Source organism: Theobroma cacao, chromosome 3 (assembly GCF_000208745.1).
Source record: "Theobroma cacao cultivar B97-61/B2 chromosome 3, Criollo_cocoa_genome_V2, whole genome shotgun sequence".
In the NCBI taxonomy this organism is placed as follows: Eukaryota; Viridiplantae; Streptophyta; class Magnoliopsida; order Malvales; family Malvaceae; genus Theobroma; species Theobroma cacao.
Genome location: NC_030852.1, coordinates 1867215 through 1939303, shown reverse-complemented (window position 1 = coordinate 1939303; position 72089 = coordinate 1867215). Strand labels below are relative to the sequence as shown.

General features: G+C 32.8%; 5 protein-coding genes and 1 non-coding gene across 6 annotated transcripts; 3 read left to right on the top strand and 3 right to left on the bottom strand.

The window, feature by feature from the left end:
- Positions 9646-11500, bottom strand: LOC108661104 (leucine-rich repeat extensin-like protein 3). Its single transcript, XM_018116983.1, has 2 exons — positions 11453-11500; positions 9646-10786 (listed from the first exon to the last, which is right to left on the bottom strand). Exons 1-2 carry the CDS (start codon positions 11498-11500, stop codon positions 10232-10234), a joined length of 603 nt encoding a protein of 200 aa, XP_017972472.1. The 3' UTR covers positions 9646-10231.
- Positions 12407-13771, top strand: LOC18604077 (protein PLANT CADMIUM RESISTANCE 3). The gene is made up of 4 exons (XM_007036408.2): positions 12407-12701; positions 12826-12897; positions 13204-13413; positions 13503-13771. Exons 1-4 carry the CDS (start codon positions 12521-12523, stop codon positions 13580-13582), a joined length of 543 nt encoding a protein of 180 aa, XP_007036470.2. The 5' UTR covers positions 12407-12520; the 3' UTR covers positions 13583-13771.
- LOC18604076 (protein CASP) lies at positions 47455-59088 on the top strand. The gene is made up of 19 exons (XM_007036405.2): positions 47455-47767; positions 48664-48774; positions 49263-49441; positions 50273-50422; positions 51527-51615; positions 51829-51938; positions 52096-52190; positions 52654-52709; positions 53662-53827; positions 54469-54561; positions 55539-55667; positions 55911-56030; positions 56291-56371; positions 57153-57260; positions 57384-57527; positions 57613-57714; positions 58384-58463; positions 58685-58777; positions 58864-59088. Exons 1-19 carry the CDS (start codon positions 47683-47685, stop codon positions 58922-58924), a joined length of 2052 nt encoding a protein of 683 aa, XP_007036467.2. The 5' UTR covers positions 47455-47682; the 3' UTR covers positions 58925-59088.
- Positions 61475-63463, top strand: LOC18604075 (protein ASPARTIC PROTEASE IN GUARD CELL 1). Its single transcript, XM_007036403.2, has one exon. The coding sequence runs from the start codon at positions 61713-61715 to the stop codon at positions 63186-63188; it is 1476 nt and encodes a 491-aa protein (XP_007036465.2). The 5' UTR covers positions 61475-61712; the 3' UTR covers positions 63189-63463.
- On the bottom strand, positions 68753-71537 carry LOC18604073 (peptidyl-tRNA hydrolase, mitochondrial). The gene is made up of 8 exons (XM_007036401.2): positions 71151-71537; positions 70965-71049; positions 70359-70426; positions 70193-70243; positions 70044-70117; positions 69486-69544; positions 69323-69399; positions 68753-69221 (listed from the first exon to the last, which is right to left on the bottom strand). Exons 1-8 carry the CDS (start codon positions 71442-71444, stop codon positions 69108-69110), a joined length of 822 nt encoding a protein of 273 aa, XP_007036463.2. The 5' UTR covers positions 71445-71537; the 3' UTR covers positions 68753-69107.
- TRNAD-GUC lies at positions 71604-71675 on the bottom strand. The gene has a single exon. It is a non-coding gene; the product is annotated as a tRNA-Asp (tRNA).

The following is a 72089-nucleotide window of genomic DNA, read 5'->3' as shown; positions in this document are numbered from 1 at the left end:
TTTGACTCCGAATTAATCCTCGAACTCCGAATTACCATTTTGAGTCATCCCTGAATTGTGAAACTCTTAATTTCACCTTAAAATTCCTATTTGAATTAGTTCGAGGCTTAATCGACTTAATGATACCATTAGGGGCAATATCGTCTTTTAATGATTTCTCGAACTTCCTAAATATACAAACATTCTATCGAGCATGTGAATGACATTATAACTATTTTACAAAGCAGGTTTTGACATTATAAATATTAATATTTAGTATTAAATTTTAGTTTTATATATATTATTTGTTGTTATAAATTTTTTATAATTAATGTAATACTTACTAAAATTCATTAATTTCTCTAAATATGATTTTGAGTTTTAATTTTCATAAATAATATACATAAATTGATTTTAAATTTATTTTAATCAAATTTTTAATATATTCAGGTATTTAACAAGTAGTTTCTAGAATATTTCAAATAATATAGTCGAAGTTGGATACCTAAAAAATAACAAAAGTCATCCATAAACTTTAATTTTAATGTAAATAAGAAAAAATGATGAATTAAAAGTTGGGCATTTAAATGTCTTATTCGTTGTTGATTAGTGCTACAAGTAGCCAAGAAAGGTTCAATTAATTATAAGAAAAAAAAAAAGCTTAAACTTATAGTTTCTTTGTTTAGACATTCATGATCCAAATCCTTATTAGATAGTTTGTAATATTTGGGTTTACTGAAAGTTTTATTCAGATGTTTCAGATTCAAATATAACTCTTAAAATAAAGAGAAATTTTTTTTAACAAATACATCTGTTGAAATACAATGATTAATTGTTCAAGTGTTTTTAATGGACACTATTAAAACATTATAGAAACAACTTTAAAGCACACTAGTTTAGTGTTTATAAAAGAAAACGTATTTTCAAAATAGACTTCAACTTTCAATAGAATTTTACAATAGACTTGTTGTATCTTGGAGAGTCTTTACCTGCAAATCTTCATAGTAGGCAACAACTCTTTAAAAACCGTATTACCCTAGGCCTCAAGCCTTCTTACTTAGTTTCTTGTACTATTTTTCTAATAATCTTGACTCTTTATTAAATTTGAGTATATTGTATATGATCATGATCTTAATCCACATTGTTGTATCTAAAGAAATTGTAGGAGTGAGGACACAAGAATAGGTTTTAACCTTTAGGCATGAAACATGATTTTTTTTATTTTAATTTTTAAACAATTATTTATTGTATTTTAATAATTATCTAATTTTTAATTGCGTGGAATTTATCAAAGTATTATATTGAAACAACATAAAATCCTTATTTATAAATAATAAGTTCCAAGCAATTTGTGTTAAGATTCAATAATTTGAAGAAAAGAAGATTTAAATACTAAACCAATCTTTGACTTTTTTTTTCACTTTTTTTGAATAAACTTTTTGTTTAATTTTTTTGTATCCAAATAAGTTTTTATTTTATGCTTTAAATTCAAGGACGATCTTTTTTAGCCCTCAAAGATAAAATGTTTTCGAAAATAACTTTCTTTTTAATTTTAATTATTTTTAGCCAAGAGAAAAGATTTTTGAACAAAATTACCCTTAATAAAACCTTCTCATATTCAACGTGTTGAAAAAAATATTATTATATACCATGTTGAAAAAAAAATTTACACGTCATTTCTTTTTTATGATTACAAGTAACAAATAAAAAAACCTAAAAACTAATTATCCAAATTAGAGGATTTTGGATAATATGTTTTTTCCAAATCTGTTTCATCCCATCATTGACGTTGAATAATTTTTCAATACATCTTTATTTTCAGGTCAAATTTTTGTTTATTTTAAACTTAATTTCTATCGTGAAAATGTTTAACTTCAAGAGTTTATATCTCACTGAAATACAAAAAAAGAGAACAAATTACATTTAAAAATGTTGTTATTACATGCTATGTTCAAAAAAGTATTGTTACAGTGAAAAAAAGTTATTACACGTTTTAATTCTAAAAATTTATGCTATAGTAAAATACAAAGAGTAAGTTACACATCATGTTTAATAACAAAAAAGAAAAACAAAATGACACTGTAAGTTTAAGTAGATGTTACATATCAAAACTTTAGCAACAGATGTTACACGCCAGATGTTAACACTAGATATTGCACATCAAAACTTCCTTCTTCCTAGTGATGTTACACACCAAGGCATGAATCACAAATGTTACACGTTAAGACCAAAGCTTTGCACGCCAAATGTTAGTACCAGATATTACACGCCAAAACTTCCTTCTTCCTACTAATGTTACACGTTAAGGTATGAATCAATTTATTACATGCTAAGGCATATTCTACCAAACTTGAATTATTAAAACTCAATACCAATAAACCCAAGAACTTATTGTTACTCATCATATCATGCTTGTTGCTTTGTTAGAGAGCACAACAGACGAATGACGAGAAAGAAAAATTGAGAGTATTTAATTTGTTTGAAATAATTTTAAAGATATTTTTGTCATCTCATAGTTAAAATTGGATAAAAATAATTAACTTTATATTGAAGGCTATTTCTAAAATAGGTTTATGAAGATGACTATTTCTCATAAATTTTTTTATATTTAAATAGACTCTTATATATGTTGACAATAGAAATCATTTGGATTTAACAACCATTAGGCTCATAGCCAACTGATATAACTTTTTTAACACGGTAAAATTGGCTAACTAAGAAAAACTTTCAACCAATACGAAATTATTCCAATCAATCAATTTCAACATGTTAAAAAATTTGTGTCATTTAGTCATGATTGCAAAGAATAATAATTAACCATGAGCTTAAGGAGCATTAAGGTTATATGTGTCACGAGATTTTTTTTTTTTTGTCAATATAAGAACTTATTTAGTTAAAATTTACAGAATAGGAATTTATTTAGATATAATAAAAGTATAAGAATTTTTTTTTAAAAAAAAATGAGATAGTTGAGGAACTTATTTAAACCTTGTTTCATTGTTATTTATGTTATTTTTTTTACTATTAATGTTTTATAAAAATAAATAAGAAAAAACAAAATATTAATATTATATTTATTTTTAATACACTCTCATGGAAATTATAAGAGATTATTATGTAAGTCAACTATTCTTGAGGAATTAAGGCTCAAAAGTTAAATTGCTAGACACCAGCCTAATAAAAACCCAACTAAACCAGTTATAAATATTAAATGGGTAAAATACCTTCACCCTTTTAACTTTTAGTCATAATTCTATGCGGATCTATTAGCATTCGGGAGGTGAAATGAATAAAAGGACGGGGGCGCTCAGGAGGGAAGGCAGAGCAGAGCAAGTTGGTGGGAAGGGGAAGAACAAGAAGAAAAAAACATGGATTTCAGGAACTCTAAGTTTGGATTCAGAGAGAGAAATGGTCTGAAACCACTTATGATTTTAGTTCGAAATCATAAATTTTCTGATTGAATATATATGTGTGTGTATATACACACACACACACACCCCACAAGCGTGTATCGCTCCTACTGGGAAATCAATGATCAGTAGCAAGCAATGACACTTTTCAGATCAGAGGAGCAACTTTGGAATCAAGCAGAAGAATTGCTTCGTGTTAAATTCATCCTTTGCTTCCCACAGAGTTGAACTCGAAAGCTATTTGCTTATCCTAATCCACCGATTAGGCTCCAAGAAACCCAAGTTTGGAAATTTGAACTTAACACGCTCCATTAAACAGTGAGACAAATTCTGAAAAAATCAATTTAGAAAGAAACAAGCTTTGTTAATCTCATGAAGAGGTTTGATTTCGATGACTGCGTCTTTATTCCACTTCTCCTCTTAATTTCCTCGTTATTTAAAAGACATAAATAAAGTTTCAACAAGATTTTCGCAGGCTTTGGGCGTTTGAACCTACCCAGAAATTACATAGGTAATTTATGGCACAGAGTAGCAGAGAGCAGAGGAAGTTTCATTGCTACTAGTCACTTTCTAGGTTACTTTGAATTTTCAACTTCTGAAATGATTCAGTTTTCAGACACAAGTTAATAAATTAATAATTTTTATTAGGTGATTAAGACAACCCATCAATCATCAAACAGAATTATTTCACTTGCCATTTTTCTATAAAAGCTTCTGACACTCACTCTTTTCTTCAGCTAGCCAGCACCTGAGCTCCGGGACATGACCAATCAACCCTCGAACAGCTGACTCTTCTGCTTCTCCAGTTTTGTTCTTATTCACTCGATTTCTCGTCCCTTTGGTCTTGTCAAACATGCTTTATTCTACATTGAATTTAATCTCCCAAGCCAGTTCCAGTCATCTCTTTGTATTCTGTTTCTTCAATCTGATCGTTGTTGTGATCCTAATGGGCCCAAAGAATCACTCCAACTCGGATCAGGGTTGTGAAAGTCATCTCGCTCCCCCTGCAAATGATGAGCAAGATGTGCAAGGTCTGCCTTTACTCGATAGCAGTGAACAAGACATGAATGCCAATCCTGGAGTGTTATGTGCCTCCGAGACAGTTACCGAGGAGACCAAATTAGAAAGTGAAGATGATCATGGTGACAACAATGATGAACTAACGAAAAGAATAGAAGAATTTATTGCTAAGGTTAAAAAAGACCAGATGGCAGAAATGTTAATAGACATCGATAGTTTAGCTCAGAGACACGACTGAACCAAAGCTATAAGTATTTTCAATTATATCTGCAGGTGGCCTGACTCCTTTTTTAATACTGCTGGATCATGGCTTCAGGACAGTATACTTTTTTTTTTTTGGTTTAATAAAGCTTCACGGAAACGACCTTTGGAGCTGATAGTCGATAGTATGGAAATTCTAATCTGGACTTCTGTTATGTAACGGCAAGAGTTTAAGTCTGAAATGATTAAACCCGGAATAAAACTAAGTCAATACTCATTAGTTTTGGTGCTTTAAGGCCACTTGTTTATTTATTTATTTTTTTGGGGGGGTGGTGNGTGAGTGGGTTGCGTGGGCGGCGGTGGTGTTGAATACACTCATCTTACTGAGAAATACATCAAGCTCTAGATGAACCTAAGCAGCAAGGACTTAACCAAGAACAGAGAGTAAAGCTGAGAGACCATCCTTACTCAGAATGAACACCAAGAAAAATGGGGGTGCTTGGATCAATTTCTCAGGACACAATCTCCTCTTTGACTTAGTGGCAACCCTGTCTGCTGTCAGATTTTGCTGTGTCTTGCTGGCTTTCTAAAGAGAATCTCAAAATCAGTTTCAGGAACAACCTTCTGAAACTTCTTTACCCATGGCTTCCAAAAACAGAGCAGAATTCACTATCTCTTATAATTATAACCATGCCAGCCTTCAAGTCATTCTGGTTGAATGCATCATCACTATTAAATTTAACCCAGTCCTTCTCAGGTGGATGATATATATATATATATATATATATATATCTCCATTGATCTTGTGCTGAATTCCTGCAATTCTCTTTCTAATTCTGTCCCTTTGCTTCACATTCTGCTACCTTTATGTTTTCCCAGGGGGATGCTTCAGCCTTAAGAGTTGTAGCAATGGAATCTGATCAAGATTATTTAAAGATTACCTCACACCCAGCCTTCCATATCCCCCCAAACCATGAATTTTTCCTTTCTAAAGCCACCTGGCGACCATATTTCAGTAACCCGTTTTATCAATTTCATCCTTAATGATAGCCCTCAAAGAATTATTAGACAAATTCAAGACTGAAATCTATAGTTACACAGTGAATTTACCAATTCACAAAGTAAAGAATGTGGGAATTAATCAACAAATAAATTATCGTCAGTGAGGTAATTAATTTATATATAATTGGAAAAAAGTGCCATAATTAATTATATTTTCTGATTAATCAATATGCTACTCAAGTCATCATTCTGATTATAATTAAAAATATTTTAATTTAATTGACTTTTTCCGAATTATATTTTAAGATATTTGAAATAAAGAAATCCTAAACCCTTAACTCTTGACTTATTATATCAATTTTTTATTATTATAAATTTCTATTTACCTCGAAAGAAAAATGAATGTAGGTGACAACGATTTTAAAAAGAAAACAAATTTCATATATTGATCTAAAAAGAAATTTACAGAAATACCAATCAAGTCTCTAACTTCATTCTTTTAAGCAGGAGACTTAGTACATCATATGTGACGAATTTAATTCATAAAATCCATTAATAGTAATAGAATAATTGATAATATATATAAGTAATAAGATATATAAGAATTATCCTATATATTATGTTTTACAAATATTTTCTTGGAGAAGAAAATTGGATATTCTTGTTCAAAATGACAAGATTTAAATCTTAGAAAAGTTTTTTTTCTATATTTTATGTTTTAAAGGTCTCGTTTTTCTTTAAAATAATATAAAGAGCCGGAATTTTGACCAAACATACATGGTATATAATATACTATAAAATATCCTACTTTTAATTATGTATACACGAAACATATTCTTTTGAAAAGAAATACATACACCAAATATTCCCTTATAGTTTTATCTTATTTTAAACTCCCTTGGTTCCCTTTGTTTATCCACTTTTGACTTTCAAAAAAAAAATTACATCTTTATGACAATATTGATGTACAATATTATTTTTTAATCACAAAAAGTAAAAATAAAAAATTAATTTGGAACATCAAAAAGTAAGAGCAATACATGTTCATATAATTTGAAATTTCTCAACAAGAAAAATGGATAAAAAAAATAGAACGGAACAACAGTTTTTCATGATTTTATATATTACACTAATTAATTATATGAAATGACCCGTTATTCGACTTAGTTCTTCAATATTTACGATTTTGCTTGCTAATATAACTTCAAGATTATTTATCTAGATGCACTAAATTTCACCAAATTATTTAATTGGGGGATTTTTTTTTCATTTAAAATTTTTTTAATCATTTTTAATTAAATTGTTTTTACTGATAAATTTCATCGAGATTTCATCTAAAAATAGCAAAATTAATTTCCATCGATAATCTGATGAAAATTCATTAAAATTTTTTAACGAAATTTTTTCCGTCAAAATAACCAAAAATTTTTTATGGTGTATCACAATTAGTTATTAGCTAAATCAAAGAAAAAAAAATCTATTACCTAATAAAAAACTACACTAATCAATCAATAAACATTGACTGAATTAAGAAACTAAAATTTAACGAGGGAAAATACATCTGGAATTGCGTTGGATCAGGTTTGCACTTTGAAATAGTCATTTGAAATTTTTGTTATTCCATCATTCTTTAAAAGATAGTGCTAGCTTAGTGAACGGACCACCATACCAACTAATCATTCACTAACTAATTAACTACCTTTTGAAAAGAAAAAAAAATTATAATCTTTCATAAACCTCAGACAAGTCAAAGACAACCTATGATTAATATTTAAGTAGAAGAATGCAAGGACAAGAATTTCACAAGATAGCAAGAGAACATCATAGTATCCTGTCGTCTTTTCTCATACCCTTTCTGCTTCTAGTCTTTTTGGTGAGCTAAGATGAAATCAAACAACACCCAAGGAATGAAATGAGCACCAGCAGTGCCACCAGCTGCAGCCAATGTTCAGCCGGTTCCAACCCAAAATTCAGGGCAGTGGTCCTCTGGTCTTTTCGATTGTTGTGAAGATCCAAGTAACTGTAAGAGAAAGCGACCATGAGCTTGCCCCCCTTGTTTTTTCATGCATATTTTATCTTCCTGCATTTTGTTACTTTGTTTGCCTGCATGTTAAATTGAATGTCTATTTTGTCTCTTACTTCGTAACGTTTACCATTGAAGTGTAATAAATTTACTTAAAGATTATATTTCAATGAGAGCAAGTGTGGAAAAATTATTTCATTTAAAACCAATAAAATAATATTTTATATTAACCTACACGCGCACGCACATACACATATACACTTATATATACATACAGATATACATATATCTCAATTATTTTTACTATGAATTTAGTGCCCTCCATTTGAGTTTGGAACACCTATTTTTCCTTTGTTTAACTAATATAAAGAAAAGTTAATCTTTTCTTATAAAGAAAAGGTAATTAAGCAAAAAGAACAAATTATTGGGAAGTCTTTCACTCAATGGATGATGATTAGTGGTGGAGTCAGAATTTCGTGTTTGGGGAGCGAAGAGTTAAAGACAATATAAAACAATTTATATGAAAAAAATTTATATAAAAATATACAAACAAATCCTAAAACTCATTCAAAAAATCAATCTTAATAATTTTCTTAAAAAATTAACTAAAACAATCATAAATAATTTAATAATGATAATAATCTCAATTTTTAGATAAACTTAACAACAAACATAAATTAACAAATATAATAACAAAAATCTCAATGGAAAGCAGTTCGTTAAAAAATATTAAAGGCTATCAATAAATAATTCAATAGGAAGCAATTTCCTAAAATTAATCACAAAAATTAAAACACAATATCAATAAACAATTTAATGAGAAAGCAATATCGAATAAAAAACTTAATTGTTCACAAGAATATAAGCAAATAAAAAATACAAATAATTTATAAGAAAGCAATCAAACAATCCCCAAATAAATAAGTAATAACTAACACTAAGTACTTAATCAAATTCTTGTTTTGTTGCTTTCAACAAAAAATGACTAAGACGGTAAATCTTAAATAAAAATCACTAAGTAGAAATTATTAAATAAAAAAAATTTAAATTGAAAATATTAAAAATAAAATAAGCAAATAAATCAAACTTACCAATAATCATGACATAAAAATTGAGTTATTAACTAAAGATTTTCTCTACAAATAATACTGGCAAGCAAAAAAGTGTAAAAAAATTTTTTTCGTTTCTATAGTATTTGGTAAAAAGAAAAAAAACAATAGGGGATGGTTGTGAGGTTTTTGAGAAGTAAAATTTGAGAATAATTTTAGTGCAATAGGTTTTATTTTAGTCCTATTAAAATTAGTTGTTAACTAATTGTTGTGGGACATCTCACTAAATAAAAAATTATTATAGGGACAAAATTATAAAATTCTAAAACAATCAAAATATGTTAGAAAAATTTTTAAATCTTTGTGGGGACGAAATTATTAAATTTTAAAAACTAAAGTAAATTATAAAAATTTTGAAATTGTTGAGGGGGCTGGGCCCCACTGGCCTCCTCCCCTCCGTCTCAATGATCAAAAGCTAGCTATACTCATTTGTAAAAAAATTGTTCATACCATCAATAATGTATACAAATAACAATAAATATTGTTTCAATTCTTTTATAACCAATAGATTGAAAAGATTCACAAAATTCAATAGTAGTAGGGTTGTATACTCCACAAACAATTATATTATAAAGTTAACATATACTTATTAGTTACATAAATACATATAGTAATCTTACCCCATCAAATAATATGATCCATGAATTCCATACTTCTAAAATGTTTCCAATTTGCTTTCATTTACCGATTATAAATTCCATATATATGATTTAAACATGTATAAAATGTTGTTTTCCATGAAGGCTTCATGACCTTTTGCTGTGCTTTTATCACCTTTGGCCGAAACGTCGAGATCATTGACAGAGGGAAAACATGTAAGCAATCTCAACTATCTCCTCTCCGTACATTTGTTTTTATGTTTATATGATGATATGATTTTTTTTTTTTGAAAAGAAGGAATAACTGAATTCTGGAAAATCATCAATACTAGTAAAATGTTCATCCGATTACACTATAAAATGACAAGAAAAAAAGAAACAAAAGTATGATAATAAAAAAGAAGAGAATAATAACAATAAAAACCCACAAACTAGCAACAGCAACAGCAACAAGAAGAAGTGTTACCAGCTGCTGCCTTTGTAAGCCTGGATAATTATGGTTCTCAAATTCATCCCTATACATACAACTACTCTCTCTTTCTCTGCCATTTTTATTTCACAACTCCAAATATCCATAACAATTGAAATAAATATGGGAGAGAATTTCTCCTCTTACCTCTCAGTCTATCTTTCTCTCTTCTTTCCACCCTCTTCAACAACATTCTTTGAAGAGTTCAAGCCCACAGTTTTCGCAAGTGATAGACATTTTATCAATCTCTTCCATGAGCGATGAGAATTGCTCCCAAGGAGAAAGAAGAGTTCCTTTGGTCATAATGAAGTGCAAAGGAGAGGAAAAAGAAGCCGTGATGATAGCCAAATACAATTTTTGTGACATTTTTTTTGGGGTTTTGTGATGAAGGAAAGGTTAGAGGAAAATTCTCAAAAGAATCAATAGAAAGGTGGTGGCGGAGGTGAAGCGTATGACACTCCAATTACCGGCGGCAATGGCCCCTCATATACAGGAGCTGGCGGTGGCGGGCTTTCATAAACAATTGGCGGTGTTGGTGGCAGTGATGATGGTGGGTTTTCACATGGGACTGGTGGTGGCGGTGATGGTGGGGGAGATGAATGGTAATGAACTGGTGGTGGTGGTGAGGAATATGTTACAACCGGTGGTGGTGATGGCGGTGGTGGAGAGTACTCCACAGATGGGGGTGGAGGTGAAGGTGGTGGTGGAGAATGGACTGGAGGAGGTGGTGGTGGCGGCGATAAGTATGGATAAATTCGTGGTGGAGGTGAATGTGGCGGCGGCGGTGGTGGCACTGAATAATGGGATGGTGGTGGGGAGCTATAGTAGTAATGAACTGGCGGTGGCTGAGGTGGTGAGTTTGGTGGCGGAGGAGGTGGGGACCTCACGCAATATGAAGGTGTTGGCGTTGGTGAAGGCGGTGGGGGTGACGGATAAGTAGGTGGTGGTGGCAAAGATGGGGGAGGCGATGGTGCCTATATTTTTCTTTTCTTCTTGCAGCTCCTGCGGATGCAGCTCGAATTTACTACATCCTTGGCAGCTTTGGTTGTGCATTTTTTTACTGTTACCCATATCGAACTAAACTAAGAGCTCTATTTACACTCAAGGAAGAACCCTGCAGGGACTGTGTCGTTCACTGGTGTTGCATCCAATGTTCTCTTTGTCAAGAGTATAGCGAGCTTAAGAGCCGTGGACTCGAGCCCTCTATAGGTAAAATTAAATAAGAAATAAAAAAATAAATAATTTATTTTATATACGAAATACTAATGGTGGCGGCATTATTTTATTTTAAAAAATAATTTATTCATTTTTAATATTCTTTTCAGTTCTGTAAACTATTATTTTTTATATTGGACGGCTGTAAATTTTGATAGTGTATTTTTTTAGATATTGAGGTTTCACATGCTAAAAGATAATAAAACTATCTATATGCATTTGAATTTTTTTATGATCTAAATTAATTTCATTTATTTTTATCAAAATCTCTTTAATTCAAGATCTATCTTCGTCACAGGTTTAAAAAACATGTAGCTAGCACATTTATAAACTTTTCTGAATTTTCTTGCTTGTCCGATGTGATATTGCATCTTGTCTTTTTCCTGCATTTGTCATGTAAGCATTTTTGCCACGTCCATAGGTACCGTATCATCATAAATGTCAATAATTGTCCAGTCAACAAGAAGTGTCATGTCAATTTAATTACAATGTCACGTTAATATATTTAACGGTTAAATTTAATAATATTAAAATTAAAAAATGAAATTAGTAAATTGACAAAGCATAAAGACTCCATTTATACAAACTATTGTACAAAACTAAACTCATACTTTATGTAGAATACATAGACTAATTACATAGTTTTTCTTTTTTTCTTTTGTATAATTTAAAAATTTTTATGTTGAGACGATGGGTGTATTTTATTTTATATATATCATAGTTAAAGATATAGATTAATTATTCATTCGCAGTCATGGATTATGTAAAGGTTTATCATGAATTTTATATCAAAATTTGATAAATTCCTATACAGTTCTTGATTATGATAGAATAATTGTAAGATCGGCTATTTTGCAATGACTTGAGAAAAGTCTATCATAATCTATATTAGTTAGTTAATTCTCAATTCTACTTGAGAAAGAGTCAAATTATTAAAACCCCATCTTTCAAGAAAATTTTCTAAATGCAACTTGAAAATAAAAATTTATTAGTAGGTATTGCTGTCAAAGAAAGTTTTGTTGGATAGGGACTTTAAATTCAAAAATTAAGTGGTCAAAATTAAACTTCCATAGACATTTTGATAAAAAAAACAATATAATTTTGGGTAGGTAACAGGCAAATTCCAACTACTTGCATGGTCAAGTACTAAAAAAAAAAAACTTTTGTTCCAACCATCTTTGCAAAAGAAAAACAAAAAAACTAAGACTCAAAATTTCATTCCTGGAGCACAGTTGGAGTTCTATATTATTTGGTAGGAAAGCCTTAGACTACAAAACAAGAACACCTTTGCCCATCCCTACATGATGCTGACAGTCTAATATAAATAAATAAGTTAATTATTACTATCAAATTGGGTCTCATTAGAGTATTACATTTTTAATTTTAACTTAAGCAGACATATTCAAAGTTTTCTCAAGCAAAAATTCAAAGTAGTTCCATTATAGTGTTGCTACCCTTTCATTCTAATTTTTAGTGATTCTTTGATCACTAAAATGTGTCCAAATAATAGCGGAAACCCAAGGTCAACTCCATCGAAAGCACCACCAGCAGTGGCTGAGCTGCCACCATATCCCCCTCAACCGATACCTAATTTTGCTCCTACGGCTCCGGTTGTGAGCAAACCAAGTGACTGGTCCACCGGCCTCTGTAGCTGCTGTGAAGATATCTCCAGCTGTGAGTCCCCCTTTTCTACATCCTGCTTTGATTTTCCTCTTTTCATTTTTGTCTTAAAAATTTTCTCGAATAACTCTATAAATAGCAAATTTAACCCTTTTTTCGTTTGTTTCTCTGCTTGAAGGTATCACTACCTGCTGCTGTCCTTGCATCACATTTGGCCAAAATGCCGAGATCATAGACAGAGGAACCACAAGTAACTCCCCAATTCGATCTCTTATCCATAATATATAATAATATTATTAATTTAACCAAAGAAATTATCAGTTTAAGCTTTTCAAATTAAACCGTTGGTCTGTCGATAAAATAAGAATTGCTTAATCCATATCAATCGACTTTAAATTAAACGTCTATCTTAAAATAAATATGATATTAGAGTAAAGATTTTTCCGTTCGTTCATCCGTTTGTAATAGATTTGTTATTCCTACCTGTGAAGAAGCTCATGCCATTGAAATTTCTGTTCTCTATTTGTACTAATTTTTCATTTTTTTGGTTTTGCAGGTTGTGTTGGAGCAGGCCTGGTCTACTATTTGCTAGCTCACGCTTGCTGTTCGTGCTTGTACACATGCACGTATCGAAAGAAATTGAGAAGCCTCTTCGGGTTGAAAGAGGAGCCTTGTGCTGATTTCTTCGTTCACTGTTGTTGCCACTTCTGCGCCATTTGCCAAGAGTACAGGGAGCTTCAAAGTCAGGGCTTCGACCCTTCCGTAGGTAAATTCACTACAATCGAATTCAATCAAATTAAGCACCATCCTTCCCTTTGATCATGGGTTGAAGCGATTTGGCTTATGTTGGACCAGGGTGGCTTGCCAATGTTGACAGGTGGAACCGAGGTGGAGCCATGGCGCCTCCGACTTTTGCCACCGGTATGGCTCGTTAGACCTGAGTGCTTGCCTGTTGGACTTTCGGATTTCTATCTTTTGTGTATTAGCTTTAAATTCAGATACTGAAATAAAAAAACAAAAGAAGGAAAATAAATAATTGTAATGTCAGGGAAAGGGAAATTAATTTCTATTCACTATAACTTTCTGTAAATTAAGATATACCGTAATTGACATATGTACATGCTCAATCATTACTCTTTCTTTTTGGTGTCACGTTTATATAGAATTTAGGGACAGTTTTTTCAGTCTTCAAAGATAAGGTATTTTTAAAAATAATTTTTTTTAATTTTAACTGTTTTTACTTAAAAAAATATTTTTAGATAAAATTATCTTTAATAAAACCTTCTCATATTCAAGTGCACGTATTGAAAAAAATGTTGTTACACGTTATATTGAAAAAAAATTGTTATATACCATTTTTTTTTTTAATTTCAGGAAATGTAATAAATAAAATAACTCTAAAAGTTAATTATCCAAATTTGAGATTTTAGATAATATTTTTTTATCCTAATCTATTTCATCCCAACAATAATGTTGACGTTGAACAACTTTTCAATACATCTTCTTCCATGTCAATTTTTTTAAATTTTAAACTTTATCTCTATCGTGAAGCTGATTATCTCCAAGAGTTGATGTCCTATATATTTAAAAAATGTTGTTATTAAATGCAATGTTCAAAAAAATATTGTTACATGTCATGTTGAAAAAAAATTATTACACGTTGTTTAAGTCCAAGAGTTTATGTTCTAATGAAATACAAAGGAGCAAGTTACACGTCATGTTTAAAAAATATTGTTATTACATGCCATGTTCGAAAAAATTTATTACATGATATTTTGAAAAAAAAAATATTGTGACATGTAGACATGTACAAAAACATATTACACACCATGTTATATTTAATAGATTTATTATACACCAAGTGCATTAGAGTTGTTACATACAGACATGACGTGTAGTAACTCTGAGCAATATTCTAATTTACAGATTTCATTTCACTTATTACTTCAACTCATCAACTTTTGAGTTTTGTGAATGTAAACTAATTGTTGATTTTTCAAGAAAATTTTACAGAAAAATAAGAACTTTGAAATTTTTCAAAAAAAAGAAAAAGATGAACAGAGTAAGGAATTTGGAGGAAAAAACTCTCTCACCTTCATTTAGATTTTTTAGATATATATATATATATATATATATATAATACAAATATACNATATATATATATATATATAATTACAAAATATCAAAAACCACTAATCCGTAGATGTAGCCTCGAAAAACAAAAAATCCAAACTAGTTTTATTTGATCAAGTTTTTTTTTTTTTTTTGAATTTGAGAAAAGGGAGATTCGAATGATTATCTAAGTAGGGAAATCATGTATTAATTATTGAAACCAAATATTAGTAAGCTTACAAGATTGAAGTCAATAGATTGAATAATTTGTAATGATATATCAAATGAGTTTGATTATTTGATTTTTATATTTAGAAACCATCATCATTGAATTAAAATCAAATTGTTACAATAGCAATGATAATGAGAAGGATGCTCATTAATTTTGAGATACCAATCTGAATCTGATTAAAATTTAACTATTAATATTCTACTCAAACCCGATTAAGAATCAACACCTAATACCCAAACTTAAATCCAAAATAAAAATTAATTTTAAATTAATTTTATATATATTATCAATGAAAATTAAATTAATTTATTAAAGTTAACTCATTAAAAAATCAATTAAAATTTAAGGTAAAATACTTGACCCTTTTAACTTTTAAATATAATTTCACGCAAGTCTATTAGTATTCGAAATAGACAGTCCGTCCAAAAAATATCTTCCGTTAGACACAGAAGTCCTGTCATCAGTCTCTGTTTATTTGATAAATTTTAGGACAATTTTGCCCTTTTTTTCAATGTTTTTGTTGAAACTAAGAAGTCCCTCAAACCAGAAGCTAAAAATCTAAATTTTTTGCTAAAATGCTCTAGATTTCTTGCTGATTTAATGGCACTTTACAAAAGAAGAAATGATAAAACTAATCGAGGAAAAAGATTATTTCAAGAACAACAGAGGATTAGTTAAAATCCCATATTTCTAATTGAAGTGCTCCATATTTCTTGCTGAATTTTAGCACTCCACAAAAGAAGAAATGATGAAAGGAATGGAGGAAACGGATCATTTCAAGAACTAAAAATGGATTTTACCCTTTAAGCTTCTATTGTCTGCAATCTTGCTAGAGAACTTCCATTTCAAGAACCACGGATAGATGTCATGGAAAAGTTAGTGGGTATGGTAGCTAAAAAAAAAATAAAAGTTGCAAAATGATCTCTAACTCTTCCATAGCATCCATCTGTGGTTCTTGAATTGATTTAAAGTAGGGGCGAAATATGGGAAAAGGGAAGAGAAAATGAAGGTTGACAGGTTGCTCGAATGGTGTTTGATTAAATGCCTCAAAGAGATGGGATGGGAAGAAAAAATAGAAAGAATTCGAGGCTTTTAAATGTAATTTTTGTTTGATAAAAGTTGTTATAAATTGTTGAAATATTGGATGCAAAAGTTGTTGTAAGTTGTTGAAAATTGAATACAAAATTGTTGAAATATTGAAATATTAAATGGACATAAAGATAGCAAAGCAATTCAATATCTTGAGTTTTTTGTCTTGTGATGCCAATTATTTTGAATTAATCATAACTTGTTTATGATACCTTCAGTACTTTCATAGTAGACTTGAACACAACAAATGATATCAAAGTTAATGCAAAGGTTTTTTTTTCCAAACAAGTGATATCATCTTTGCATTGATATTCAATATATATCTTATACAATAATTGCATCAGGTCCCTTGTGCACTTGAGGACTACTATCTTCCCTAAACTTTTGTGCACATGTGGACTACAAGCTTTACAAAATAAAGTTTACACAAGAATCTGAACCACTACCAACGAGTCCAATACCAAAGTCAAGCATCTATTTCTAATTTCCAAATAATGGAAGACAAAAAAAGACAAAATGTTACAAAGCATCCATTGTTAATTTACATTCCACTCATCCATCCAAACACCACAAAAAAAAAACCTAGAACTTTGTATCAAATTAACATTCACATATCAACAACATTAGAGACATTTGTTTGTGTCCCTCCAGCACCATTAGTATTCATTACTGAGGTAGAGGTAGTATGGGAAACAAGTGCAATAAGGGCTGTAGATCTAGTAAATGAAGGCCTCCTTGCACCACCATGAGCAAGGACAGATCTAGCACCACCACCAAGTCCTAAAGCTATAATTGGTATTCTTTGCACACCAGCAGGTCCTCTTAAAGTTCTTGATGTCACAACTCTTAATGAAGACCTAGCAACAACTCCTAATGAAGACCCAAGCAAGGTATTTTGCTACAATTTAAAACATAAATAATGTATTAGATACATTAAATTATGTATATAATGTAAAATACTAAATCACATAATCAATGTAGATTACCTTTTTATTAAGTTGCATTAGAACCTTAAGACGGGTCTTTCTATTATGACCAAGTGAGGAGCATAAGGTGCACTTAACAATGCTACTCCTCCTAGAATTGCCATGTCCAACTAGTCCTTCCTTGAGTTCTTTTTTTCTATTCTTCTTGGGCCTACCAAGTACACAGCGAAGCAGTGGAGGCTCCATTGGATCTACTTGCTCTCTGAACTCAGCCATGGTGATATCAGGTATGGGGTGAATGTACTCATTGTATGCCAGCATGAACTTTTCTTTAGAGTAGTAGTTGTCACAATGTTGCTCTAAATCACCCTTAATGTGACCTATGCAAGTTGTTGCTTGCTTGCAAGGAATACTTAAAATGCAACCAAACACAAGTTAGTAAACCCTAAAATATGCAACCAATTAGTGTATACATGAAATATGTTGATATACCCTTACTTTAAATATTACAAACGCCACATGGACAAGTTACCCTTCTTACCCTCAAGTTGACAGTATATGTCTTGCCACCTTGAAACACACGAAACTCAAAATCTGAGTTAAGCACAACCCTACAAAACCTGCCACTATACTTGGCAGAAACCAACTTCTTCTTAATTTTAGGTGTCACCTGCCTCTCCCATTTGCAAGCCTTATAATACCAATCATAAAGCCTCTTCATTATCTTGACTCTAATTTCTTTAAACAAAACTAGAATGGGTTTACTCCTCACAAGCCCAATCTAGTGGTTGAAACTCTCAACCATGTTGTTGGTCACATGGTCACTCTTCACACTTGGGTCAAAGATGTGCCTTGCCCACAATGTGAATGGTTTTTCCACCAACCAATTGTATGCCTCTACATTTTCAGCTTTAATCTTTATCATGGCTTCATTCCAATCCCACTAGTTATATGCTTTTACAGCTTTCCAAAAGTTCACCTTCATGTCCAACCTCAAATATTTTTGCCTAAAATTTCTATAAAGGTGTCTAGCACACCTTTGAGTGGCATGGGACATTATCTCTGTAATTATATCATCTAAACCCTACTATATAAGAATAAGTAACAATTAATAAGTAATTGAAATTAACAAATTAAGTGTAAAATAATAAAGGTTTAGGGTTTACCTTTCGCCTATCACTCATCACTATCAATTGTTTGTTGAAGTCCCTAATGGCAATATTAACCAAGTTCAAAAACCAAGACCATGAGCCATCATTCTCTAACTCTACCATAGCAATAGTAGCAGGAACAAATCACAATTCCCATAAATGGTAATAACAAATAGCAAAGCCCCTCCATATGGCCTTTGAGGTGGCAACCGTCAACCCTAATGAAATGCCTACATCTTTTGTTGAAGCCTTTCCTTAAAGCATTAAAGGGCAGAAAAAACCTTTTGAAAGTTGGGTACATGCTCAACTCAGGCCTCTCTCTTTGCATGATGGCTATGCTCCCAGGATTTGTATCCTTCACCATCTGGGCATACAGGTGCATGTAAGAATCGAACTCATCATGAGTCCCTTTAGACTTCTCTCAAGCCTTTTTCTTTGCCCTATACAACTTCTTAGAATAAACTCTGACTCCATACCTCTCTTGTAATTCATGTTTCATCAGATTTTATGACATATTTGGATTATAGTGCAATTAAGTAGCAAGCTTGTTAGCAATCCAAGTAGTTGTAGTAGTAAAATTATTGTTACTGATCCTAATGCAAGAGTGTTCATTCCCCATCTTCCTGAACTTAAAAATTTTCCTATCCAAATATATATTTGCTTGAACCAACCACTCACAACCATTTCCTTTATAGAAAGCCTTGAACCTAGTTTTCTCATTTTTTGCTCTATACAACTTTATCCCTTCCTAGATCATATAATCAGCCATCACCTCCCTAAAGTGTTGCACACTTGTAAACAGCATGTTGTCTGTTAATACAACCTTTTCATTCTTATTAGGAGCATATGGTATGCCTCTAAGGGACTTATCTACTGTTCTACCCTCATTGTCAAATTCATCACTATCCTAGTTCCCTTATTCTACATCAATGCCAATATCATAAACAAAACATCATTCTTTACATCTTCTTCAACCTCAACATTTTCTACATCACTATCCCAGTTGCCTTAAAATTCCTCACTTTGTATCTCAAGCATCCAATATACGTTTTCACTAGATACATCCTTTCCATCAACTGAATCACTACTTTCGCTATCTAAATCAATACTTTCCTCATCACTAATACCAACAGTAGCAAAATGTACTTCACCTCTTCTACTTGCACCAACTTTATCTCTACCTTTAACGCTAAACCCTCGACCTCTACTTGAACCTAAACGACCTCTACTTGAAGTTCCAACTTCAATCTCTATTTCAACTTTACTTGAAATAGAGTCACTAAGCACAATACAACTAGGCTTACCAATCCTGCCTCTGCTAGCACCTAAACCAGCATTTACAAGTCTAGCAAAGACACATACACTAGCATTTTTTGCAACAAAAGTCTTACCAGATCCCATTGTCTATAATGAAATAGTAGGAATCAGGTCCAAGTACAAATGAATTTATTTCCCTTCATAGACTTTAAATAGCTTCAACACATCACCATCACTCTTCAATTCCAACACCTTCTTTAATTTAGGGTGTTATGCAATAATGGAGACTCTCATTCCAACTCTAGCATTGGAGTCGTTCACCAACACTTCAAAGACATCATTTGTTAACTCTATGTAGGAATATCTATCTAGATCAACATTGTCGATAGTCATCATTTCTCTATCATGGTGCACCACCAAGTCATTCAACATCTTCGCCATGTCCAAACTTGAAAAACCCAATTAGAATAGGTTAATAACTCTGAAATATTAAACAATAGCCTTAAACCCAAATGCTAACCCTAAATCTCAACAAAATTAAAACTTATTTTTAAAACCTCCAAATTTGAATCTGAAAATCCCAATTCTTAAACCTAATTCCTCTGTTTATTGATTTATGGTTAAGGTTCTACAATTGAGGATTCAGGGATAGTGTTTGAGTTCAAGCCTAACTTCCAAAACACTAACCCTAATTCCCTAATTTAAGGTTTTAAGGTTTTAGGTTTAGGTCACAACCCAACCCTCAACCCCAACCCTAATCCAAACCCTCCCAAACCTTTACCACATTAACAACAAACAAAAATCCTAAACCACAAAACCCCTTCTAACACATGAAGACCACACTAGCAAAAACCCTAAACCACAAAACCCATTCCCACGCATGAAAACCACATTAGTAAAAGACAACATCCCTAAACCACAAAACCCTAACCCTAACCTTGGACAGAACAACTAGGAGTGAGCAAAATTCAATCAAAATAATCGATTAATTCGGTTAATTCGATTTTAGTTAAATTGGTTAAATTGGTTAAAAAATTCAATTAAATCAATTTCGTTGATTCGATTCGGTTAAAAATTTTTGAAGTCGGTTAACCGAATTAGCTGACTTTGAAATAAGTATATAAGGGCTTTTATTACATGTATGCACTCACACAGATATTCTATACATATATATGAATGAAGGGCTAGATTTAATCATCAAGAAGGATTTTTTTACATGAATTAACTCGCACATTCTTTCCATACTTAAATATGAATATTGATTTAGATTTAATCATCAAAAAATAAAAAATAAAACACATTTTATTTAGATATTAATATTATTAAATATTTATATAAATATAATCATATAAAAACTATTGCAAATGTAATGCAAAATATAATGAAAACTATACACTAAGCTTAAGTTATGGATATAACTTATTATATTAACTTATTTTTATATTAAGTTATTAATATATTATACTATATATAGTATTTTTTTAATATACAGTATATAATCTATACTACGAGAGACTATAGTAACTTATCTTTTTATAAATTATTAATAAACTATAGTAATATAGTATAACTTATATTAATAATTTAATATAGTGACTTATTAATATATTAATGTTACTATAGTATAGCTTATATTACTAAAGTAACTTATATTATTATTAGTATCTTATAGTAATATAACTTATATTAATAATTAACTATATTATAATATATAACCATATATTATATATTATATATTATATAGTATACTTATCAATATATTAATTAGTCAATAACAATTTACTATTATATATAACAATGTACTATTATATAATACTAGAATGATGCCCGTAGCTACGCCACGAAAAATTTTACAGAAAATATAAATTATGTTGTATTTAGAGAAATAGATAAATTGATATTAATTTCAAAAAATATTTGATTGCCTTTTTCCTTTCTATTCATAAGAGTGAGTGTATGTATAAATTTATTTACAACTTTTCGTAATATATTATTATACAAATTTGCAGGTTCAGTTCTCCGTTGCCTTTGAGTCCACACGGATCTACTGATTTTTATCGAGTAGGCAGAAAGCAAGAAAGGGTTTTGACACACTAAAGGTTTTGTTTTGTTGGCATCTTGACTTTTTGACTCTCATCTGCGGAAGAGGTGCTCATCCTGAGTGTGCTAGAAAGTGGAGTATAAGTAGAGCATTTAATAATATAAAATATAGATATAACTAAATATTGAAATGATATAATTCATTATAATAATTATATCAGCAAATACATATTCCTTTTATAAGACAAACATATATGGTTGAATCTGTCCTTTGTCCTTTGAAATTTTCATTTGTTATATGCAATGATTCAACGTTTAATTAGAAGGGTATCTTCAAAAGTAATTTATTTGTAGAGAAAAAGATAAATTGATATTAATTTGAAAAAAATATTTGTTTTGGACAGTTTCTTAAGTAAAAAAGATAACAATCTAATCAAAAGGGTTCTTACATATGGGTACTACACCATTAATGTTATGTTACAGAATAATATTTTGTTTGTGAATTTGATGATGAAGTTTTAGTTTTCTTACATCAGTACTGGTACTTTTTCATCATGGGTACTATACCAAAATTTGTTAGATAAATATTTCAATCCTTTTGCACATTCATTGCATGCATTGTAGTATCATTCATTTGGTGCTTCTATATTGACTATCGTTCCTGTGAGCTCAAATTTCTTGTTCTGAAAAATAATGTAAATGTTATTGTTAATTTACAAATGATTCTAGGTAAATAAATCTTTGTTGCTAAAAATATGTTAGTATAGATAGATTTTTACCATTGTTTTGCTTGGTTCTATTGCCAGCAAGTCTTTAATTGTTGCTTTTTGGACAGCGGTTGGTTGAGTAATTTGTAGGAGATTTCCTTCTTCCATTTTTTGCAGCTGGGCTTGAATTGGTTCATTTTGGTATATGTAATTTTGTTTTGTCAGTGATAAGTAGGATGCTTTCTAGTTCGTTTTAAATTAAATAATGTAATTCTTCAGCTTGTACAACATTACCTGGTCTTTAGCTCTTTTACTTAAGGAATAACATGATCAATATAAACTCTGGTTGCAGAGCAGGAAGATGCGTACAATGATCCTACAAAATGTAATTAGTTAAATAACTGTGGTTTTTTATGGTAAAAAGCTATTATGACTGCATAAAATATTTGTAATGATCAACTTACGCATATAGGTCTTGATCATCAATCCAGCTATAGCAAGAACAGTGTTTGGCTTGTTTCAAAGTAGTTCATCTTCATTTATTTCCAAGGCCAATTCTCCATACAACACAACTTTGATTGTATTGTTACTATGAAAAGTTTATAAGAAAAGAAACATCGTATGTAAAACAGTATATTTATATTAAAATGTTTATCTTTTCATGTAGAAATATTGATGCAAAAATGTATTATATATTCCTTATAGTAATTACTTGAGATTTTGTAGATACATGTTCCTTTTAAGAACAAGAGTGCTTCTGTGATTCAGCTAAACTTTTTTTGCAAAAGTTATTGTTGTCAGCACTCCAATGAGATCTGCCATTTTGGTATTAAAAAATAGTGTAAAAGTCAAAAGTTAAATGATTTAATATGTTTGATTATGTAGGATATTTTGTTTTAATACCTGTCAAGATGTACTTCTGGTGTATCTTGTGATGAAGTTCGGTATAGTCTGTAAAGTTAAAATGATGAGTAGGATATACAATTCTATCTTCATGAATTTCCTTCATTTCTGTTGTTTTTGAAAAAGCGATCATCAAATCACCAGGCAAAGCATTGTAGTTGTTTTTGCTTTTCGTAACTCGAAATTTGTCAATCAAGTATACAGAGCCTTCTTTCAAAATGGATTTGAATTGTTGTACATCTGAATTTCTAATCATTGCTTGCATTACATTTTTCTAGAATAGATAAATACAATAAAGTTGTATTTTAGTATATTTTAAAAAAGTATGTAGTAAAAAACATTTAAGTAAAGGTTTCAATTTTTAATAAGGTACCTTTATATCAGCAACAATGAAATCCAAACTTAGAAGTGTTTATGGATTATCTGGTGTTGTTGACTGCCAAATTCGTATGACTTTCAGTTTCATTGGTTTTGGTGGCTTGTACAATTCCAAGTCACTTAGATATTGTTGGTCCATTTCTGCTTGTTATAGTAGACTTAAAAAAGATTAATATACCAGTGCATAATGTAAATATAGTAATAACAAATGATGTGCATGTTGTAATTAATTTTCTTTTACTTTTCTCATAGAACCTACAAAATGGGCATTGATTCTCAGTTGCAGGTATGTGAAACAACAATATTTAAGGCTTAGATAAGTAATTTTGAAGATTAAAACATATATAGGTGAAAATTTTATCAACTTTCATATGAATTCAAGAAATCCAAAAAGAAATAGTTACATGCAGCACTCAATTGTAAGATGTGGAGAAGCAGCTATAGTATGGACTATCAAATAATCTTGAATTTTCATATTCTAATATCAGATATTTTAGATCTTTACTAAGCACAAAACATGTGGACTGGTTTTTGAAGTTGTTTTTTAAGAAATCTTAGTTGTCTTAAATCAATGAGGGAGATTTAATACCATAAGATAATCCTGGAACAAACCTTGAAACTTATCCAGTTTCGCAAGGCAAGATATGTAAAATATAAAGAAACCAAGGCAATCAGGAATAAAAAATTAATAATATTGACTGGTCAGAGTGATAAAGATATCAAGTAAAAGGTATAATAACAAATATATATTTAATGAAAAAAAAAGATTAAAACAATGAACTGAATTTTATGACTTGTACTCAATACATAAACAAATGTGAGCTTGACAGAAAACAGTACACAAACTGGCAATTGCATTTCATTCTAAGCAGCTCCCCAACAAAAAAAGATTCTTGACATGTAAGAATAACATTTCAAAAAAAATAGAAACGACAATTGAAAATTATTCCACATCCATTGAAAATGGCATTTATAATGTTAACTGGTATAGAAATCATTATGTCAATATTGGTTTTTTTGTTCATTATACATGAACAAAGAAAGATATGAGCTTAAAGCAGTAAGGTAGAGATGATTAAGTATTCTGTTTTGAGTTGCATAAAATTAACATATTAATAAAGCATGGATTATGAACTTTACATGCACTTGGACTTGGTAATTGTACATAAGCTTTGTCCAAATACCCCATATAACCAAAAAACCACCACAAACAGAAAATGAAACATGCCTACATGCTATCCAACTAAACTCGAAAAAATGAGCAGTTTACAGCAAAAGAAAGCAAGACCCAACCAACAGTGCATTAAAACTAACCAAAAGAAGGCACTGGTGTGTAGAAAGGAAAAAATAGTAACAAAGTAAAGTTGGTACAAAGTTACTAAGAAGTTGTTTATTATGAGAGAATACAGCCATGCCAACTATCTGCACAATGTCTTTGCAGATTGATAGTAGTACAAAAAATGGTTTTGGAGTTATCAACATAGGAGAAAGCAGTGGTAATGGAAGACACTTATGAGGGAAATGAAAAGAAGTAATACTTGAAGAAGTATCAACATGGGGAAAAGCAGTGGTAATGGAAGACACTTAGGAGAGAAGAAAATAAGAAGTACTTGAAGAAATATAGGAAGCAGTAGTTGAAGAGCTTTTGGAAAAGAGAATGTAGGAATTATAACAGGGCCTCTCTGCAAGTGAATACCCCAACAAATAAAGATTCTCGACAGGTAAGAATAACATTTCAACTAAAAATTGTGATGGTAACTGGTATAGAAATCATTATGTCAATATTTCTTTTGTTTTTCATTATACATGAACAAAGAAAGAAATGATCTTAAAGCAGTAGGGTAAAGATGATCAAGTATTCTATTTTCAGGTGAATAAATAAACAAATTATGGTTAAGGAAATTCGGATATTTTGGGATATCAATATGGGGGAAAGGAGTGGTAATGGAAGGCTCTAATGAGAGAAAAGAAAAGAAGAAATACCTAAAGAAATATTGGAAGCAGTGGTTGAAGAGCTTTTGGAAGATAGAATCCAGGAATGACAACAGGGCCTCCCTGGAAGTGAATTAAACAACATAAAAAATGTTTAGATTTCTTAGTTTTCCTCAAACCATTCATAATTGATAATTGTTGTCCACAGTAGAGAATAGTAATTACTCACTGTCTTCTTTCTATGCTTCTTATGCATTGCAACATATAGAACCTCACGTACTAACTTTATATATGATGGAAGTACCTCTTTTGGACTTGGCAGGTTAGGAAATGTAAACTGGCCAGCGGGCAGTAGAGAGGCTAACAATAGTTAGGAGTCTGATTATTGAAAGCAAAGATGTCAGAAACAACTAAATGAGAAAACTATTGTCAAATTTGTAGTAACATCTGTGTTTTATATATATAATGAATAATAAAAGTTTTTTATCAACTTTTATTAATTTTCATATGAATTCAGGAAATCCAAAAAGAAATAGTTATATGCAGCACTCAATTGTAAGATGTGGAGAAGCAGCTATAGTACGGACTACCAAATAATCTTGAATTTTCATATTCTAGTATCAGATATTTTAGATCTTTACTAAGCACAAAACATGTGGACTGGTTTTTGAAGTTGTTTTTTCAGAAATCTTAGTTGTCTTAAATCAATGAGGGAGATTCAATACCATGAGATAATCCTGGAACAAACCTTGCAACTTGTCCAGTTTCGCAAGGCAAGATATGTAAAATATTAAGAAATTGGCTTGATACTAATTTTTTATTAAATTGGCTGACTGAGTCTTTTATTCGGTTTTACGTATGCACATGATACGAGCGTAAAATGATGTAATGACTTGTTTATTTTAAATAATAGGGTCGGTAATATTCTATTGGAAAATCATTTGAAGACCATCCTAACGCTTTGGTAAAGTCTCAAAATTTTCCTCACCTAGAAATATCCCCGGAAGAACTCGTCTCTACAAGCTCTTTAAGGGAATCCCGTCATCGAAATTTCTGCCCCATTTACACGATAAATGTGGCATGCTATGACAGAAAAAAATGATGATATCTACATGCACGCGTTTGTAGATTTAGGTGGTTCATAATACATCCAATTATTTGTTTAATAGTTTAAGGTAATTTATTACCTTGTTTACGTGTTTATTATTAAAAATTTTCCTTTAATGCATGGTATTTGCTTTTTTATTTTTTTGTTATTTTGTTATTTTTTTTATTTATTATATATTATTATATATTATTTTTATTTATTATTTTATTTTATATTTTTTAAAACAATTATTTGAATTAATGGGTGTTAGAGTATAGAGTTCGGATTTATCCCGACACTTCGGTGAAAATCCATTTCGATCTCCAAATTTAAGTGACCCACCTAAAAGTGGCAACTCTTTGCCCATTTTAAGTGAAATTACTCAAAAAATGTATATTTATTATTTATTTATTACTTCTATTTCTTTTTATTATTATATTTTTTCTTATTTTTTATTTCTTTATTCTTCTTCATAATTTATTTTTACTTTTTATAATTTTTATATTTGTATTATGATTTTTTAATATTATCATTTATTTTTTATTATTATTATTTATTGTTACTTTCCATTTTTTATTTTCTAACACTAAAATCAACATAAATAAAATTTTTAAAATTTTTGTATAACTTTCCTAAAATAATTAACATTAAATCAACAATATATTTTATCTACACAAAATGTGCTAGACCCAAAACCAACCTAAAATGCCCACAAACAAAAGGAAAGAGTTTTACCTCGTTGGGTTAGGTTGGCCCAGTTTCCACAAGCCCACAGAAGACCCAAGCTTGCCACACCAGGCCTGTTTCACAAGCCCACCGAGCCCTTGACCCAAATCCTTTTCCTTTTTCTTTTTTTTTATCTTTTTTTTTTCCTTTTCTTTCTTTCTTTTTCTTTTTTTTTTCTTTCTTCTTTTTCTTTCCTCTTCTCTCTCCCAGCCGCTCCCCCTTCTTCTTCACTCTTTCTTTCTTTCTCCTTCTCCTTCTTCCTCTCTCTCCCAACCGCAGCACTCCTCACCGCCAATGCTTGTCTCCCTCTTTCTCTCTCTACCGACATTGCTTCTCCCTTTCCTTCCTCTCTCTTCCTCCTTTACTTTGGCAACTGCACCTTCTCCTACCCTCTCTCAAAACCCAAAAAACCCATTTTTCATTTTTGGTTTTCTTTGAGTGTTTTGGTTTCTTTTTTTCTTTTGGTTGTGATTTTTTTTTTTGTATCTTTCTCTTCCTTTTTAAATCTATCCAAGGCCCCTTTTTAAAAGCTAGATTGTCTAAAAATTTTAACAATCCAGCGATGAAATCATGCTCTTCTGAGCATGATTTCACAAGGCTCTAGCATAAATGGGGGCTAAATGCCGGAGGTAACTATTCCCCAAAATTCGGCTGCTTTCCAGGGGCATTAAGTGCCTTGTAATGATAGACCGGAGAGGGAGGTTGAGCACACGCTCAGTCCTTTCCCCGTTTTCTTTTCTTTTTTTTTATGATTTATGATTTATTAATTTTTATTTTTATTTTTGATTGATTTTGAATGGGTGTCTATAGTTGCCCCTCTTTGCACATTCTTGAGAATCAATGATAGTGCAAAGACGTAGACACCGTATTCGACTTATCTTGAGGCAAGTTTGATTTGAGCAATTCAATCTAGGCTTGACCTATTTTGAAACACGTTTGAAAATGAAATCCCTAGGCTTGACTTGGGTTCAAAAAAAATGAAATTTCTAAGTACGAACTATCTCGCGACAAGTTCGATTTAAAAAATTGAAATTCTTAGACTTGATCTAGGCTCGACCCATCTTAAAACAGGTTCGATTTAAAAAATTGACATTCCTATAATTGATCTAGGCTCGACCTATCTTAAACATGTTCGATTCAAAAAATGAAATTCCTAGACTTAATCTAGGCCCGACCTATCTTAAAACAAGTTTGATTTAAAAAATTGACATTCCTAGACTTGATCTAGGCTCGACCTATCTTAAAACAAGTTTGAATCAAAAATTGAAATTTCTAGACTTAATCTAGGCTCGACCTATCTTAAAATAAGTTCGATTTAAAAAATTGACATTCCTAGACTTGATCTAGGCTCGACCTATCTTAAAACAGGTTCGAATCAAAAATTGAAATTTCTAAACTTAATATAGGCTTGACCTATCTCAAAACAAGTTCGATTCAAATATTGAAATTCCTAAACTTGATCTAGGGTCGACCTATCTTAAAACAGGTTCAACTTAATTGGATTAACTTCACAATGAAAAATTTAAATCCTTCTATCAAAGTTTTACGACCTCAACATTTTAGATCAGGTGGATTCCTACTTTCGAAGCTTGGGACATTGAATTAATTTTGGTTTCTTGTTTTGAAAATGACCATGTGCATGGCTAGGCATTTATGCATGATTGAAATAATAGAATGCTTTCATGTTTATGATTCATTAAGATTTCAAGACCCTTCTCCTGCTTCATCCAATTTTTCACTGCAGCTTTCGATCACCTTTGCCTGTTTACTTTCCTTTTGGTTACTTTAGGTAACTCCGGATTTTCCCTAAGCACCTTTTTTTTTTTTACATCTGACTTTTTGCTCAGGTTTAAAGCTCTGCCATTCCTTTTCCTCATCATTAGGTCTTTTGCTGAACAATGAGTGTAATTTCTTGCTTAATTAGTTTCCTTCTTTTACCAGTCATCATTCATTTTTATGACAATCATCATGTGAAATCATGGGATCATAAAGAATAAGAAGGTTGAAATAAAGAAGAAAAGGAGAGTTTCATATATGAGAGTTTAAATAATTCAAGAAATAGAGAATTTACAAAGCAAACATTAGATCTTTTTAAGTAATGAACACTCGGACCATTCAGAGAAAACAATTTGATTTCTGACTTCAAGAATTGTCCTTGATTGATGCCTTGAGCAAATTCGTAGGTTGCAGACCTTATAACTCCCCCTGTTTTGTGAAATTGTAGAGCTCCATTCATAGTGTATTTTTACCTCACTCTTGTACTCCACTTGGGCTAACAATTTCATTCCAAATTCTTGCCTTTTGGCCTTAAGTTGCCTTTTTTGGGTTTTCAGCGTGAGTCTCCTCTTTTGGGTAAGAGTTGCCCTTTTCAAGTTTTCAACACAAACCCCCTCTTTTTTTTTTATTTATATTTTTTTTATTTTTTTTGTTTTTTAAGCATAGTACTTCTTCACCGCATCCGCATTTATCAGATTAGGAAGATCTTCCCAGTCCATGTCAGCCAAAATTAAAGCTCTTCTCGAAAAAACCTTCTTTACCACATATGGTCCTTCCCAATTTAGCATCCATTTTTTCCGAAAATCAGTTTGATTAGGGAGTATTCTCTTAAGAACCAACTCTCTTTATCGGAACTACCTAGGATGAACTTTTTTCTCATATGCTCGTATCATCCGTTGTTGATACATTTGACCATGACATAGAGCGGCAAGTCTTTTTTCTTCAACCAGATTCAGCTACTATTGGCGAGAGTGGACCCATTCAGCTTCTTTCAACTTTGTCTCCATTAACACCCTCAATGATGAGATTTCTACTTCAACAGGTAGAACTGCTTTTGTACCATATACTAATAAGTATGGAGTTACTCCTGTGGAGGTACGCACAGAAGTTCGATATACGTGCAAAGCAAAAGAAAGTTTCTCATGCCAATCTTTATAAACTTCAGTCATTTTTTCAATAATCCTCTTGATGTTCTTATTGGCAGCCTCTACCGCTCCATTCATCTTTGGACGATAAGTTGTTAAGTTGTGATGCTTGACCTTGAATTTAGCACAAACCTCCCTTACCATTGTACTATTCAAATTGCTTGCATTATTAGTAATGATCTTTTTTGGAAACCCATACCGACATATTATCTCCTTTTTGATGAACTTGCACACCACTTTTTACGTCACATTAGCATAGGAAGCTGCTTCTACCCACTTTGTGAAGTAATCAATGGCCACTAATATAAATCGATGTCCATTAGAAGCTTTTGGAGTAATGAGCCCAATCACATCCATCCCTCATATTGAAAAAGGCCAAGGCGCCGCGAAGACGTGTAATGGAGATGGTAGAGCATAGATTTTATCAACATAAATTTGGCATTTGTGGCACTTTCGAGCAAAATTTATACAATCTGCTTCCAGGGTCAACCAATAGTATCCAACCCTCATAATTTGTCTAGCTAACATATGTCCACTAGCATGAGCTCCACATGATCCCTCATGGACTTCTTCAATTATCTTATTAGCTTCAGCTACATCCATACATTTGAGGAGAATTTGGTCTCGATTTCTTTTGTAGAGTATTTTCCCATTGAGGAAAAAACCCATTGCTTACCGTCTGAGTAATCTCTTGTCATTATCTGTGGCATTCTCAAGATACACCTGATGCTTAATGTATTGCATGATATCATAGTACCATGGTTTGCCGTCAGGTTCTTCTTCAACATTCATACAATGTGCAAAGACCCCCTGAATTTCCAAATTAAAAAGACTGATGTCAACCCCGTTATTTATTTTGAACATTGCTACTAGAGTGGCTAGAGCATCGGCAATCTGGTTTTCTTCTCGAGGTATATGATTAAAGTTGATTTTCTTGAATTGTTAACTTAATTCTACAACAAGCTTTTGGTATGAAACTAGTTTAGAATCCCTAGTTTCTCATTCACCTCTCATTTGGCATATCGCTAAAGCTGAATCTCCGTAAACTTCTATCATGTCAGCCTTCATGTCGATTGCTGCTTGTAAACCCATCACCAACACCTCATACTTTGTCATATTATTAGTACAATTGAAATTCAACCTTGCCGTAGCTAGATAATACTTGCCATCTAAAGAAATCAACACTACTCCAATTCCATGCCCTAGAGCATTGGACTCCCCATCAAAATACATTTTCCAGAAATTAAGTTCGTTTGGACCATCTTTTTCTATGTGCAAGATGGCCATCAAATCTTCATCTGGAAAATCGAAACTTACAAGTTCGTAATCCTCAACAGCTCGATCTGTAAGGAAATTAGCAATGACGCTCCTTTTGATTGACTTTTAGGACACATACACAATATCATATTCAGACAGTAGAACTTACCATCGTGCAATTCTTCCAGACATAAAAGGTTTTTCAAAAATATACTTGATGGGATCCAATTTTGCAACCAACCATGTTGTATGATACAACATATATTGCCAGAGCCTTTGGGTGATCCACGCTAGCTCACAACACATCTTTTCGAGCGCAGAGTATTTGGACTCATACTCCGTGAATTTCTTGCTCAAGTAGTATATGGCTTGTTCTTTCTTTCCAGTTTCATTATGTTGCCCCAGTACACATCCCATGAAATTCTTGTTCACAGTCAGATATAAAATAAGAGGTTTTCCTGTCGTTGGTGGTACCAACACTGGTGGATTTGTAAGATACTCTTTGATTTTATCAAAGGCTATCTGACATTCTTCATTCCACTCTTCTGGGTCTCGTTTTCGAAGCAGCTTGAAGATTGGATCACATTTGAGGGTGAGTTGGGATATAAATCGAGCAATGTAGTTCAACCTCCCTAAAAATCCTTTCATTTCTTTTTGAGATTTAGGAGTTGGCAACTCTTGAATAGCTTGTATTTTATCTTGGTCCATTTCAATTCCTTTTTCACTTACTACGAATCCCAACAATTTCCCAAAAGTAGCACCAAAAGTACATTTTGCAGGATTCAACTTAAGCTGAAATTTTCGCAATCTCTCAAACAATTTCTTGAGATTAACAGTATGATCCCTTTCCGTATGAGATTTTGCAATCATGTCATCCACATACACCTCTATCTCCTTATGGCATTACTTTGTAACAAAACGTTCCCCACATGGTTACAAACGTTGTTTTTTCCATGTCTTCGGGTGCCATTTGTATGAGAATAAAGCATGTTTTGTTGTATTGTCTACAAAAGTATCGATATGTGGCAAAGGGAAGCTATCCTTCGGACTCGCTCTGTTTAAATCCTTGTAATCAACACACATTCGAACTTTCCACCCTTCTTATGAACTGGGACTATATTAGCTACCCATTCAAGATACTTAGCCACCTCCAAGAACCCAGCATCTAATTGCTTTTTTACTTCTTCTTTAATCTTCAGCAACATATCTGGCTTCATCCTTCTTAATTTCTGTTTAATCGGCTTGCAATCCAGTTTCAAAGGTAACTTGTGCATAACAATGTCAGTATTAAGACCCAGCATGTCCTGATATGACCAAGTAAACACATCCACATACTCACGAAGTAATTCTTCTAACTTCTGTCGTTCACCAGATGATAACGAGGTACCAATCTTAACCTCTTTTCTCTCTTCCCCATTTCCCAGGTTAATCGTTTTTGTGAGTTCCTGATGAGGTAAAATCTCTCTTTCCTCTTGTTCCAACAATCTCGACAAATCAGGGGGTAAGTCATAGTCATCCACTTCCTCTTCATTTTTCAATTCATCAACGTTTGGAACTATCTCGAAATCAAAATTCAAATTGTTGTCTAGATTATCTTCGTGTTCATCATTCAAAGACCTGCAAATAGGTAAAATTGGACACATGTATGGGCAAGTATTTATTAGCTAAAAGAATAAATGAAAAGAAAATATGCAAAAAGGTTGATGAACTATGAAACACATCATGCATTGTCACTTATTTAAATGATTAAGGTAATAAAAAGCCCTACTTAAGCAAGAGATTACTCCAATGCCCTTGGGCATAGGGATTTAGGTAAATTGTTCATTACATTTTTCGAAGACTTAAAGATGATAAGCAACCCCGTGGCTGTCCAATTGGTTAGCTCTTTTCCTGACAGTACTAGATACACCACAAAGACCTTCTCGCTAGGTTCCTCATCCTTAATCATATGGATTGACAGCTCATCAAACATCTGAAGAACCTGATTGACCTTTGTCGGTGCTTCAAGATGAATGTAACTTGCGGAGCAAAAAGTCTCACATAAGTATGGAATTGTCCTTCTCTCGAGTTCTTCTCCACCTTCTACATAAAACTCAATTACTGACAAATCCATCAACTCTTGCACCTAGCGATGAAAGTCGTCACAATTTTGAATGGAATGTCCAACAGCCCCCATATGGAACTTACAAGAGTGAGTGAGGTCATGTCTCAATTCCTTTGTGTCTACTGGTTCTAGAGTTATGGCATTTATTTTGAACAACACCTCAAACACTCTATCCATTGGCGTTTGAATCTCATCGACGCTCCTTTTCACCCTTCGAGTCATCCCTTCATGTATGACGTTCAATATCGGCCTTCTATAATTAAGCAAGGGATTCCCGTCGACATTTAAACTGTCTTTTTTAGTAAAATTTAAAAGTCTTACCCTAATGAGTGCTTGGACTTTATGTTTTAAAGTAGTGTAACTTTTTGTAGAGTGCCCTTGAACCCCAAAATGATAATCACATTATGCATTCTGGTCGTACCACTTTGGAAAATAAGGTTTAAGTGGTTCTATAGGGGTGCGGGCAAAAAGTCAATTTTCAATCAACTGCGGTAATAGAGCAATGTAAGAAATTAGGATGGGATCAAACTAGGTTTTTCCTTGAGTGGTTTTGGATCCCTTTTGAGTGTTACTAGAGTTATCGGTCGAAGATGTGGGTTTCAATGCTGGTGTTTGTTGGAGGGCATTGGTTTGAAAGACTGACTGTGGAGCAAGCTAATAGACATAAGGATTTTGGGCAACGTTGCCAATACTTGGATAGAAAGGTGGATATGGAGCATATGGATAGTAAGGGTTGAAATTATAGGTTTGTGGGCCGGTATAAACAACTGCTTGTACGTCCACTTCCTTTTTCTTGAATGTGGTCCTTCTCTTGGAGATAGTGGTTTCGTCCCCTTCTATTTTTCCATTCTTGATTGCCCTTTCAATTATCTCCCTTGAGAGGACTAGATCTGTAAAATTTTTTGTGGTGTTGCCAATCAACCGTTTATAGAAAGGAGCTTTAAGCGTATTTATAAATAATACAGTCATCTCTTTATCTGTTAAGGGTGGTTGTACTTGTGCCGCTACATCTATCCATCTCTAGGCGTATTCCTTGAAGCTCTCACCAGCCTTCTTTTCCATGGTCTGAAGTGATAAGCGATCAGGGGCTAATTCAGCAACATGTTTTTATTGTGCCATGAAGGCTCTAGCCAAATCCTTCCAAGTTTTGATGTGACTCTGATCAAGTTGCACATACCATCTGGCTGCCAATCCAGTTAGGCTGTCTTGAAAAAAATGAATTAACAACTTATCATCATGTGAGTGTGCAGCCATCTTCCGGCAGTACATGGTAATATGCGCCATTGGGCATTTTGTCCCATCATATTTTTCAAACTCTAGCACCTTAAATTTGAGAAGGATTACCACATCGAGAACCAAGCATAACTCCACTGCATCCATGGTTCCAAACCTATCCACTCCTTCCACAGGGCGAAGGCGCTCTTCTAACAGATCATACTTTTTTCAGACCTTTTCATTTTCTCCTACTTGTGATGAATCCTTTCTTAATTTCTCTTGCTCTTTTGGATCGTCTAAATTTGGGACGTGTATTGGTTCAGAAGGATTTATCCTAGAATTCAATCCAAATTGCCCATGAGTTGGTTGATGGCTCATCGGGGGTAGCATATTGTAATAACCAGATGACGTCACCTGAGGTGGACCCTTGAAAAAGTCTGGGCATGGGGTGGAGTGAACCCCGGGGGATAAGGTGGATCATCCCTTGAGTTTTCAGTGTCTTGTGTCGGTGGGTTTTCTAGCTGAGTTGACTCTTCTATTACTATTTTTCCTTTACTCAAGCCCACCATCAATTCCATCATCTTTGCTAATTGCTCTCTCATTTCTTCTTGAGCATTTTCCATTCTATCCATTCGCTCCTTTTGTTCTTCTTCCATGATTCTTACTCATTGACGCATATTATGAACACGCTGGTCACTGATTTTAGGTTGTCGGTCTATCTTGGAATCTTTATTTTTAAATCATAAACATGAATTAGATGCATTTTTAGTGCATGAATGAGATGAAAAAAATGCACCCATTATCTTTATTTATAGGCGAAAACACTTGTTATCATGAAATGGGGGTTTATGCATGTATAAATGAATGATCATGTACTAAAAGTACTTGTCACATAACACCCATCAGTAAAGTAATTCAGTGCATAAAATATTGTTTCTTGTTGCAATTCAGGAGTCATCTTTTACATCTACTCCGTCAACGGTTGTCAGGTGACAAATACTTTTCCTATATGCAAAATTGTGATGCAAACATGCATATGCAAAATGAAAAGGATAGCAAGTTCAAATTAGTACAGTAATTAGAAATCCCAAAAGTAATTCTAATTAAAAAGATGAAAATAATTAGTAGCATGATACCTTCATTACTTTGCGGAGAAGAATTCAGGATAAGGGAACTATGAAAATTCCTTCATGTGTACCAAATCAGAGGGTATTCTCTCACAGGTGAAGCTCTACATAGGTAAAGGCTACTCAGGGCAATTTATATGCTAGATTTAGGTCGAAAAGGGAGCTAAAGGTTCTCAAATCGTTCCTCACTGTCGTCTACATGGACTAGTAAGGCACCTCGATCCTCACCCATTACATGCTTCAAACGGACTAGGTTCGATCTGAGTGGGAGTTTTCACTAGCCCATGCGGAGGTTATCACCTCACGATAGCGTAGCTACTTAACCCCCTCCTAATTAAGGACAAAGCTCGGGTAGAAGGCTTATGCATGAATGCAAAAAGTGTCGTGTGTGTGAAGGAATATATCGATTTCGGACCAATAATCTCACATCCCTCTATCCTAAATTCCCCACAATTATTAAATGGCAACAACAATAGCAAAACAACAAATGCAACAAATAAATGTAAATGCTCGAGGTTAAGGAAAACACTAAATTATTTAAGGCCTAGGATAATTTATGATTAATTAATGGCTTGACTCTCTATTGTCCCTAGCGAAGTCGCCAATCTGTCGTAACGTGCCGAGTCCGGGAACCCGATCGCTAGACGCAGGCGAAAATAAAATATTTGGGAGTGGCCACCAATCTTTTTTATTTAAGTGTGATTGGTCACCTATTAACCTGATTCTAATCGACAAAATCTTAAATTAATTTTAGGTCCATCGAGAAAATGAGAACTGATCCACCTTTTTTAGAAATGGGTTCGGAAGTGCGGTTACGCACGAAGAAGGGTTAGCACCTCCGTGGCGTCCGTTCCACGAACGGTACCATTTAATTTTAAGTTATCCTATTATAGCCTACTTTTGATTTAATCCATGCTTATTAACTAATTTTTTATTAAATTGGCTGACTAAGTATTTTATTCGGTTTTACGAATGCACATGATGCGAGTGTAAAATGATGTAATGACTTGTTTATTTTAAATAATGGGGTCAACAATCTTCTATTGAAAAATCATTTGAAGACCATCCCAACGCTTTGGTGAAGTCTCGAAATTTTCCTCACCTAGAGATATCCCCGGAAGAACTCGTCTCTACAAGCTCTTTAAGGGAATCCCGTCATCGAAATTCCTGTCCCATTTACACGATAAATGTGGCATGCTATGACAAAAGAAAATGATCATATCTACATGCATGCGTTTGTAGATTTAGGTGGTTCATAATACATCCAATTATTAGTTTAATAGTTTAAGGTAATTTATTACCTTGTTTACGTGTTTATTATTAAATTTTTTTCTTTAATGCATGGTATTTCCTTTTTTATTTTTTTAGTTTTTTGTTATTTTGTTATTTTTTACATATTATTATATATTATTTTTATTTATTATTCATTTTATATTTTTTTAAACAATTATTTGAATTAATGGGTGTTAGAGTATAGAGTTCGCATTTATCCCGACGCTTAGGTGAAAATCCATTTCGATCTCCAAATTTAAGTGACCCACCTAAAAGTGGCAACTCTTTGCCCCTTTTAAGTGAAATTACTCAAAAAATGTATATTTATTATTTATTTATTACTTCTACTTCTTTTTATTATTATATTTTTTCTTATTTTTTATTTCTTTATTCTTCTTCATAATTTATTTTTACTTTTTATAATTTTTATATTTGTATTATAATTTTTTAATATTATCATTTATTTATTATTATTATTATTTATTTTTACTTTCCATTTTTTATTTTCTAACACTAAAATCAAAATAAATAAAAATTTTAAAACTTTTTTATAACTTTTCATAAAATAATTAACATTAAATCAACAATACATTTTATCTACACAAAATGGACTAGACCCAAAATCAACTTAAAAGGCCCACAAACAAAAAGAAAGAGTTTTACCTCGTTGGGCTAGGTTGCCCAGTTTCCACAAGCCCACAGAAGACCCAAGCTTGCCACACCAGGCTTGTTTCGCAAGCCCACCGAACCCTTGACCCAAATCCTTTGCCTTTTTCTTTTTATTTTTCCTTTTTTCTTTTTTTTCTTTCTTTTTCTTTTTCTTTTTCTTTTTCTTTCTTCTTCTCTCTCCCAACCGTTCCCCCTTCTTCTTCACTCTTTCTTTCTTTCTCCTTCTCCTTCTTCCTCTCTCTCTTAGTAGCAGCACTCCCCACCGTCGGCACCTATCTCCCTCTTTCTCTCTCTACCAGCACCGTTTCTCTCTTTTCTTCCTCTCTCTTCCTCCTTTACTCCAGCGACTGCACCTTCTCCTACCCTCTCTCAAAACCCAAAAAACCCATTTTTCATTTTTGGTTTTCTTTGAGTGTTTTGGTTTCTTTTTTTTTGTAATTTTTTTTTGTATCTCTCTCCCTTTTTAAATCTATCCGAGGTCCCCTTTTAAGAGCTGGATTATCTAAAAATTTCGACAATCCAGCGATGAAATCATGCTCTTCTGAGCATGATTTTACAAGGCTTTGGCATAAATAGGGGCTAATTGCCGGAGGTAACTATTCCCCAAAATTCGACTGCTTTCTAGGGGCATTAAGTGCCCTGTAATAATAGACCGGAGAGGGGGGCTGAGCACATGCTCAGTCCTCTCCCCGTTTTCTTTTCTTTCCTTTTTTTTATGATTTATTATTTATTATTATTTTATTTTTATTTTTGATTGATTTTGAATGGGTGTCTACAGAAGGAAAACCCTGCGAGAAAGAAAGCATTGATTTGAGCGAATAAGCCAAACAATGGAAAAAGTACAAAACTGTCAAAGAGTGCTGGTAATGGAAAAATTAGAAACATAAAAGGTCAAATTGAGACTTTAACCATTAGAGTCCGAAGTACTGTAGGGCATACCTTTGTAATTGTTGGACAATTTCTCTAAGAAGGATGAACAAAAAGCCTAAGCAGGTACCAGCGGAAAAGAGAGATTCTGCCACGACAGGAGAAGAAATTGAAGATGATTGGCTAGCAGAGGAGAGGGCTAACGACAAATTGAAGGCAAATCGTCGAAAACAAAGATAATAAAACAATTAAATCAAAAGAAGAAAATGGAGAGGCAAATCAACGATAAAAGAACGACCAACCGAAAGGTCAAAAGAAAATTCATTAATAGACAATCAGGGATTTAAAAGGCCTAATATCAAAATGACGTCGTTTTGAGGAGTAAAGGCCAAAAAAAATATATAAGGAGGGGCTTTAATTGAATAACATTTGTCATTCAATTAGAGACTCAATTGAAAAAAATTGAACAATAATCAAATTATCCTACTTTTATATATAGTATAGATATATACTTTATGACTTCTTAGTATACTTATATACTATATAAGTATCTATTAACTAGATATAGTAATATATTAATACTATACATAGTATATATCTTAATACACCATACATAATATACTTATTATCACACCAATTAATCAATATATAGTATAACAAGTATATTATATAGTATACTTATTAATATATACTAATTAGTCAAAAACTATATATTAACAATATACTATATTATTGTATTAGGAAATTGTAAATAATAATGTAATATGTAGTAACATAAAGTATATTATTAATATATTATAAAATAAATTTAAAAAAATAGAAAAAAGCTAAAAAAATTAGTTAAATCCCTAAAAAATATGCAAAAAGGTTGATGAACTATGAAACACATCATGCATTGTCACTTATTTAAATGATTAAGGTAATAAAAAGCCCTACTTAAGCAAGAGATTACTCCAATGCCCTTGGGCATAGGGATTTAAGTAAATTGTTCATTACATTTTCGAAGACTTAAAGATGATAGGCAACCACGTGGCTGTCTAATTGGTTAGCTCTTTTCCTGACAGTACTAGATACACCACAGAGACCTTCCCGCTAGGTTCCTCATCCTTAATCATATGGATTGACAGCTCATCAAACATCTGAAGAACCTGATTGACCTTTGTCGGTGCTTCAAGATGAATGTAACTTGCGGAGCGAAAAGTCTCACACAAGTATGGAATTGTCCTTCTCTCGAGTTCTTCTCCACCTTCTACATAAAACTCAATTACTGACAAATCCATCAACTCTTGCACCTTGCGATGAAAGTCGTCACAATTTTGAATGGAATGTCCAACAGCCCCCATATGGAACTTGCAAGAGTGAGTGAGGTCATGTCCCAATTCCTTTGTGTCTACTGGTTCTAGAGTGATGGCATTTATTTTGAACAACACCTCAAACACTCTATCTATTGGCGTTTAAATCTCATCGACGCTCCTTTTCACCCTTCGAGTCATCCCTTCATGTATAACGTTCACTGTCGGCCTTCCATAATTAAGCAAGGGATTCCTGTCGACATTTAAACTGTCTTTTTTAGCAAAATTTAAAAGTCTTACCCTAATGAGTGCTTGGACTTTATATTTTAAAGCAGTGCAATTTTTTGTAGAGTGCCCTTAAACCCCAAAATGATAATCACATTGTGCATTCTGGTCGTACCACTTTGGAAAATAAGGTTTAAGTGGTTCTATAGGGGTGCGGGCAAAGAGTCTATTTTCAATCAACTGCGGTAATAGAGCAATGTAAGAAATTAGGATGGGATCAAACTAGGTTTTTCCTTGAGTGGTTTTGGATCCCTTTTGAGTGTTACTAGAGTTGTCGGTCGAAGATGTGGGTTTCGATGCTGGTGTTTGTTGAAGGGCATTGGTTTGAAAGACTGATTGTGGAGCAGGCTAATAGACATAGGGATTCTGGGCAACGTTGCCAATTCTTGGATAGGAAGGTGGATATGGAGGATATGGATAGTAAGGGTTGAAATTATAGGTTTGTGGGCCGGTATAAACAACTGCTTGTACGTCCACTTCCTTTTTCTTGAATGTGGTCCCTCTCTTGAAGATAGTGGTTTCATCCCCTTCTATTTTTCCATTCTTGATTGCCCTTTCAATTATCTCCCCTGAGAGGACTAGATCTGCAAAATTTTTTGTGGCGTTGCCAATTAACCGTTCATAGAAAGGAGCTTTGAGCGTATTTATAAATAATACAGTCATCTCTTTATCTGTTAAGGGTGGTTGTACTTGTGCCGCTACATCTATCCATCTCTAGGCGTATTCCTTGAAGCTCTCACCAGCCTTCTTTTCCATGGTCTGAAGTGATAAGCGATCAGGGGCTAATTCAGCAACATGTTTGTATTGTGCCATGAAGGCTCTAGCCAAATCCTTCCAAGTTTTGATGTGACTCCGATCAAGTTGCACATACCATCTGGCTGCCAATCCAGTTAGGCTGTCTTGAAAAAAATGAATTAACAACTTATCATCATGTGAGTGTGCAGCCATCTTCCGGCAGTACATGGTAATATACGTCATTGGGCATTTTGTCCCATCATATTTTTCAAACTCTAGCACCTTAAATTTGAGAAGGATTACCACATCGAGAACCAAGCATAACTCCACTGCATCCATGGTTCCAAACCTATCCACTCATTCCACAGGGCGAAGGCGCTCTTCCAACAGATCATACTTTTTTCAGACCTTTTCATTTTCTCCTACTTGTGATGAATCCTTTCTTAATTTCTCTTACTCTTTTGGATCGTCTAAATCTGGGACGTGTATTGGTTCAGCAGGATTTATCCTAGAATTCAATCCAAATTGCCCATGAGTTGGTTGATGGCTCATCGGGGGTAGCATATTGTAATAACCAGATGACGTCACCTGAGGGTGGACCCTTGGAAAAGTCTGGGCGTGGGGTAGAGTGAACCCCGGGGGATAAGGTGGATCATCCCTTGAGTTTTCAGTGTCTTGTGTTGGTGGGTTTTCTAGCTGAGCTGACTCTTCTATTACTGTTTTTCCTTTACTCAAGCCCACCATCAATTCCATCATCTTTGCTAACTGCTCTCTCATTTCTTCTTGAGCATTTTCCATTCTATCCATTCGCTCCTTTTGTTCTTCTTCCATGATTCTTACTTATCGACGCGTATTATGAACACGCTGGTCACTGATTTTAGGTTGTCGATCCATCTTGGAATCTTTATTTTTAAATCATAAACATGAATTAGATGCATTTTTAGTGCATGAATGAGATGAAAAAAATGCACCCATTATCTTTATTTATAGGCGAAAACACTTGTTATCATGAAATGGGGGTTTATGCATGTATAAATGAATGATCATGTACTAAAAGTACTTGTCACATAACACCCATCAGCAAAGTAATTCAGTGCATAAGATATTGTTTCTTGTTGCAATTCAGGAGTCATCTTTTACATCTACTCCTTCAATGGTTGTCAGGTGACAAATACTTTTCCTATATGCAAAATTGTGATGCAAACATGCATATGCAAAATGAAAAGGATAGCAAGTTCAAATTAGTACAGTAATTAGAAATCTCAAAAGTAATTCTAATTAAAAAGATGAAAATAATTAGTAGCATGATACCTTCATTACTTTGCGGAGAAGAATTTAGGATAAGGGAACTATGAAAATTCCTTCATGTGTACCAAATCAGAGGGTATTCTCTCACAGGTGAAGCTCTACATAGGTAAAGGCTACTCAGGGCAATTTATATGTTGGACTTAGGTCGAAAAGGGAGCTAAAGGTTCTCAAATTGTTCCTCACTGTCGTCTACATGGACTAGTAAGGCACCTCGATCCTCACCCATTACAGGCTTCAAACGGACTAGGTTCGATCTTAGTGGGAGTTTTCACTAGCCCATGCGGAGGTTATCACCTCACGATAGCGTAGCTACTTAACCCCCTCTTAATTAAGGACAAAGCTCGGGTAGAAGGCTTATGCATGAATGCAAAAAGTGTCGTGTGTGTGAAGGAATATATCGATTTTGGACCAATAATCTCACATCCCTCTATCCTAAATTCCCCACAATTATTAAATGGCAACAACAATTGCAAAACAACAAATGCAACAAATAAATGTAAATGCTCGAGGTTAAGGAAAACATTAAATTATTTAAGGCCTAGGATAATTTATGATTAATTAATGGCTTGACTCTCTATTGTCCCTAGCGAAGTCTCCAATCTGTCGTAACGTGCCGAGTCCGGGAACCCGATCGCTAGACGCAGGCAAAAATAAAATATTTGGGAGTCGCCACCAATCTTTTTTATTTAAGTGTGATTGGTCACTTATTAACCTGATTCTAATCGACGAAATCTTAAATTAATTTTAGGTCCATCGAGAGAATGAGAACTGATCCACCTTTTTTAGAAATGGGTTCGGGAGTGCGGTTACGCACGAAGAAGGGTTAGCACCTCTGTGGCGCCCGTTCCACGAACGGTACCATTTAATCTTAAGTTATCCTATTATAGCCTACTTTTGATTTAATCCATGCTTATTAACTAATTTTTTATTAAATTGGTTTACTGAGTCTTTTATTCGGTTTTACATATGCACATGATGCGAGCGTAAAATGATGTAATGACTTGTTTATTTTAAATAATGGGGTCGACAATCTTCTATTGAAAAATCATTTGAAGACCATCCCAACGCTTTGGTGAAGTCTCGAAATTTTCCTCACCTAGAGATATCCCCGGAAGAACTCGTCTCTACAAGCTCTTTAAGGGAATCCCGTCATCAAAATTCCTGCCCCATTTACACGATAAATGTGACATGCTATGACAAAAGAAAATGATCATATCTATATGCATGCGTTTGTAGATTTAGGTGGTTCATAATACATCCAATTATTTGTTTAATAGTTTAAGGTAATTTATTACCTTGTTTACGTGTTTATTATTAAATTTTTTTCTTTGATGCATGGTATTTGCTTTTTTATTTTTTTAGTTTTTTGTTATTTTGTTATTTTTTATTTATTATATATTATTATATATTATTTTTATTTATTATTTCATTTTATATTTTTTTAAACAATTATTTGAATTAATGGGTGTTAGAGTATAGAGTTCGCATTTATCCCGACGCTTCGGTGAAAATCCATTTCGATCTCCAAATTTAAGTGACCCACCTAAAAGTGGCAACTCTTTGCCCCTTTTAAGTGAAATTACTCAAAAAATGTATATTTATTATTTATTTATTACTTCTACTTCTTTTTATTATTATATTTTTTCTTATTTTTTATTTCTTTATTCTTCTTCATAATTTATTTTTACTTTTTATAATTTTTATATTTGTATTATGATTTTTTAATATTATCATTTATTTATTATTATTATTTTTTATTTTTACTTTCTATTTTTTATTTTCTAACACTAAAATCAACATAAATAAAATTTTATAATTTTTTTATAATTTTTCATAAAATAATTAACATTAAATCAACAATACATTTTATCTACACAAAATGGGCTAGACCCAAAACCAACCTAAAAGGCCCACAAACAAAAAGAAAGAGTTTTACCTCGTTGGGCTAGGTTGCCCAGTTTCCACAAGCCCACAAAAGACCCAAGCTTGCCACACCAAGCCTGTTTTGCAAGCCCACCGAACCCTTGACCCAAATCCTTTTCTTTTTTCTTTTTTTTTCCTTTTTTCTTTTTTTTCTTTCTTTTTTTTTTCTTTTTCTTTTTCTTTCTTCTTCTCTCTCCCAACCGCTCCCCCTTCTTCTTCACTCTTTCTTTCTTTCTCCTTCTCCTTCTTCCTCTCTCTCTCAGTAGCAGCACTCCCCACCGCCGGCACCTATCTCCCTCTTTCTCTCTCTACCAGCACCGTTTCTCTCTTTTCTTCCTCTCTCTTCCTCCTTTACTCCAGCGACTGCACCTTCTCCTACCCTCTCTCAAAACCCAAAAAACCCATTTTTCATTTTTGGTTTTCTTTGAGTGTTTTGGTTTCTTTTTTTTTGTAATTTTTTTTTGTATCTCTCTCCCTTTTTAAATCTATCCGAGGTCCCCTTTTAAGAGCTGGATTATCTAAAAATTTCGACAATCCAGCGATGAAATCATGCTCTTCTGAGCATGATTTTACAAGGCTTTGGCATAAATAGGGGCTAATTGCCGGAGGTAACTATTCCCCAAAATTCGACTGCTTTCTAGGGGCATTAAGTGCCCTGTAATAATAGACCGGAGAGGGGGGCTGAGCACATGCTCAGTCCTCTCCCCGTTTTCTTTTCTTTCCTTTTTTTTATGATTTATTATTTATTATTATTTTATTTTTATTTTTGATTGATTTTGAATGGGTGTCTACAGAAGGAAAAGCCTGCAAGAAAGAAAGCATTGATTTGAGCGAATAAGCCAAACAATGGAAAAAGTACAAAACTGTCAAAGAGTGCTGGTAATGGAAAAATTAGAAACATAAAAGGTCAAATTGAGACTTTAACCATTAGAGTCCGAAGTACTGTAGGGCATACCTTTGTAATTGTTGGACAATTTCTCCAAGAAGGATGAACAAAAAGCCTAAGCAGGTACAAGCGAAAAAGAGAGATTCTGCCACGACAGGAGAAGAAATGGAAGATGACTGGCTAGCAGAGGAGAGGGCTAACGACAAATTGAAGGCAAATCGTCGAAAACAAAGATAATAAAACAACTAAATCAGAAGAAGAAAATGGAGAGGCAAATCAACGATAAAAGAACGACCAATCGAAAGGTCAAAAGAAAATTCATTAATAGACAATCAAGGATTTAAAAGGCCTAATATCAAAATGACGTCATTTTGAGGAGTAAAGGCTAAAAAAAATACATAAGGAGGGGCTTTAATTGAATGACATTTGTCATTCAATTAGAGACTCAATCAAAAGAAATTGAACAATAATCAAATCATCTTGCTTTTATATATAGTATAGATATACACTATATGACTTCTTAGTATACTTATATACTATATAAGTATCTATTAACTATATATAGTAATATATTAATACTATACATAGTATATATCTTAATACACCATACATAATATACTTATTATCACACCAATTAATCAATATATAGTATAACAAGTATATTATATAGTATACTTATTAATATATACTAATTAGTAAAAAATTATATATTAACAATATACTATATTATTGTATTAGGAAATTGTAAATAATAATGTAATATGTAGTAACATAAAGTATATATTAAAATAATTTTATAAAATAAATTTAAAAAAATAGAAAAAAGCTAAAAAAATTAGTTAAATCAATTTTAACCGATTTAACCGACTAAAGTTGGTTAAAGTCAGTTAAAGTCTTAAGTCAATTTGATTTGGTTAATTTTTTAAGGAAGTCAATTAAGTTGGTTAATGATATTCCTTGACTGAGTTAACCGATTTAATTGAATACTCACCCTTAACAACAGCTAAACATACCAATATTTGACGATTAATGAACCCTAATCCTTCACTCTCTCGATTTGGGTCAAGGTTTAAGGGATTTGAAATAAAGGTTTGGTTTAGGACTATTTCATTGTAGGATGAAGCTTTTAGCAAGAGCAGAAAGTTGAAAAAAATCTTAATCAATCGGTGAGGTAGCAACTAAAAAGATAACGAAAGGAGAAAAAGGGAGAACAAGGAAAGAAAGGGAGTAGCTTAAACAGTAATTAGAAAGCACTAACATGTAATTAAGCTTTATTTATACATCAGAAATTTTGATATTTCACACTTCCCATTAACAACATTTAGACTTTTGGGGTAAACTATCCATTTCAAATATTAATAAACCTACATGGAATTATATATAAAAGTTAAGAAGGCCAAGGTATTTTACCTTAAAATTTAAAACCAAACTCAAAATAATTAATGGATTTTAGTAAGTATTACATTAATTATAAGTAATTTATAAACAAAAAATAATATAGAAACTTATTAATATTTAAAATTGTTATTTATAATCGAGTCTAGACAGTGAGTATCATAGATATTATCATTATCCGAATCTTATCCAAATTCGTAACGGATAGTAATTTTATTATCCAAATTCTACCCGAACTCGATTACAAGATATCCTAATTTACTTAATCAAATTAAATAATGTAAGATACCTGATTATAAAGTATCCATTATCATCCCCATAATTACAGCACCAATTAATGTAATCAATAAAAATGAAAAAAAAAAAAAGAAAAGGTAAGATGTTAACGATACAAAGGTAATTATGCAGTAAATGCAATATTATGAACACAAGTCACAACAAAAGGATAGGATGCATTATTCAAATCACAAGAAACATTCTTGTGGAGTGATGTCTTGAGAATATTAACATCATATGTAATTAAGAATTGCATATCAAATTAAATTAAAATTTTAAAACACTCAATTTCTTATACGCCAAAAAACATGAGGTGCTTTCATGTCCTTTTTTAAGACATTTATGGAAAGGAAAATTCCTTCCGTCTCATTTTGTTTATAAATTATGTCCATTCTTTTATTTTTAATGTCCAATACTCTTATTTTTATATATATTTTAAAATTATTTTTCCTAATTTTTAAAATTTGAATATTAAAAATCATAAAATATCATAAAAAAATAATTTGATCGTAAAGTACACCGAAATCTAAATATTTGTCGTAAGCTCTGTAAATTTCAAATAAAAATAATGAAATGAAATGAAACAAAAAGAGTATAACGTAATTCTCTTTTATTTCGAAATGAATGGATGAAAAAGAAAAGAAAATTTGAGGAATGGAGTGGGCCCGGCCCGGCCCAACCCAAATACTAATAAGCTTGAAAACTACTGGAAGTGTGGAATGCAACTGATTTAACCACAGCAACGGAAAGCTATTTATTTTGAAAGAAACCTTTGAAAATCCATTCAACATTTCTCAGATCTACCAATCCAAAATCCCTTAAATCTTTACCCCACTCTCTCGATCTTGTTCTTAGCGCCGAGCTCGATCATTTCATCAATAGAAAGAAACTTCAAATCCTGAAGAATTCGACTTTGGCAAGCGTAAAAACCCTAGCATTTGGCGAGATCCCGTTTTCCCCGAAATGGATGCTCCGCAAAGTGGATCGGACCGTGATAAATCCAATCCTTCCTCTTCTCCCGTCTCCGTCGTCTCCAATTTCTGGAAAGGTATCAGAAATTTTGGATCAATTTGTTTGTTCAATAAATTTAGAATGATATTAAGATGATTAGTAATTAAGTCCTGCATTTTTGTATCTTTTGTTGAAATTATTATCTGATTTTGCCTTGATTTGTTGTTCATTTTCTGAGAGTAGGAGAGAAAAGCGAGGGAAGAAAAGAGAAGAAAATAGTAGAAATTGCCATTTTCTGTCCTTATTCACTAACATAGATCCTTCCTAGACTCAAGTGTTGCAAATTTACTAGATTGTCCACCTTTTCATTTCATCTTCATACGAAGATGATGAAATAATGGAAAAGTAATGTGATTTTCATTTTCTTTCTGCCACCTCTCAACTCTACCAAACATCTCATCTGAAAGAAAAAGTTGTTTTGTATCTTTCTGCCTTTCATTTCTTCTAGCTTTTTAGTTTTTTGCCTTACCATCCTTCTTACCCAGCAAAGCATAAGAGAATATATTTTTTCATCTGCATTGGAGATGACTTCCAATGAGATGATTAGGAGAAGAATTATGATTGGTTTAGACTGTTTTATATTTTTAAATGGTCCTTTCATAAGTTTTATTTATAGTAGAATTATAAATAAAATTATTCATATCTGATTAGTAACGGAGTTAGATATGAATTCTAAGTTATTTCTATTATTTATGGTAATTTTAGTTTCATTTTATCCCTATTGCCTTATTTTCTTACTGTTAAATCACTTATAAATTTTTAGAAAAAAATGAAAAAATTACTTATTTATACTGTGAATTATAACTTAAAAAATATATTACTAATAATAACAACATGTGCAGTGAATGTTACTATGGGCTAGTCTAATCAAACAGGAGACTAACTATCATTCTTGGGATGAGTATTAATTTCTTTTTTTTTTCTTTTTTGCAGAATTTGATTTGGAAAAGGAGAAAAGTGTACTTGATGAACAAGGACTTAGAATAGCTGAAAATCAGGAAAACAGCCAGAAAAACAGGCGGAAGCTTGCTGAGAGTACAAGAGGTATTTTTGGCTCCTACATGTGTGTGCATGTGTCCCGTAATCATAAACACTTCTTGCAACTTCTTAACAATGATGCAGGGTGGCCTTATGATGCTATACATGTTTCTTAATTCAAAATTGAAATGAGTTATCCTAATATTGTCTAGGCACAGGTTGGACACAAGTGGACATGAGTGTCACAACCTTAAGTGTCTGATTTGGTATTTTTTAAAATGAAAAATCAAAGAATTGTCCTACTGAGGCAAAACTACTATGATTTTCTATTTTGTTGTTTAGTTATTGGGTATCAATAAAAGAAGGATGAGAGAATATTGCTATTTATGGAGGAAAACCAAATATTAGTTATTTTTTATTACTGTAAAAATTAGAATAGTTGAAGATTCTTTTTATTTTTTCTATTCTCCGTGCTCGTAAATTTCCTTTTAGTAACGGTTTTTTCTGTATAGAGAAAGGCCTGTGTCAAATTCATTATTTGTTATGTTTAACAGATTTCAAGAAAGCTTCAGCAGAGGAAAAGTTAAGTTTGTTTAATTCATTACTTAAGGGTTACCAAGAAGAAGTTGATAATCTTACCAAGAGAGCAAAATTTGGTGAAAATGCTTTTCTGAACATCTACCAAAAGCTTTATGAGGCTCCTGATCCTTATCCTGCTCTTGCTTCAATTGCTGTAAGTATTAGCTTAGGTGATTTGGTAACTCGTTAGAATAAGATCCTACTTCTTTTTTGCATTCTATCAGTTGTGTGCCTCCCTATTTGGTTTTTAATTGATTGGTTTTTCTTACTGTTGACCGAAGTTTTATTTTTGTGAGATGGTGGGTAACATTAAGGTCAAGACAATGATTATATAGTTTTTTGGATTCAATTTAAATGATGTTTGATGGTGTATTTCAGTGATATTAATTATGTAACTTTGTGCATATGGTTTGGATTAGTCTCATGGCTGATTTTTGAGTGTACATTGGAGAGGAGAAGAGTAAAATTATTGTGAATTACTGTAATAACTTGTTGCTGATGTGAATTCTTAAGCTAGAGGTTCTAGCCTTGATATACATGTGAGCAGGTAGCAATGTGGCTTGGATTACATCTGACAACAATGTTTATGGTCACCATTCCTCATATTTATGTTGTAATAATTAGGATGCTTCTTGTGAACTCCACTGGAGTCATTGGGGTAAAATCCTTGCTGAGCTGCTAGAAATTGGCCTGCATAAAGCTTAAACTGAATTGAATGAACAATGTTAGGGAACAGTGCAAAATTATAACATGTTATCGGTTTTTTGGATGTTTTTAAAATTTAACAGGGAAAAAATGATATCATACGGAAAGTATGTATGCTGATAACATCTTATTTAGAAACTGTAAAAATGTCAAGAGAAAAAAAAAAGTTATTATTAAATTTACTGTCCTGTACTCCATATATGTAGTTCCAACCCTTCCAAGCAAAAATATTCTTTCTATGCATCAAGTTTGTTTCATTTGAGTCATACTTTCCCTGCAGGAGCAAGATTTAAAAATTTCTGAATTGGAATCAGAGAACAGGAAGATGAAAGTTGAGCTTGAAGAGTTCAGAACAGAAGCAATGCACTTAAAAAATCAGCAGGCAACAATAAGGAGACTTGAAGAACGAACTCGCCAGTTAGAGCAACAGGTTAGCAGTGCTTAGTCTACTTTGCTAAAATGCGGCATTCTGTTTTTGATCGTGACCTCACTTAAAGAGGTCTTGTGAAACTGCAGTTATTTTTGTTCTAAGAGTGGCTATGGTGATACAAGTAGGACCAACAACATGGCTAGAAATGCAAAAAGAAAAGAATTTGAAAAAAAGGACTTAAACTATATATTAATAAACATAAAACCTCTAGTAATTGGAGGTAATGCTTTGTTGAGCTTTTTTTAGTATTTGTAAAAGACATTGACCTGTTGTTGTAAACATTAACTTTTTCCAGAGAGTTTGCTATAAAAAATCTAAACTTTTTCTCCCCAATTCTTTTCTTTTCTTTTTTTCACTTTTTTCCCCTACAAATGGGCATCTTTCTTTCAGTTGTTAGGAGTTACATTAGCATCAGAAAGGGTGTAATTAGTTTGAAACTGAAGTTTTAGAAAGATTCAGCAGCTTAAAAATTGAGAAATGGTCCATTTCATGAGACTAGTCTTTCCCATTATCTGGTGGATTCTTTTACATTATATTTTTCTCTTCGTTAGTAATTTGTTTGTTTTCTTTGGAAATAGAAATTATTGTTTTATCAATTATGTTATTTTAGTTAATAATTGTTTTTAGGGCCTGTTGTATTTTATTTGCACAAGCTCCGTCTGTCAATGAATTCTAGGATTCAACTGCTCCACCCTTTGGGTGGCAGTTGCAGAGGGTTTCTATTTCTTATGCTTGAGTTATCGAGAAATGAAAAATTTTTGCAAACTGGATTGTGTTAGATTGGCAACATACTTGCTACAATTGCGGTGACATTGTCTTTAAAAAGTTTAATTATTTTCAAGATACAATTATGGCATGTCAAGGTTATGGCATATTGTCTTCCTTCACTTATCAAAGAAAAAAAATGAGGGCTTATGGCTTGGTATGTTGCTGTCTATTATCAGCATCTAGGTTCAACTATTGGAGTAGCTCCTTTCAAGCATTGTCATTTTGAAATTTCCTCCCAACAATTTTCCATGTCTCTATTCTTTCACCCTTTAAACTAAATTGGGATGTTATTTCTGAGGTAGACAACTGAATGCTTAATTTTGGGCATGCATTCAGATGGAGGAAAAAGTGAAAGAAATTGTGGAGATTAAGCAACGCAGTTTGGCAGAAGAGAACCAGAAAACACTAGAAGTTTTAAAAGACAGGTATGTTTCTGCGCCTAGTGGTGAGCTGTTAGATATTCTGTCTCTTGTTAGAGTTCTTCCCTTGTTTATGCTAGGAAATGAATTGAGCTGAATATTGCACCCGAATTATGATTCCAATGGTTGGTGTCATGATAGCTGTCTTAATTAACCTGTTCTTTGTCTTATGTCATTAATCATTATGTTCCCTGATATATGTCTTTTCTACTTATGCAGGGAGCAATCTTTGCAAGATCAGTTACGGCAAGCTAAGGAAAGTGTATCAAATATGCAAAAATTGCATGAACTTGCACAAAGCCAGTTGTTTGAACTTCGTGCTCAGTCAGGTGATAGACTGAATCTGACTGTTTTGTTATAAACTTGTTATTTGACTCCTTAATTGTCAAAAGAAACTTGATTCTAGTATGTTTGCTTCGTTTTTCCCTCATTGCCGGGAGTATTTGCCCTAGCTTCTAGTGTCTTACATTGTCTTTAACAATACAGAGGAAGATAGGGCAGCAAAGCAATCTGAGGTCAACCTTTTGATGGATGAAGTGGAGCGGGCCCAAACACGGCTTTTTAGTCTGGAGAGGGAGAAGGTGATTTAAACATGTGATATTTTTGCTAATTTTGACCCATAAACATGTCAGCCATTTAAGATCTTGATTTGCTGATATGAGAGCAAAGGGCAGTATAGGTGCATATGGCTGTCAACTCTGAACCTAGTTTGTAAATAAAGGATTACAACTGCCTTTCTTCAACTTAATAATATCTGGCTGCCAATCACTCCCTCATGCCAGCATAGGTTATTATAATTTAATTAAAAGGCTTCAATATCTGAATTGTGCTGCTTATAAAAGAATCCTTGCACCTATTTATAGCAGTCAAGCAGATCATGATTGCAAGAATTTTATTCTGATGTATGCCCTGTGGTGGATTCTGGTGACATAGTCATTTTAACATATTAAGAGGGCATGCATTAAATTTTTGGATTTTGTTTTTTTTGGTAAGTTGGTTCCTTTTGGTTTGATGGTCCCTGTTTTTAATTGGATTTTTCTGCAGGGTGTTCTACGCTCCCAATTACAGTCGGTACATGAAGAGTCTGAAAACAAGAGAAGGTAAAATACTCCTGTTCCATTATCTCTGCAAAAGCACTATCTGTGTTCCTGTTATATCTTGCAGAAGAAATGAGTGGAACAGGTACTTGTGTCTTAATAAGTTGGTACACTTTAAAATCTGATACTTGATACTTGATTCCATCTTTAGTTTACCAAGTGTTGTATGTATCATGTAGAAGTCTGGATAATATTTTAAGAGTATCAAGTCAACAAATACTCTTTGTTCTTGATGGGGCCTAGAATTCACTGGGGGAAAAGAGGGGGTGAGGGGTGGAATGTGGTTGGGCTTGGGCAGGCAGCCAATTGCATAACTGAAAGGAGGCAAAACATCTATTTTTAAGCAAGAAATTTTGTCTGTGTATTTGCAGAAATTTATAAATTCACAAACATGCTGTAGAGACAGTTTTACATTGCAGTGTTGCCAATGCAAGTGATTAAAAAAGACCACAAAGATTTTTTTGTGATCCCAGGACACTTACTTCTCTTTAATTACTCAATATATGGTTTTGATTTGGATCAACATTTTGACTCTTCTGAATCAATATCTTCCTATGCCTCCTCCCTCCAACTTCTTTACCTCTTCTCCCTTTCTTTGGTTCATTATATACCTAACTTATGCTTGGACCCCTTTCTGTACTTTACCTTTGACTATTGGCTGGATAAACGTTGTGTGCGGAGAACTGAAAGGTCAAGTTTCCTTTTAAGAACACCATTTGATGTGAAGTAAATTGTTGTAATACGTTAATAAGGTATTATTTCTCCAAGAATATTTTTTCCTGACTCTACATTTTATAATGGCTTTCTTACCCGGTCAAAATTTGTTCTACATGTGGTAATGTGCACATTTGTAATACTTCTTTCCACCATGTCTGCATTCATATTTCTACAATTTTCAAGTTCATATTGGAAATAAATTTTTTTTCTGAGTTTGTCATCATTTGCTTGGACACAGCAATAATGTAGATTCTAATACTATACTTGAAAACTCCCTGAGTGCCAAAGAGAAGATAATCTCTGAGCTGAATATGGAACTTCACAACATTGAAACCACCCTATCTAATGAGCGAGAAGAACATGTGAACGAGATCAAGAAATTGAATTCATTGCTCAATGAAAAGGTACAAAACCTTGTTGTTTTATTCATCCAATCAATGCAATGTGTAATTAACTTTTGTGCTAGTCATTAAAAATTAGGTAATTACGCCCTTGTGGTTTTCACTTCTGTTACTAAACACTCTAGAATATTTCCTGTTCCTGCACTTAACATCATGTGGTTTCAATCCATTACCATTGGGGTTTATGACATTTTTATAAAAAGACAAAAATGCCCTCATATTTAGAAGGCATTTTTTTCTTCGCACTTAACACTGTAACCACCTATGATAACAGAATGAAACCATGGGGTGTGTTAAGGAAAAAATCACATGGGGTGTAAATGCGATTTACCCGTTATAAGTATGTAGTCTATCCATTCACAAAGAATTTCATGATTTGGCACGTAGGATATCTCCTAATAATATGGTAGATCAAAGGGTACTTGTTAGATTACACAACTTTTAGTGAGATTGGAGAATATTTCCATTGTGCTTTATTCAGTGTGTTGAAGATAGGAAATTTTACCAAAGTTGACATTATTGTCTCACTTTTCTTTATTTTTGTATTGGATTTATATTTATTAAAATGAATGTTTTTGATTCGTGTGGAAGGATTTTTTTTCGCCTCTTACATTTCCTTTTCCTCATCTTATATGACAAACTAGGAAGTTGCTCTTGAGGAGATGAAGAAAGAGCTTCAAGTAAGGCCAACAACAAAATTGGTTGATGATTTGCATAAGAAAGTGAAAATTTTGCAGGTATAACCATCCTTCAAAGGATTTTTTGGTTATAGATCTCCATTGGCTAATTTAGTTTTAGCTGCCGACGCTTATAAGAATTTTGTGTAATTGAGTTTTCTGAAGTTAAGATGATTCACAAGTTCCCAATTTATGCCAGTTCTGTTGGCTAACTGATTCTCTTGCTTGTTTTGATTGTGTTCTAGCCAATGATGATATGCTGAATGGTCAATTAGTTTGTAATTTCAAATCAGATAAGAATTAGAAGAAACTCCAAAGATACTGTTTGGTTGTTGCTTTTGCTGGCTTGCTTTTTGCTTTTTATGCAAAAGGCTGATGTGTTTTTTGATAAAAAGAAAAAAGGGCAATAATTTTTTTGGAAAATTCAATTAACTCTTCTTAATAACAGAATGGATATTTTACTTTTATATAATTTTTTTTGAATATGTAGCTAGTAGCCACTGGCTTGTTTTTTATTTCAATTAAATATGGTGTTACTTTTTACTCTTTGCTTTTGCCTTTTAGCAACTTTAATGAAGCAAGAAGCGAGTGGCAAATCAACAACTGAACTTAAATCCTTTCATCCATACCAATATTTGCTTGAGACTTTAAGACTGTTTTTTAGAATGTGGGAATGCTTAATGTTTCACTTAAGCAACCTTTTTTCTGTGCTCTGTTGACTTGTGGCCTCTACAGTATCATGTGGTTAAAGAGGTTATATATTGCAATTTAAGAGAAATGAATTTATGGAGGATGAGTCTGTGCTTGAGTTATACTCAAACTGGTATACTTTTCAACACCTGTGGTCTGTTTATTTTGTTTTAAATTTGGTCAAGGAAAAAGAAAAAGAATTGTCTCCATCTTTGGTCTTCTGGTTGTTGTCAGATTTAAACTTAACAGGTGTTGCTAAATTGTGCATGACTTTGTCTTGTTATTTTCTTGTTTCCTCATGCTCAATAACATCACAATGTGTCTTTCTTTCATTATTGTGTGTGTAGGCAGTGGGTTATAATTCAATTGAGGCTGAAGATTGGGAAGCAGCTACCAGTGGGGAAGAGATGAGTAAAATGGAGTCTCTTCTTCTTGATAAAAACAGGAAAATGGAACATGAACTTACACAGCTGAAGGTATGAAGTCTTTTTGGTGCTTTGCTTCCCTAGTTTTTCTTTTTTCCAATTTTCTCCAATAAGGATGCATATAAATGGATTGTTGAGATCTAGTCTAGATGAAAATAATACAGAAGTCAATATCTTGTGGACATTTGTGGTTTTCATATTGTATTCTTATTTTGGAAAATTTTGGATATTAGTTAGATTTTGATGCTTTTGATATGAGTTAACTGCACTCATATATCTTTTACTGGTTTTCAGATCAAACTTTCCAAGAAAACATCTTTGCTGGAAACAGCTGAAGGCAAAATAGTAGAGCTCACGGAAAAGGTTAACGAACAACAGAAGCTGATTCAGAAATTAGAAGATGATATATTGAAGGTTTGGATACATTTCTTCTGAAATTCTCAAAATGGCAATTTTGACCAGCTTCATTTTGTGCTTGATACAGCATTTTCCTTGAATGACTTGCATATATGTGAATTGTCTTACCCAGTGAAAGATTGAAACTATCAATTTGTAGCTCTATGTTTTTCCATGGAGATTATGACGTTGGAGTCAGCATAACAATTTTTTTCGTTTAGTCAATTTCCTGCACTGCAATGTTTTCTTTTTCATCTCAATCTTTTTTTCTAAGGCAGGGTTATAGTTCCAAAGAACGAAAAGGGACTCTTTTTGATGATTGGGATCTTTCAGAGAGTGGGGTGAATGAACTTTCTGAGGTATATTTCTCTTGTTTGCTACTTTACATGTATAAGTTACTCAGATATATATTCTCTAAAATAGAATGTAACTTATATTAAAGAAAATGGGAACAGAACTTAACAACCTGGTGTTTGTTGTTTATACTTGTACTCATATTTACCCTTTACATTGCATTGATTAAATACATTCTAGCTCCTTTATCATTTCTATCCATTCCAGAGAATTGATACCTCAAAGTTTGTGGTTTAGGTTATTTTATCAGATTCTTTCTTAACCCTTTGGTTCCTCATTTCTTATGTCTTTATCTTTTACAATTTTTTTTTTTTAATGTTTTGGTGTGTCTGGGGAAGAGGGATGGTTACTAAGATTAGAGGACCTCTGCCAAGAAGTCAGATTGTCCAACTTAATAGAAAATTATATACATGTAAAAGTCAGTTTGTCCAATTTAATAGAAAATTGGATAAATGTAAAGAATCAGTGTCAGCAACATTTTCTGATTTTCTTCATTTCAATGTTAGGTTAGGAAAGAATTTATAGTTTTATTTGTCCTAAGCATTCATTGCGTGTAGCATGATTTACCTGTTGAGAGTGCAGGGCAACATATGGAGGTAATGATGTCTCTGACTGGTGATGTTAAATTTTGCAATTTAATTCTTGATATCATAGACCACAATAAATAGTATTTACAGGCAGAAACACATTTGTTTAAATTCAAGCATGTTTTGCAAGTGAAGTAGTTTGTTTGTCACAATGAGTTTATTTTGATTTATTACTAATACATTTCCTATTCTGGATCAGAACACAGATCAGAAACATATTTCCTCAGATCAAGACCAAAGCTCAATGCTGAAGGTGATCTGCAACCAGCGTGACCGATTTAGGGCACGTTTACGAGAAACAGAAGAAGTAATGCTTTTTACCTTTCTGAACATATTCGCATTTTTTTTATTCAATGGAATTATTTTTATATGCATTGTTAAGATTATGATTTCCACAAATTAACATTGTTGAATGTTCCATATTTTATAGGAAATAAGGCAATTAAAGGAGAAGATAGGGGAGCTAACAGCAGAACTGGAGAAAACAAAAGCTGATAATGTTAAACTTTATGGAAAGATTCGTTATGTCCAGGACTATAACCAGGAGAAAGTAATTTCTAGAGGATCAAAGAAGGTACCTCTTTTTAGTATTTTTTGTAATTCTCATGTAGTGCCTTTAGCTTCTTGAAGCTCAGTTTTGGTATTTGATTACTTTTCAGTACGCAGAGGATCTTGAAAGTGGTTTCACCTCAGATGTTGAATCCAAGTACAAGAAGATATATGAGGATGATATTAATCCCTTTGCTGCATTCTCAAAAAAGGTTGGTGAACATGTGCTCCTTTCATGAATAAATTGATCTGTTACATTCACATATATCTAGTGATCTAGTTTGATTTTGAATGATTTTGAACTTAGGCCAGCAGAGTTCCTTTCTCTTCTTTCATTAGAATATTTTAGAAGAAAAGACAATGCCTCGTCACGGGCCTCTGGTTTTGTTTGCATTTAAATGATCTCTGTAAGCATTAAACTTTCTTACTCATATATCTTCTTTAAGCATAATTTCAATTTTGTATCAGTGCTATGTGTTCCATTATATATGCAATAATGATTTTGGCATGTTCCTCTTCAAGTTCTCAGTCAAAGACTTATAGATGACTTTGGTTTCTTTCGAGCTCAAGTATTCCTTTCCCGCTGTGATGTCAGGATAGATTCAGGATAAATATTTATATACACCCCTGTACATTGCTGTAAGAAATATGTTTATCAGGCAAATAGAATGAAGAATAATTGCCCTTGTAAAGCTTATCTTAATCAGAAACAAAGTTGGAACGGTGGAGACATGCATACTCAGTTTTCTACCACCCATGCCAACTCACAACGTGGGAATATTGAAATTCAGTTAGCATTACATCCACAGGCTTCCAATTCATCTCATGTTTTTTTTTATGCTGTGGATATCTTGGAGTAATCTGTTTTATTTACTACGTAGGAGAGGGATCAAAGATACAAGGAGTTGGGCTTCAGAGACAGAATCACACTAAGCAGTGGACGTTTTCTTCTGGGCAACAAGTATGGTTTTATTTCGTTGTCCAATTCCATATAAAATATAGTACTCTTTGTTTCCCCTATATGGTGTGATAGCACTGGGATGTTGGCCTTCATTTATATTGAATGCACTCACCATCGTAAAACGGAGGCTGAAACAATTTCCCTCAGCAATTTCATGCGACTTCTACCATTTGTGTTTCTATAGATTTGGCTGATTAGCTAACAAATTGCCTCCTTTGCAGGTATGCTCGAACATTTGCATTTTTCTACACAATTGGTTTGCATATCCTAGTTTTTACATGTCTATACCGAATGTCAGCTCTAAGCTACCTCAGGTGATCATTTTGCCCTAATCTTTCGATAGCTCTTCCTGCTTCCCCTTTCTAATTATCTGACACCACATATATTTTTGCTAATGCAGCAATGGCCCTGAGGAAGCCCTCGTCGGAGAAAAAAATGTGAACCTCCCACGCGGGTTTTAGGTATCATCTACCCATTGTGTTCATTTACTTTGTTCTTTGTTGGAGGAATATGGCACTGAAATTATGTATAGAAATGTCATAAACTGTACATGTAACAGAAATGATGTCATGTCGGAATTTGTTATAAGTTCACAATGAAAAGGTTGAAATTTTTTTCGCGTTTACTTTCTGTGTATCAACGTAAACAGCCCTGAGGAATTTAAGTTGGAAAATTTTACGGTGAAATGAAGAAAGCCAAGTGGAAGTTTTTCTTTTCTTCTTTTTTTTCTTTTCAAGGAAAAAAATTATTATATTCTAATCAATCTAGGGAAACATATCCCAACGTATCGTTCATCAACAAATTTCGAGTTATAACTGGTGGAATATCATAAAATAAAGTCATTTTTTATAGAAAAACCCTTGTTAATCATGCAATCAGTTAATATATTTCCTTCTCTATAAATATGCCCCATACTAACTTCTCATCGACATTGAAGTAGTTGTTGAATGACTTGAATTAGATCAGAGCTAACGCGTAGATGAACCAGGGGTGAAGTAATGGCCTGCACAACTAGCTTATTGTCCACTTACAGGTCAATCTTCCGATAGCCCAATTCCTAATGCTAAACATAAACCACGGTAAACTCCCACAACTCAACCCGACGCATACTGCTGAATATATATTCCCTAATCTACCAAAGCATATAATTCTAAACGTGCCACACATAAACATCCTCAAATGCGTTAAGGCATGTCTTTTATTCATAGTAGTAAGCCTTATGTCCTTTATTTTTCTTTAAATTTTTTGATATATTTATTATAAACATTTGGGCTCAAGTTAAAAGATTTAGTTCGATAAATTTACGAATGGAGGCCGAGGGCCTAATTAACGCCTTAGTTAGGTGTCTTAGGTCGGGCCTATGGAAAATCTCTCTTTTCTAAAGTCAAGCCCGAGCTCGGTCCAATTTATTTATTTAATTATTATTGTATTATTAAAATAATAATAATAAATTCTGCTTTATATTGATATTTTAAATTTTAAATTTAGTAAAATATATTATTTATTAACAACGTAAGTTAATCACATCAAGTAAAACCGAACTTCAATCCGAGTCCATAAAAATCAGACTTAATTCGGCCTATGAACACCTCTACTTGTAAACAAACGTGACCCGTATGTGATATGGTTTCGCTGCACCATGGGCAGGCCTACCAAACGGGTCTCAAGTCAGTAAGATTTTTTTCAAATTTTTTGCAATGAAAATACATTCAGATTAAACTTTTTAAACAATAAAATAAACAGGTTTATTATTAAATTAAGAAATTAATTTATGTATTATATGTGATTGCAAAAAGAGTAGGAGTCATATTCCACTCCCTATCTTCCTTATCATTTCATCTTTGCTTTTTCTTGTTCTACGGAAAGTGGTCATTAATGGTGGTAAAATAAGTAGGCGTGGATAGGAAAGACAGATGGGGTTTAAATGAGTTTGGGTTTCTACTTTATACGACCTTATATACCCTTTTATGATCCATTTTAAGATCGACGATAAGCGCCATTTTAATTCAAAGAAAGCCATCTTAAAGAAAAAGCAAGCTGACCAATAAATATTTCTTCTCTTCAATTTGTAAGGGAACCTTTACTCTCGACATCATATGAATAAGAATTATGGATAGTTGAAGATAAAGTATGAATGAAAATAAGATGATCTTTCGTGTTGACAACCTTCCCTTCTAAAAATGAAGGAGTTTCGTCATTTGGAAAGAAACCAACATATAACTTCAAACACAATAATCCACGAAATACCATTCACTTCCACTTCAAGTCGACTAAAATTAAATGTAAGGAGAAGGAGTTCTTGATAGTGGGTATAGAAAGGATACCTATATGAGTTTCCATTTATTAACCTATTTAATTATGGATTCAAATATATTAATTCGTTTACAACTCACATGCCAGTTTCATAATAATTGATATATTTTGGTAGATGAATAGACGAATAAGGATTTAATATGTAGCACCAAACTTAAGACATTTCTCGACTCCCATTCCACTTTTATCACTTGTGCTCCCTATTTCTTTAAATTGAAACCACTTTTATCCGATTTATCTCTTTAGAACTAATTTAAATTGTAGGATTATAGGTGTAGCATTCCATTTTTAAATGATCACTCTTATTTTTAATTTCTCAAACATTAAAGTTTTACGTAACTATTAAAAAGAAAACATGAGTAGACCCTTACGATATTTGTTATATCATATGATACTATTTAAGCATATTATTATATCGTGACAATTTAAACCTCCACATAGCATCACGTATAAAAATGACGATTGTCATTTTAACTTATAATAATTAATTAATTATTAATTATAAAAAATTATTTAATTTAATAAAAAATATAAAATTTAATTGAAGGTAATAAATATAATGAAAAATCACGAAATTAAATTAAAAATTTTCAAATTTCAAAAGCAAAAAACAGAAAGAACCAAAAGAGCAAGCACAAAACCCAGTGGTGGATGTCGTTATCCGCAAACAAAGCATAAATCGGCAATAAAGTACAGTGAGAGTGAGGCAATGATTGAAATCCCAAGTTGTTCGTACGCTTTCTGGTTTTGATCGATGAAGAAGATAAAAGCAAAAGGCAACCAGAGTTAGGTTGAAAGCTCCTCCTCCTCCGCTCACCAATCCGCTTTTAATATCACCCCAACAAGCTTGATGTGACCCTTCCTTTCTCCCTTTCTCTCCAACATATAAGCCAACTCTGCTCTGCTCTTCTCGTTCACTGCTCCCCCCCAAAAGAAATGGCTTCTTCTTCAAAGTTCCCCGTTTCCTTCCTCTTCTTCTTTTCACTTTCGTTTCTCTTCACTTCCACCCTCTCTCGTCACTCTCCGCAAGCAACGACGACCCTCGATGTCTCTTCTTCTCTTGAACAAGCGCAGCATATTCTCTCCTTCGATCCACAGTCTTTAACATCCTTCGTTCAAGCCCAGAGTGCAGCTCCTTTCTTCAACTCTTCTTCTTCGTCTGTTTTTTCTATTCCACTTCACTCTCGGGGGTCTCTCCGCAAAACCCACCACACCGACTACAAAAGCCTTGTGCTTTCCCGACTCGACCGTGACTCATCCCGGGTCGACTCCCTCACTACCAAACTCCAACTTGCCCTCAATGGTGTCAAAAAATCCGAGCTCCGACCGCTACCGACTGAGATCCGGCCCGAGGCGCTTTCAACCCCGGTCATTTCGGGGACGAGCCAAGGAAGCGGCGAGTACTTTTCACGGATCGGAGTCGGTAACCCGAGTAAACAATTTTACATGGTTCTCGATACCGGAAGTGATATTACTTGGATCCAATGTGAACCTTGTTCGGACTGTTACCAACAATCCGACCCGATATTTAACCCGTCGGGATCCTCCACTTACAGCCCGGTATCTTGCGGGTCAAGGCAGTGTTCTTCTCTTGAAGTTTCCGCTTGCCGTAGCGGGAAATGTTTATACCAAGTCTCGTACGGAGATGGGTCTTACACGGTCGGTGACTTTGTCACCGAAACCGTGTCATTTGGAAACTCCGGTAACATTAATGGCGTTGCTTTGGGTTGTGGCCATGATAATGAAGGCTTGTTCGTTGGAGCTGCCGGGTTGCTTGGACTCGGCGGTGGACCCTTGTCCTTAACATCTCAGATCAAAGCGACGTCGTTCTCATACTGTTTAGTAAATCGTGACTCGGCCTCGTCTTCGACTTTGGATTTCAACTCGGGGTTAACAAGCGACTCGGTCACCGCTCCATTACTGAGGAACCAAAAGATCGATACGTTTTATTACGTTGGTCTGACCGGGTTCAGCGTCGGTGGCCAACCGGTTCAACTCCCCACGGGCCTTTTCGATATGGACGCATCAGGAAAAGGAGGAGTCATCGTCGACTGCGGCACCGCCGTAACTCGGCTGCAAACCCAGGCTTACAACGCCCTGCGAGACGCTTTCGTGAAATTAACTCACGACTTGCCGACAGCGAGTGGGGTGGCGCTGTTCGACACGTGTTACGATCTGTCTTCGAGGACCAGCGTCAGGGTCCCGACGGTGGCATTTCATTTCGGTGGACAGTCGCTGGATTTACCCGCGAAAAACTATTTGATCCCCGTGGACTCATCCGGGGTATTCTGCTTCGCGTTCGCTCCTACGTCGTCGTCTTTGTCCATCATTGGGAACGTGCAGCAGCAAGGGACACGTGTCAGCTTCGATCTGGCTAATAACAAGGTCGGGTTCTCTCCTCGTAAATGTTAAGACGGTAATTAAATTAATTACCGTTCCTCAGAGGATTTTTTAGGTTAATTTATAGTTTTTACTGTTAGTTTAGGGTGGGCCAGGTGAAAAGATTGGTTCCCACTCGAATAAATTCCAAAGAGAAGAAGCTTTGGGATGGTGACGGTGTGGGGCAACTAATTATATTATTTTAAAGCCTTTTATAAAAATGTGTGTGTTTTTCAGTTTGAGTAGTTCAGTGGCATTGTATAGTAAATTAGTTGAAAATTCAATGGCAAATTATGTTTTATGGATCATCTACGTTACAAAACGCTTGCATGTGTGACACGTGGATGACGAAATTGCTGACCGTGATTTCGATTTACGTGACGGGAGCGGGGAGCCAAGCGAGATTCGACTGCTCACTAAATTTCAGGGAGGCTGGTTGTTGGGTTGGTTTGGCCTGGTTTGGTTTGATTTTTGCCTTTTATGGATGTGTTTTATGTTTTAGTTTGCTCATGGCGAGTGAGGTCCACGCGTGTGTACGGGGAGTGGTGAAGAAGAAGGGAAACAGATTACACTGGAGTGTGGGACCCGCGAGGAAAGTGGATTGGTCGTCTTCTCAGACAGGAAGCTTGGGTTTTAAATGTGATGTATGTACGATGGAGGTCCCACCTCCAGGTCCAGTTGGGGTGGTGCGGTGGATGTGGGGACCAGTTCCGTAATTGTCGGCAAGCGTTTTTTGATTTTTAGGTCGTGGTTCCATTGGATGACACGTACCCAATATGACAGTGGCAGTGCTTTGCCTTGGTCCCACCTTATTAACGATATATGTCTGCTTCCCGCCAATCGCCACCCAAATGAGCTTCCTCTAATTTTGTCCTTCCAAGGATATTTTTGTAATGCTCTTCTTATTAAAAAATAATCAAATTTAACTAATATACTTTGGGTAATAAATAAATTAAAAATAATACATATGTCACTTAATCAAATATTTGGGTATAAATGATTAAATCTTATAATATACTCTTAAATATTATTCATTTCGAACTTCTATCTGGTTTGTCCCATTATATTCGTCTTTAATTGATTTTTATTATTAAAGATGTAATTGTTATCATTATTTTTAAAAATATCTTGTAAGATTAAAATTTTTTTACAAATATGTTTTGTAAGGCTTTAAATTTAAAATTTTCAAATCTAATAAAAATAATAATTGATCTTAATTAGGGTTTATTAGGACAAAGGGAGTATCATAATAGCTATCTTTTAGTGATAACAATTACAATTATAATTCTTACATGGGTAAATGATCTTATAAACTTATTTAGTCCCTAATTTATTATCTCAATTTGAGTTTCGTAGAGTTTCATTGTCGTGAATTTTATATTAAAAATTTTAATTACGAATGCAAATGATTACTTGCCAAAAATCATTATTTTTTTATTTGAATATTCAAATTAAATTAATCAGATTCAATCTATTTTATTTTTAGTTTTGAGGCATTTTTTCCCTATATATATTTTGTGTTATTTAGATAAACGTTACGCACAATAAACATCAAAGTACGTAAATAAATTCAGAAACAAAAATTGATAAAAGATCGTACATCTAAATATAATTGATCTTAAATTTAAATTTTATCGATGTTCTATCTCGATGTTGGTGCTGAAAATAGTCTGAAGAAAGAAGTTTCTAAAATTAGCTTGGTGGGGCATGTTGATGTTGCCATATATAAATCAAAGATGGGAGATGGAGAAGGGGTGGAAACCATGAATTGGACCATAGTCAATGGTGGTGGGATCAAAGGGTCGGTTTTGCCTGCTGTTTGTCACGTGAAAGGAAGGGACAACATTATTAGTTACCTACTCTCCCTTCTTGTTTCTCGTCTTCGTACGTACGGATCGCAAATAGTAATTTTTTATTTATTTTATTTTATTAATTAAATTATATAATAATATTTTTATTTTATTTTATTTTTACAAAATACTTATCCTATCCTATTTTATTCTATTATGCAAACTAGACGTATCAATAGTCTTATTATCTTCCTCTCTGCTTTTGTTTTGCATTATTATCTAAGAGTCAATCTTATAAATCATTATGGAATTATGCTTAATTTTTCATTTTCTTTTATTATCTCCGTGAACCTCACTTAATTGTGTAATTTAATTTTGAACTTATATTTAACATATTGTCGATGTATAATAATGATTAAGTTATACATTATCACTTCAAAAGTCTTTTAAAATAAATATTTTTAGTATTATGAGTATTTTTTTTTAGATTCTCAATTTTTAAACTTATTTATTAATTAAGTGACAATATTTAGTTCACTGATAATATATAAAATTTATATACTGACAATGTATTAAAAATAAACTCTTTAAGTTATAGATTTATAGTTAATGTGTCGTCAATATATGAATTTACAAATTATTAGTGAACCAAATAATATCATATTATTAATAAATAAATTTAAAAGTTAAAAATCTTTAAAAAATAAATATTTATAATTTTTAAAATATTTATTTTGAAAAAAATTTTAACTTTTATTCTGCACATTTATAATATGACACTTTGTGGTCAAATGATTTACTTTTTATTTGACTTTCAAACCAAAAATCTAAGACTAAGAAAGGTTGGTAACCAAAAGAAAAAGTAATAGTGCAACTTGTTGTACCAAAGATTTTTTTGGTGGTACTTAATTGCTTCTTGCTGTCATGCAACAAAAATTTTCTTTTCTTTGCTTAAAGTCATGCAACCAGTTCAATGTATCTTCATATATATATATATTAAAATTTCATGTCAAGTCAAATGTGAACAAAAATTTAGAGATGGAAGGAATATATTATTAAGTCATGAATTTATTTGGACTTTGTTTTGATTGCTAACTTTATAAAAATAAATGTCATGCATACATCATATACTTTTTTGAAAATATTTTAAAATATTTCAATAGTTAGATCAAAAGAAAATGGGTTTATTCAAATTTATATTTTTTAAATATTTTTTATGACTTAACTATTCAAATAAAAAAACAAAAAGCAAATAGCATATTAATGATTCTATCAACATTTTTGTGAAATTGTGAGAGTAGAAAAAAAATTCTCAAAACCAATTTTTAAAAGTCTTTATTGAAAGAAACCTTAAAAAGGTTTAATATTCTTTTATCATATCAGCAAAAACTCTTAATTCGTAATAGAAAATTAACAATCATTAGATTTAATACTAATTGATATTTTTTTAAAATAATACATGATGAAATTTAATGATATGATCGTATGACAATAAATTTATTTTTTATTTTTACTTTTCTCCCGTCACATCCATAACATAAGTTGATAACGAGATCATTTCAAACTACCACACGACCACATCATATATCATGCAAAAAAAAAATATCAATTAACATTAAATTTGATAATCGTTGAATTTTTCAATACAGATTAAAACTTGCGAGTACAAAAAAAAAAATAAAAGTTTTTATTATACAAATCAAAGGATAATAATTTCTTTGAATACAATAAAAATATAAGATTTTGATTACATAAATCAAACATAATTCAAGGAATTTTTCTGATATTTAAAGCCAATTTAAATGAGACACAAATGTTTAGGTAGATATGGCATCACAATCAAGCAAGCTGCTTCCAAACCTGCCCATGTGTGCGATTGAAATCATAAGTCAAACTCTGAATTTTCCGTCTCAACTCGGATTTGTCACGTGTATTCCAAAAGTTAATAGTTGGCTAACTCTTTTCCTTCAATCAAGGCCTAATTCTTGGAATGTTTTGGTTTTTGTTTACAATTTTCTAGTCATTGGAATAGTTTATCCTACATAAATATCTTCATCAGAGTAAGTAAACTACATGTTTGGGTTTACTTTTGAACTAATTTCTCTATTTTTCAAAAAAGGGCAAGTTGAAGTTGAAAGTTGTAGTCGGAAAAAACAATATATTTAGTCCTTGTAATAAATTAGAGGTCAAAAATTAAAATTTTCAATTCGAGTTATTTTTGTAATAAAAATTATTTTTTAAAATTGAAAAATACGTAATGATACCGTCTTCGAGTTAGTAGTTAAAATATAATATATTTTTATAATAAAATTACTTTTCAAAGTTGAAAAATAAGTAACAATGACACGAGGAATCATTTTTGAATTATTAATCAAAACCCAAAGTTATTTTACACTCACAATTGACCTTTGAAATGCAATCAATTTCTTTTTTTTTTTGTAAAATATATCAATCTTTTTAAATTTTAATCGAAATTTCAAACGAGTTCATTAGTTTTTGAAATAAACACTCTGCTCAAAAAATACAAACACTGTTAACAGATATTAAGAAAAGATTAAAATATATTTTTATTAATTTAAAAAATATTATTATATTTTTTAAAAAAAGCACCGATCGATGCTTCCCCAGATCTGGTGCTCACTTGGGAGTCCCGATCAGGCTCCCTAGGGGAGCATCGATGCTCCTCATCTTGGAAGGTTTTTTTTTTAATTAATAAAAAATAAAATTTTATAATAGTAATTTTAAAAATTAATCAAGGATAAAATTATCCTTTCACTTGTAATACGTCAATAAGTTGATGAAAATACTAACGGTTGATTAACAACTAGATCTATATATCTAGTAAAAAATAATTTTTTTAAACAAAATATTTTTTTTAAACAAAATATTTTTTTTAAATTAATAAATATTTATATAATTTTGATCAAAATTTAAAATGTAAAAATTGATTTTTGACCCTTTCGCTAGCAGAGCAAGAATTTGAGTTTCTATTTAGCAAAAGTTATTGGAAAAGCAATCTCATGGCCAATATCAGTTGTCCAATGATTCTTGTCATCATTAGTCATTCAATAGTTCAAGAATTTGGGTGATTTGGCAATTTTTTTTTTGTTTTACTTTTGGACAAATTTTATTGCGATTTGATGTTTGTGCCTCAAATTCAATCCTCCGGATTGTGGTTTTGAAAGATACCCAACTTCTAGTCTTATCAGCAAGTTATAGTGCAAATGTGCACCACAAAATGCTAATCAAAGTCATTGCCATGTTCCTTTCAGGTGATGTTTTCACTTTTTCTATTCCAGAAAGAAAGATTCGAATATAATTATTTGAGTAGAAAGATACATGTATTCTTTATCAATGATCGATGAAGTGTTAAGAGGCCAAGCCTACATCTAACAGACGAGTCATAGTCCAACCTTTCAAACAGGGTAACCAGATATTGCATGGCTAACTAATTGCTTTACACTTTACAACCTTTATCTGATCTACTCGCCATTTATGCCAACATCATTGTAAGTTTAGCAATGTTAGGTGAGACAGTCCTGGGATCACGTTCCTTAGCCTTTTGTCTTATTGCTAATTTACCTATCATTTCCCCGCATGCTTAACGTACTTTTTACGCGTTCCAATGCTTCATTAAATTTCGGATGCCTGCCAGTAGGCATCCCTATCTGCAAAGGAAAATCATATTCATATCTGTGCAACAACATTTCATCAATGCACACCTCCTAAATTTAAGATTCATATCATCAGTTTTGAATATCTCCATTACAACAGAAATGTTCAAATGTAATCAGTAGAAGAATAGGATATAAAACCAGAAATGACATCTTTCACTTTTCATTTCTAAATGAAAGAAAGTTACAAAGAAAAATCCTTGCCATTATCAGTCAAGGCAATATTCGTTATTGATTAAAGAATTCTTTCTAAATTCCGATGCTTTGAAGCGGTTATATGTTCATCCTATGGACATATAAAATTAGTAATGACTGATAAATGAAAGGGAGCTTGTCAAAATTTTCGACTGAATTACTTGTAATACTTTCATCCTGGAAAATTCCATCAAGTTCCTAACAATCCATTGTAATTCACATTCACATTCTCCTTCCGGAAATTACCTCAATGCGCTGCCTTAACCCAAGAGGTAGCCACCTAGAGCAATAACTTAACCAAATTGTTCCATTGCTTTGGCGCTGTTGACATATGTGGCGCTTTTATCAAAACCTTCAAGTGAAAGAATCCGGACAGCCTCTATTCCATGTTGAAATGTAAACTCCAGCTGAAAAGACATAGACATTACCATAATGCAGTTAAAAAAACTATTAGCAATTTCTTTACTATTTCTTCTCTACGGTTGCAGTGTTATAAGTTTTTACATACCTCTTCACGTTCTTGCTTATTGAAAGGGCGAAGGACAAAATTAACAGCATCCATCCTCCCAGGGGGGCGTCCAATGCCTGGAAAAGTTCCACAACTTTAACAACCAGCAACTACGGAAATTAGCAGCGTTTCAGATATTATTTTAGTGTTCTTAGCAACATACCTATTCTTAGACGAGGAAAGTCATGACTCCCTTTGAAATGATCTATGATACTTCTCATCCTAGAAGAAAAGGGAAACAAAAGAAACTATCTTACAGCCTTTCATCACACTGAAAACATATTTACTTTTATGGGCTTAAAAAATCCATAAAAAAGAAATTGCTTTATTGCAGGTATCAGATATAAAAAGCTCCAGAACTGAAGGTCATGCCATGGTATCATTTAAGTCTGATATAATAACAAAGGCAAAACATCTTAAGGATGACAGTTTAAAACCTGACTTTCCATTTATTTTCTGTCACACCATAAAGTCAGATAAAGTGATCAAATTACAGTTAAAAAGGCAATTGTCAAAATTCGTAGCCATCTTTTGAAGAACCAAAGCACCGAAACGGTAAATAATACTAGCAAAAGTGCATATTTAGTTTGCATCCATGTCTTTGGACTAAATGCTGAGGATAGTGACAAGTGATAAATAAAAGATTTACAGCCAAAACTAAAATTGAAACATTAGTGTTGATATAAGCTCATGTCAAAACAAATGTTGACAAGATAAATACCCATTATGTCCTCCATGTCCGCCTTTTGGAAGTAGTCTCAATTTGGCAAAAGGTAAATCTAAGTCATCAAAAATCTGCAAAAGAGAACAGTTAGTAAGGAGATGGAGGGAAAGATTACGATTCAAGTCCCAGTAAAGAAAGAGAATTACCACGAGTACTTGCTTCAATGGAATCTTGTAATACGAGACAATGGCCCCAACCTTCAAAATGCATTGAGAAACCATGCAATGATTATTAGAGCTATAGAAATTTCAATCAGATGAGAAACTTTGACCCTCAAAACAATATATAGGTCCTTTGAGATGGCTCACTTACAGACTCACCACTTGAGTTCATGAAAGTTTGTGGTTTGGCAAGCATGACTGGAACATTTCCAATAAACCCTGGAAAACAGTAACTATCTCCAATTAACTATTGCAATACTGGGACATTTACAATTACATTAACTATTGTAATATACCCACATTTTTCACTGAACTGAATAAAACTTTTTCTTTTTCATTTATTGGCCATGAACTCATTTATCTATGGACAAGATATACATATATTTGATGGAATCTGTATTCAATATTAATCATCAACTATGCTTAGAAAATAGACTGTGCCAATCAGGCTATCTTCGCATGTATCTCCAAACTAATTACCAAATATACCCATCAAAGCCGCAACATTCTAGTCTTCAATGGTAGACGACTAGAATTAACTCAATCTCAAAAGAAAATAATAGTCCACAATCGAAAGTCCAATGCTAATTCCATGCAGAACTACGAGATTACATTCAAGCAAAAAGCCATGGCAATTATATTTTCGTGATAACAGGTATGCAAGACTTCAAAGCATATTTACTATATGAAGTCCATGAATTTAACATCACTCAAAGTAATTCAAAGATTAAACAAAGCTAAAGTAAAAAAAAAATACCTTTGCCAAAGAGGGCTTTAAAGTTAACGGTGTTAATGGGAATCCCTTCAGCCTCAGCTATAGCATCTACCATCTCAAAACCCACCTGTTTGGAAAAACCCAAAAGAAAAAATCACTAAAAAAAAACCAATAAATTCGCTAAAACAAAAATCAAAACGAGGACGTATTTGAAGAATGTATTGATACGTTGTGGCGAGTGCCATTGTATTTCTTGCCGGGATTACCGAGACCGACAATGAGCCACGGCCGCGGAGGCGGCGGCGTTGGCTTGGGCTTGGGTGGCGCCACCTGGGAGTCCTCCGCCGTATTGGCGGGAGAAGAATTTGTGTTTTTTATAGAAAAATTAGGGAATTGAGTCATTGTTCTTTTGGATGTGGTGGAAAATTTGAATGAAGGAAAGAAAGAGGAAGGGCAAGATTTAACGAATGGGGAATTAAAATTTGGAAATCGAATGCTAGAGATTGATGAACTTAATTTCATGATTTTCCTTTTTATTAAATAAAAAATTTATAATGATTTAGGGGTTAGGGTTTAGGAAGGAGAGGGGAAGAAGAGGAGGGAGACTTTTATTCAATTTTCTTTTTCTTTTTCATTTTAAAAATTTTTCTATTTTTTATAAAATAAGTAAAAGAAACACAACGCCGTTGCCGGGGATCGAACCCGGGTCGCCCGCGTGACAGGCGGGAATACTTACCACTATACTACAACGACCTATCGATGTCGAGATCGGTACATTATAATACTCGTTAAATAAACCTTTAAGGACTACACTTTCCATGGGCATGATAGTTAAGAAAGCATATTATTCAAATACATTTTCATTCTTTTATTATATTCAATTAAGCCTTTATCTTTTTATTTTGAATTAAATAAATTTTTATAATTAATTATTAACAAATAATATTAATCAAAATACTATTTATCATTTTATGTCACTTAACATTGACATGGTATGTTATGAGATAATAAAGTAGAATGTCAATATGACATAATAACATGATCATATAATATTTTTCACTTTGCATATCAACATCATATGAACATAAAGTAATCAATGAAATTTTTAATTAATAACTATTAATTAACCATTAATTATAATAATTTATTTGATTTAAAATAAAAATA

Bases quoted from the DNA above. Each gene is read 5' to 3' on its own strand.
- LOC108661104 (XM_018116983.1), bottom strand. From the start codon at position 11,500: ATGACACTTCTTGTTGACTGGACAATTATTGACATTTATGATGATACG. The intron at 10,787-11,452 runs GTACCTATGGAC...AGAAAAATATAG, and splicing joins TTGACATTTATGATGATACG to GCACCATCGCCTCCCCCATC.
- LOC18604077 (XM_007036408.2), top strand. From the start codon at position 12,521: ATGTGTCCAAATAATAGCGGAAACCCAAGGTCAACTCCATCGAAAGCA. The intron at 12,702-12,825 runs GTGAGTCCCCCT...CTCTGCTTGAAG, and splicing joins CTGTGAAGATATCTCCAGCT to GTATCACTACCTGCTGCTGT. The intron at 13,414-13,502 runs GTAAATTCACTA...ATGTTGGACCAG, and splicing joins GGGCTTCGACCCTTCCGTAG to GGTGGCTTGCCAATGTTGAC.
- LOC18604076 (XM_007036405.2), top strand. From the start codon at position 47,683: ATGGATGCTCCGCAAAGTGGATCGGACCGTGATAAATCCAATCCTTCC. The intron at 57,261-57,383 runs GTAATGCTTTTT...CATATTTTATAG, and splicing joins GTTTACGAGAAACAGAAGAA to GAAATAAGGCAATTAAAGGA. The intron at 58,464-58,684 runs GTATGGTTTTAT...CCTCCTTTGCAG, and splicing joins CGTTTTCTTCTGGGCAACAA to GTATGCTCGAACATTTGCAT.
- LOC18604075 (XM_007036403.2), top strand. From the start codon at position 61,713: ATGGCTTCTTCTTCAAAGTTCCCCGTTTCCTTCCTCTTCTTCTTTTCA.
- LOC18604073 (XM_007036401.2), bottom strand. From the start codon at position 71,444: ATGAAATTAAGTTCATCAATCTCTAGCATTCGATTTCCAAATTTTAAT. The intron at 69,545-70,043 runs GTATTTATCTTG...CTTTTCTTCTAG, and splicing joins GGACATGGAGGACATAATGG to GATGAGAAGTATCATAGATC. The intron at 69,222-69,322 runs GTATGTAAAAAC...ATGTCTTTTCAG, and splicing joins ATAAGCAAGAACGTGAAGAG to CTGGAGTTTACATTTCAACA.